The sequence below is a fragment of the Chiloscyllium plagiosum genome, unplaced genomic scaffold (genome assembly GCF_037043375.1).
Source record: "Chiloscyllium plagiosum isolate Xiang-an unplaced genomic scaffold, Cpla_swu_hap1 HiC_scaffold_4, whole genome shotgun sequence".
NCBI classification, from domain to species: domain Eukaryota; kingdom Metazoa; phylum Chordata; class Chondrichthyes; order Orectolobiformes; family Hemiscylliidae; genus Chiloscyllium; species Chiloscyllium plagiosum.
In genome coordinates this window covers 92,753,197-92,825,285 of record NW_028270142.1, presented here as the reverse complement: position 1 = coordinate 92,825,285, position 72,089 = coordinate 92,753,197, and positions in this window count along the sequence as shown.

Here is a 72,089-nt window from a genome sequence, read left to right as displayed (position 1 = left end):
ATCTAACAGTCCAGGCTGGTCATCTGGGAAAACAGATAAAATTCTATTACAGCAGCATTCTATTATTCAAGTCTTAGGACATAGAACATTATAACACAATACATGTGTTATGACACAGGGTAAACACTCCTGTTTAATTTAAAGCAGCAATACAGAAAAGATTTAACCCATGCAGCAATCTGTGAAAATTCGAGAGGCCAAGAACTAATTAAAGTAAAAATTAACAACTTTATTTCTTAAAGTATAACAGATAATAATTAACTAATAACTATTTACAACCCCTTCCTCTAACCTATCTTATACCTTCCCCTCTATAATACTAGTACGATAAAACCCCGATTAAGATTTACAAAACAAAACTTCTTATCTCCAAACCAGGCAGCTTTCAGTTCTCTCTGTATTCCTGTCTTCTTTTCTTCTTGGGGATTCTGCTTCACAGGTTACTGTTCGGTGAAGGTACCTTTAAGAGAGCTATTTTTCAGACAGTCTTTACATGCTAGTAGCTTGGCAGTTCTCCTCCCAACTGTTTAATTTTTCCTGGTCTTATACCTCCAAAGTATCGGATTGTGTCATTGGCTTTTAAGAGTGTCAATATACTAAATTCAAATTTGATTGGAATTTGGCATTTGTTTTGGGGTATATTTAAACTGATTGGCCTAATTCAAATCTGTTTTTGTCTCCAGGCAACTAACCACCGTAGCTTCCCAGTAGCTGGACCACATGTTTACATTGTATCTTATTGAGAACAATTGATGCCGTCACTGCCTAGTTTTTAACTCCCTTAAAGATACAGTATGCCCATATCTTCATAACACAGGCCCTTCGGCTCTCGATGTTGTGCCAACCTGTGGAACCAATCTGAAGCCCACCTATCTGACACTATTCCATTTTCATCCATATGTTTACCCAATGACCATTTAAATCCCCTTAACTTTGGTGAGTCTACTACTGTTGCAGGCAGTATGTTCCACATCCTTACTACTCTCTGAGTAAAGAAACTGCCTCTGCCATCTGTCCTATATCTATCACCCCTCAATTTAAAGCTATGTCCCCTCATGTTAGCCATCACCATCCGAGGAAAAAGGCTCTCACTGTTCACTCTACGTAACCCTCTGATTATCTTATATGTCTCAATTAAGTCACCTCTTTAACAAAACAGCCTCAAGTCCCTCAGCCTTTCCTCATATGAATTTCCCTCCATACCAGGCAACATATTAGTAAATCTCCTCTGAACCCTTTTCAAAGTTTCCACATCCTTCGCGTTGACCAGAACATTACACAATACTTCAAGTGCAGCCTCACCAGACTTTTGTACAGCTGCAGCATGACCTCATGGCTCCAAAACTCAATCTTTCTACCAATAAAAGCTAACACACTGTATGCCTTCTTCACAAACCTATCAACCTGGGTAGAAACCTTCAGGGATCGATGTACCTGGACACCAAGATCCCTCTACTCACCCACAGTACCAAGAATCTTGCCATTAGCCCACTACTCTTTATTCCTGTTATTACTTCCAAAGTGGAGAAAGTGAGGTCTGCAGATGCTGGAGATCAGAGCTGAAAATGTGTTGCTGGAAAAGCGCAGCAGGTCAGGCAGCATCCAGGGAACAGGAGAATCGACGTTTCGGGCATAAGCCCTTCTTCAGGAATGAGGAAAGTTTGTCCAGCAGGCTAAGATAAAAGGTAGGGAGGAGGGACTTAGGGGTGGGGCGTCGGAAATGTGACAGGTGGAAAGAGGTCAAGGTGAGGATGATAGGTCAGACTGGGGTGGGGGCGGAGAGGTCAGGAAGAAGATTGCAGGTTAGGAAGGCGGTGCTGAATTCGATGGATTTGACTGAGACAAGGTGAGGGGAGGGGAAATGAGGAAACTGGTGAAATCCGAGTTCATCCCTTGTGGTTGGAGGGTTCCTAGGCGGAAGATGAGGCGCTCTTCCTCCAACCGTCGTGTTGTTGTTGTCGTCTGGCGATGGAGAAGTCCAAAGACCTGCATATCCTTGGTGGAGTGGGAGGGGGAATTGAAGTGTTGAGCCACAGGATGGTTGGTCCGGGTGTCCCAGAGGTGTTCTCTGAAATGCTCCATGTACAGCACATCATCCGCCGTCATTTCTGCCACCTCCAAACAGACCCCACCACCAAGGATATATTTCCCTCCCCTCCCCTATCAGCATTCCGTAAAGACCACTCCCTCCGTGACTTCCTCGTCAGATCCACACCCCCCACCAACCCAACCTCCACTCCCGGCACCTTCCCCTGCAACCGCAGGAGGTGCAAGACTTGCGCCCACACCTCCCCCCTCATCTCCCTCCAAGGCCCCAAAGGAAACTTCCATATCCGCCACAGATTCACCTGCACCTCCACACACATCGTCTATTGCATCCTCTGCACCCGATGTGGCCTCCTCTATATTGGAGAGACAGTCCGCCTACTTGCGGAGCGTTTCAGAGAACACCTCTGGGACACCCGGACCAACCAACCCAACCACTCTGTGGCTCAATACTTCAACTCCCCCTCCCACTCCACCAAGGATATGCAGGTCTTTGGACTCTTCCATTGCCAGACCACAACAACACGACGGTTGAAGGAAGAGCGCCTCATCTTCCGCCTAGGAACCCTCCAACCACATGGGATGAACTCGGATTTCACCAGTTTCCTCATTTCCCCTCCCCCCACCTTGTCTCAGTCAAATCCATCGAATTCAGCACCGCCTTCCTAACCTGCAATCTTCTTCCTGACCTCTCCGCCCCCACCCCAGTCTGACCTATCATCCTCACCTTGACCTCTTTCCACCTATCACATTTCTGACGCCCCTCCTCCAAGTCCCTCCTCCCTACCTTTTATCTTAGCCTGCTGGACAAACTTTCCTCATTCCTGTAGAAGGGCTTATGCCCGAAACGTCGATTCTCCTGTTCCCTGGATGCTGCCTGACCTGCTGTGCATTTCCAGCAACACATTACTTCCAAAGTGCTCACCTCACACTTTTCTGCATTAAACTCCATTTGCCACCTCTCAGCCCAGTTCTGCAGCTTATCCATATCCCTCTGTAACCAGTAAAGTCCTTCAGCACTATTTACAACTCCACCAATTTTAATGTCATACACAAATTTAGTAACCCCGCCTTCTATATTCTTATCCAGGTCCTTTATAAAAATGACAAATTGCAGTGGCCCCAAAGCAGATCCTTGCAGTACACTACTAGTAACTGAATTCCAGGATGAATATTTGCCATCAACCACCACTCTCTGTCTTCTTTCAATGACCCAATTTCTAATCCAAACCACAATCTCATGCCTCCATATTTAATGCAATAGCCTAGCATGGGAAACCTTACCAAACACCTTATTGAAATCCATATACACCACATCAACTGGTCACCATCTCAAAGAACTCAATAAGATTTGTAAGGCATGACTTACCCTTCACAAAACTGTATTGACTATCCCTAATCAACTTATTCCACTCCAGATGATTATAAATTTTATCTCTTATAACCTTTTCCAACACTTTGCCCACAACCAAAGGAAGGGTCACTGGTCTATAATTACCAGCGTTGTCTCTATTCCCCTTCTTGAACAAGGAGATACCATTTGCTATCCTCCAGTCTTCTGGCACTATTCCTGTAGAAAATGAGACATAAAGATCAAATTCAAAGGCTCTGCAATCTCCTCCCTGGCTTGCCAGAAAATCATACGATAAATCCCATCCGGCCCAGACGACGTATCTATTCTTGCACATCCCAGAATTGCTAACACCTTCTCCTTGTGAACCTTAATCCCGCCTAGTCTAGTAGCCTTTTTCTCAGTATTCTCCTTGGCAACATTGTCTTTTTCCCGTGTAAATACTAATGAAAAATATTAAGTTAATGCTGCCCCTATCTCCTTGGACTCCATGCACAACTTCCCACTGTTATCCTTGATTGCCCTAATCTTTCTCTCGACATTATTTTATTGCTGATATACCTATAGAAAGCCTTAGGGTTTTCCTTGATCCTACCTGCCAACGGGTTCTCATATCCCCTTCTGGATCTTCTTAGCTCGCTCTTAAGGTCTTTCCTGGCTAACATGTAACTCTCAAGTGCCCTAACTGAGGCTTCACATCTTATCCTAACATAAGCCTTCTTCTTCCTCTTGACAAGAGATTCAACTTTTTTAGTAAACCATGGCTCCCTCACTCGACAACTTCCTCCCTGCCTGACAGGTACATACTTAGCAAGGACACGCAATAGTTGTTCCTTGAATAAGGAATCCCATCCCCTACAGGTTCCTTCCCCATCCTATGTATCCTAGGTCTTGACAAATCGCATCAGAATTGCCTTTCCCCCAGCAATGTCTTGCTATATACCTTTTCCTTTCCATCGCTAAAGTGAAAATAACCAAATTGTGGTCACTATCACCAAAGTGCTCCCCCCACTCCAAATCTAACACCTGGACGGGTTCACTACTCAATACCAAATCCAATGTGGCCTCGCCCCCTTGTTGGCTTGTCTACTCTATCAGGAAACCATCCTGCACACCTTGAACAAAATCTGAACCATCTAAACTACCTCTGGTATAGTATTTCCAGTCAATATTTGGAAAGTTAAAGTCAGCCATAACTTATAATAGTATAAAGTATATACTACCCTGTTACTCTCGCTTCTATCCAGAATTATCTTTGCTATCCTTTCCTCTAATCTCTGGAACTATTTGAAGGCGTATAGAAAACACCCAATAAGGTGACCTCTCTTTTTCTGTTTCTAACCTTCTAATTCTTGTGGAATTGAAGCTCAATTAATATGTTTTAATTAGTTCCAGTTATGATGAATGTGTTCTGAAATCCATTTCATTCGTTAATATCCTTCAGACAATCTTTACCTGGCCTGGCCTACGTGTGACTCCAGAATCTGCGAAAGCATAATTGCCCCCTGAAATGGCTGAAATTTCATTTGTAATTAGCGATAGGCAAGAAATACTGACTCTTAAGTGTTACCCATACATTTTTGAAAGAAGTAAAAAACAAACTATAGACATAGAACATCCCCCTGCTGACAAAGCTGTGACTTTTGAAGCTTAGGGAAATATCAGCAATTAATTCAATTGAAACTACTTAAATAAATGAGATGATAATATGTTTATCAATTAAAGCAATCATCAAGTTTCATTTCCAACAATCATTGATAGTTGAAGGTTATTACATTTTTAAAAGAGTGATAGATTTAAGAGCTGAAAAATGTGTTGCTGGAAAAGCGCAGCCGGTCAGGCAGCATCCAAGGAGCAGGAGAACCGACGTTTCAGGCATAAACCTTTCTTCAGGAATCCTGAAGCCCGAAGCTTATGCCCAAAATGCCGATTCTCCTGCTCCCTGACTGCTGCCTGACCTGCTGCGCTTTTCTAGTAACACATTTTTCAGCTCTGATCTCCAGCATCTGCAGTCCTCACTTTCTCCTAATAGATTTAAGAGCACCAGGTCATGACAGTTAAGCAGACCTCATGCACACTTCAAAAGTCAATACCTTTACCATATAACTTCATGATTCCTACATTGTATGTTCAGGTCCTCAACAGGCAGATACAGTCTGTTTGAACTTACGGCTAACTTCAAATGACTATACTGAGATTTGGATACCCCTCCTGTGTGAATTAAGCCCCTTTGACCCGTTACCCAAAAAAATGGGATTTATCAGAAATAGGCTGGAACTTCCGCAACCTGTTCTATTAATCTAGAAATTGAGCTAATGTTCTGGGACCTGAGTTCAAATCCTGTTGCAGCTGATGGTGGAATTTGAATTCAAGGAAAAAATATCTGGAATTAAGAATCTCCTGATGACTATGAATTCTTTGTTGGAAAAACCCATCTCAATGCTAATCTCCTTCAGGGAAAGAAATTTGCCATTCTTACCTAGTTTGGCCTACATGTGACTCCAGACTCACAACAATGAGATTGAATCTTAACTGCTCTCCGAAATGGCCTAGAAAGGTAGTCAGTTGTGTCAATTGCTACAAAGTTTCAACAAGTAAATGAAACTAACAGACCACCTGGACCTAGGCACCAGAAAAGACACTGGCAGAAACAGCCCTAGGAGAAAGTGAGGACTGCAGATGCTGGAGGTCAGAGTCGAGAGTGTGGTGCTAGAAACGCACAACAGGTCAGGTAGCATCCGAGGAGCAGGAGAATCGATTTTTTTGGGCATAAGCCCTTCATCAGGAAACATCGATTCTCCTGCTCCTCAGATGCTGCCTGACCTGCTGTACTTTTCCAGCACCACACTCTCGACTCAGAAACAGCTTTGTCAACACTGCAAAGTTATTCTTCCTAACGTCTGGGAGCCTGTCCCAAAGTTGAGAGAGCTGTCTCACAGACAAGCCAAGCAACAGCCTGACATAGACATATTCATGGAATCATATCGTACAGACAATGTCCCAGACACCACTGCCAACATCCCTGGATATGCCCTGTCCCACCTGGGACCTCAACAATGAAGTGTCGTCACTTCAGGTTCAACACGGGCAAGGAAACCTCCTGCTGGTTACAAAGTGCTGTCCTGCCTTGGCTGAACACTCAGTACTCCTCCATGTTGAACTACACTTGGAGGAAGCACTGAAGGTGGTGAGGGTGTAAAATGCAGTCTGGGTTAGGGTTAGGTCTTTTTGGACTGTCTGGATTGTTGATTTCTGAGGGTATTTTACTGGCTCTCCAAGCTTGGGGGAACCATAATAGATTGATTTGAATCAACCAAATCCTGCCTATAGGTAAATATCCCTGCAGCCATCCCCTGTCAGATCTGTTGCTGAACACATCCCCAGAAGAGCCTGAAAATCAAGCTCATTTCACTCTCCACGGGTGCTGTTGCCATCCCTGCTAACAAGACCATAAGACATAGAAGTAGAAGTAGACTATTCAGTCCATAAGTGGCTGATTTGATATCCTCAACCCCACTTAGCTGCCTTTTCCTCATGACCCTTGATTCCTCTACTGGTTAAAAATCTGTTTCTCAGCCTGGAATATGCTGAATAACCCAACTTCAATGCACCTCTAAGCTAAAGAATTCACACACTGTCTACCCTCTGAGGGAAGAAATTTCTCCTCATCTGTCTTAAATGGATGTCCTCTCATTCTGAAATCATGCCCTCTGGTCCCAGACTCTCCCACAAGGGGAAACAATCTCTTTGCATCCAACTTGTCAATTTGTTCAAGAATCTTGCATTTCCATAAGGTTGCAATCCATTATTCTACCTTTCAATGAGTACAGTCATTTCTACTGTAATGTGTCTTTCGTTAATGCGAATTGGCTGTAATGCGATTGGTGAATTTGGAACGCTGTTTCTAAAATTTAAACTTGCAAAATGTGTGTTGGCTATAACATGATTAGTTCACCAACACTTTATTTGTATTGTGTGACTTTTGTATAGCTCAGGGTCACACAGGAATGCGACTATTGCTTTATAGCTGAAATGACTTTTCAGGCCCAATGTACACAACCTCTCCACATAAGACAGTCCTTCCATGCCTAGAATCAGTCTGGTGAACTTTCCCTAGGTTGGCTTTAATGCTGGTATCTTTCCTTAGCTAAAGAAACCAAAACTTCAACATTTTCCATTTTTAATTCAGATCACCAGCATCTAAAATAGTTTGCATTTGTTCTGATTTACCATATATACTCGAGTAATAGTCAATCTCATGTAAAAGTTGACCCCCTATTTTTGGCCAAATAACCTGGAAGTTTCCATATATCTCATGTAAAGATCAACCCTAGTTCTTCACAGATAACAGAACAATGTTTATGAGTCAATGTGCTGGCCATCACGTCCTGCTCCAGTTTTCCAGTCTGCCAGTTGTTCTGCTCTGCTCCCGGTCTTCCAGTCCGCTGGCTGTTCTAGTCTGCTCCGGGTTTTCAGAATTACCATAATTCACTTTGTTTTCTTTATTCATTGAGAGATCATTTAGGCTTCTGCTAATAATACGGTATGAACTTTGACGGGCATGAATTTCAACCCTTCAAAGCTAGTATCCATGTATTAGTCGACCCTGTAGATTTAACCTTAAAAAGTGGTCAAAATATTTGACTATTACTCAAGAATATATGGTATTTCAAAACGTCTTGTTCTGTGTGCAGAGAAACTGCAAGACCACCTGTTTTACAAATTAAATGATTGCCTGAAATTTGAATGTGTGTGTGACTCTTTTGTACCTCTAGAAAAAAATGCTTTATAACTTTGTCAATTTTCAAGATCACCAGTTTGCCTTGGTTTTAAAAGGTGTCAGGATTACTAATGCAGTGTGGGAACTCTTGGGCAACATTTCAGGTCCTCATATTAATAGCTACCATTTTCTGAAAAAGTGATCTCACTGAACATTACCACAGAGTCAGATCCACAAGAAGATCCTGCATTAGATGTTCAACACTGGTGCTGTGTCCAGAATATCTTTGACATATAAGAATACAGAAGCAATAGGTTGAGATAACTTTTGTGGAACAAATTAGCTTCATTAGTATATATTTACTCAATTAGATTTGTTGAGTAGATCACAAAGGCTTTTGATATATCTGTTGAAATTCCTTAAGCTGTCCCTTGATAAAAAAAATGTTTATATCCCTGTTAAAACGTGTAACATTGCAGTTCCATTTCTTCACATTACTTTGGTAACTGTGTTGGTATTACCTTCTAATCCTTCCAAAATCTTTGGATTTCTGAGCCAATATCACCAGACAAGTGGTCCATGTGATCTCGATCTGAAAAAGGCACCTTGCTTTTCCTTAAGTCATGAAGTCTGATTACATCAATGTCACAAAGCCTGAGTTTGTGAATACTGAAAGCAGCCAGTTCTTGTACAATTTGGGCTCCTCAATGCATCACTGTATTTGCAGCCTAATTAAACAGCTTGTTAACTGCTTGAGAGTGCAAAAATGTCACTGCGCAGGTGGCTGCTAATTGGTTGCTTTTTGTCTTGTGAGATTAGCAAATTCATGAGGCATGAATCTAACTGGAGGAAGTCTAGATACACCCGTCAGTTTAATGAACCTGTGTGACTCACAGACAGAAACAAGTGAACTTTAACATCCATTTCTAAATGAGGCAAAAGGAAATAAAGATTCAGCAATATCTTTTCTACATTGCATGGTCCATATTTCTCCATGGGGATAAGTGGATTCTGTTGTAATATGGTCTAATACAGGTCTTCCATTTCTTCACATATGTTCAGGCAAAATTTCTGTTACTTTTAAACTGTACATGATAGTGAGGCTGTGCTGTACAGATTCCAACCCCTCGCAGAGTACTTGTATAACAATGTACAGAAGCAACCTTATGGAAATACAAGATTCTTGGACAAATTGACAAGTTGGATGCAAAGAGATCGTTTCCCCTTGTGGGAAAGTCTGGGACCAGAAGGCATAATCTCAGAATGAGAGGACATCCATTTAAGACAGATGAGGAGAAATTTCTTCCCTCAGAGGGTAGACAGTGTGTGAATTCTTTAGCTTAGAGGTGCATTGAAGTTGGGTTATTCAGCATATTCCAGGCTGACAAACATTCATTCTGATTCCAGTTTTGCTTGTACTCCTTGATGCCACACTCAATTGAATACAGCTTTGATGTCAAGGGCTGTCACTCTCATCACACTTGAATGTAGGAAGTGAGTAATTAGAACATAGAACATAGAATGTAGAACATTACAGCGCGATATAGGCCCTTCGGCCCCCGATGTTGCGCTGACCTGTGAAACCAATCTGAAGCCCATCTAGCCTACACTATTCCATTCTCATCCACATTGCTATCCAATGACCATTTAAATGCACTTAAAGTTGGTGAGTCTACTACTGCTGCACGCAGACTGTTCCACGCTCATACTACCCTCTGAGTAAAGATACTACCTCTGACATCTGTCCTATGACTATCAGCCCTCAATTTAAAGCTGTGCCCCCTCGCGCTAGTCAAGAAAAAAGGCTCTCACTGTCCACCCTATCTAACCCTCTGATTATCTTATATGTCTCAATTAAGTTGCCTCTCAAACTTCTTCTCTCTAACAAAACAGCCTCAAGTCCCTCAGACTTTCCTCATAAGAACTTCCACCCATACCAGGCAACATCCTAGTAAATCTACTCTGAACCCTTTCCAAAGCTTCGACAATTGGGCGGCATGGTGGCACAGTGGTTAGCACTGCTGCCTCACAGTGCCAGACACCCGGGTTCAATTCCCGCCTCAGGCGACTGACTGTGTGGAGTTTGCACATTCTCCCCGTGTCTGCGTGGGTTTCCTCTGAGTGCTCCGGTTTCCTCCCACAGTCCAAAGATGTGCAGATCAGGTGAATTGGCCATGCTAAATTGCCTGTAGTGTTAGGGTAGGGGTATGGGTGGGTTGCGCTTTGGCGGGTCGGTGTGGACTTGTTGGGCCGAAGGGCCTGTTTCCACACTGTAAGTAATCTATTCTTTCCTATAATGCAGTGACCAGAACTGTATGCAATACTCCAAATATGGCTGCACCAGAGTTTTATACAGCTGCAGCATGATCTCATTGTTCCGAAACTCAATCCCTTTACTGTATGCCTTCTTAATAACCTTATCAATCTGTGTGGCAAGGATCTATGTAGTGGACACCAAGATCCCTCTGCTCATCTATATTACCAAGAATCTTATCATTAGCCCAGTACTCTGGATTCCTGTTACTCCTTCCAAAGTGAATCACCTCACACTTTGCTGCATTAAACTCTATTTGCCACCTCTTAGTCCAGCTCTGCAGCTTATCTATGTCTCTCTGTAACCTACAACATTCTTCGTCACTATCCATAACTCCAACAACCTTAGTGTCTTCTGCAAATTTACTAACTCATCCTTCTATGCCCTCATCCTGGTCATTTATATAAATGACAAACTTCAGTAGACTCAAAACAGATCCTTTTGGCACACCACTAGTAACTGAACTCCAGGATGAATATTTCCCAACAAACAACACCCTCTGTCTTCTTTCAGCTAGCCAATTTCTGATCCAAATCGCTAAATCACCCTCAATCCCATGCCTCCGTATTTTGTGCAATAGCCTAACGTGGGGAACCTTACCAAACACCTTACTGAAATCCATATGCACCACATTAACCACTTTTCCCTCATCCACCCATTTGGTCACCTTCTCACAGAACTCAATAAAGTTTATGCAGCATGATCTACCCTTTATCAATTAGTAATTGATTAGCAATTTCATGGATGGTACGAAAATTTATGTGGTGGTAAATAGTGAGAAAGATAGCACTAGATTACAGGAGGATAGAGATAGTTTGATCAGGAGCTGATCAATGACAAATAGAATTCAATCTGGATAAATGTGAGATGAGACTTGGGTTGGACAAACAAGACATGGGAATACATGATGAAAAGCAGGATCCTGGGAAGCAGCACTGATCAGTGGGGCCTTGGTGTGCATATTCACTGGTCCCTTAAGGTAGCAGGGTGGGTAGACAAAGTGGTTTAAAATGCATATGGGATGCTTGCCTTTATTAGCCAAGGCATAGAATTTAAGAGCAGGGAGGTGATGCTGGAATTGTATAAAAAGTTGACTCAGCTACAAATAGAGTATTGTGTGCTACGCTGGATACTATATTATTGTGATTGCAAGGGAGACAGTGCAGTGGAGATTTACCATGATGTTGCCTGAGCTGGAAAGTTTTACTTATGAGGAGAGATGGGGAAAGTCTGGGATAACAATGAATTGCGGATGCTGAATCAAACAAAATCAGAAATTACTGGAGAATCTCAACAGTCCTGGCAGCATCTGTAGAAGGAAAACAGGTGCCGAATGCCAAGGTCTATGGACAAAAGTTACAAGTGGTCACTGCCAATGGAGTGTGCTCTGAGATATTGGTGGCCGCTGTTGAAGATGGAAGTCCAGAGGAGGAAGAGCCAAGATGGAGTCACTATGCCACAGCTCTGACTTCCATGCTCAGAAGAATTCAATGTGTAATGAAAATCAAGAAATTCACTCTTGCTTAATGTTGAATCAAGGATTAATTAAATCTTTTTGAACCCTATTATACTATGCACTTGAAATAATTTCAAGATATTTTCTGAAAAGTTTGCTTGTGTATTTGAACACTTGTCCAAAAAGAACAGTTTAAATCATTTTTTGTTAAATTTGTTCATAATCTTGAAAACTTCAGATAGCCCCCTAAACCTTGCTCATAATTCACATTCTTGATTCCTGGAACTGAATCATCCTGGTAATTTGCATTTGCATTCTCCCAAGGACAATAAAATTCTGAACAATGATTACTCTATTTCTGCTCAATCATATTGTTCTTTTAGTAAAGAAAACATTGCAAACAAAATATTTATTTTACAATTAGTTTTGTTTGGTTTTGTAAAATAAAATAAACTACTAAACTTCTCTTTCTTAATATTTGCAATCTGAAGTAACAGTTTTATGGCAACATCCTCAATTTCTAATCTTCAATCATTAATCTATATTACCCCAATATGTATATTATCCTAATTCCCATAAGAATGCATTTTATGTAATAGCATATCGTGCAGCAACATTATTGAATAAGAGCACACAATCCATCTGTTATTCATTTTACTAGGTGCATCTTCAATAAGGTTAACAGATTTGTCAAACACAGATTTCCTTTCATTTAATTTATATTGACTCTGCTTAATTATACTCTAAATTTCCTGTTAACATAACTCTAGTAACTGGTTATAACATTTGCAATACTGATGTTAGACTGCCTGGCCCATAGTTGTCCATTTTCTCCCTTACTTCCTTTACAAAATGTGGGGCTGGGTCTTGCAATTTTCGAACCTCTTTGTAGAATCTGATGAATTCTAGGTGGTTAGAACTAATGTGTTCCATAGATCTGTAGTTGCCTCTTTCTAGACCTTAGATGGACATTGTCAGGTCTAGGGAATTTATTACCTCTTTAATGGCAGTCTTCAGCCTCTTCCCCTGTTTCCCTCACCATTCACACCACTCCCTTCATTTCTGCCTGAAAAGAGCAGCATATACTAGATTAGATAAGGAAAACAAAGATAGTTACCAAGGGCTCTAAACACCCGAAGCTCCAAAGGCATATGGAAAGTATATTGGGTCACTTAAAATAAGAAAATGGAAAGGGGTTATGAGAAAATGCTGGCTGTTAAAGTAAGAGAAAATCCAAAGGCATTTTGTAAGTATATTAGAGACAAAAGGAGAACCAGGGATAAAGTGCCTGAGTGACAAACTGTGGATGGAGCCAGAAGAAATAGGTATGGCTTAAATGACAACTTTATATCTATAATCACAATGAGAAGAGCAATATAATGTAGAAATCAGAAGAAGGCTGTGATATACTTGAACAAATTCTAATTGAGAGGGTATAGGTACCAGCAGTTTTAGCAGGCTCAAACTTGGGCAAGTCCACATGCTAGGATGAGGTGTATCTCAGGCTGCTCTGGGAACTGAGGATGGAGATTCCAGGGGATCGGACATTATTTTTCAAATACTCTCCGGACATAGGAGAGTTACCAGGGTTTTGGTAGAAAGCTAATGTGGAACCATTATTAAAGATGGGTTTTGGGATAAAGCAGGGAACTGTAGGCCAGTGAGTCGAACATCACTGGTAGGGAAGAAAATTTTATCACTGAGGGATAAAATTAACCTCCATCTGAAGAGACAAATATTAATCACAGATAGTCTATGTGGCTTTGTCAGAGGAAGATCATGTCGGACGCCTTTGATTGAGCTTTTTGAAGAGGTGATTAGATATGCGGATGAGGATAGTGCAATCTAAATCATCTTCATAAGTCTTTGTTTCCCCACTTTACATCCTCGCTGTAGTCCCATTCATATCAAGTAAACATGCTGATACTGCCTTGTCCCCCATCAAAGCCAGAATACTGCTAATTGTCGATGATCCACCCCACCCTACCCCACATTGCCCCTTTCCTATTAATACTTTCTTCCGTATGTTTGCTATTTTGGGTTGCCCCTTCTCCTTTTTCAATTGTAGTCCCCTCTACATCCTAGCATCTCATCTTCAACCCCCTAAATTAAGTTGCCCAGCTTCCTTCTTGCAAGACCCCGATAAACCACAGTTAACTGGACAGACCCACTCCCCAACCGAGGACTAAACCATGGTGGAGCTTCTTGAGTGATTTAGATGGACAGGCCCAAATGATGAGTGACAAGGCGCCTGACCCTTATTTTGATACCTCGCTGACTGTCTACCTGCAACTCCCCACACTGTTTGTATTGGACCTACAGGTCTGACCATGGCTAACTCCCAGGCTGTTGAGGTACAGACTCCCTGACTAATTCAAAGTCTCACAGTAGTTCTGCCTTGATTTGCCTTTCAGTAAAACAGATTAAATTAGATTAGATTCCCTACAGTGTGGAAACAGGCCCTTCGGCCCAACAAGTCCACACCGACTCTCCGAAGAGTTACCCACCCAGACCCATTTCCCGCTGACGAATGCACCTAACACTATGGGCAATTTAGCATGGCCAATTCACCTGACCTGCACATCTTTGGACTGTGGGAGAAAACCAGAGCACCCGGAGGAAACCCGCGCAGACACAGGGAGAATGTGCAAACTCCACACAGACAGTTGCCCAAGGCCGGAATTGAACCTGAGTCCCTGGTGCTGTGCGGCAGCAGTGCTAACCACTGAGCCACCGTGCCGCCCCTAAAAAGTTGTCTCTTAGGTATCTTTTATATCTTTCCCCTCTCACCCTAAACCTATGCCCTCTAGTTCTGGGCTCCCGACCCCAGGGAAAAGACTTTGTCTATTTATTCTATCCATTTTGTAAACCTCTTATAAAGTCATCCCTCAGCCTCTGCAGAGAAAACAGCCCGAGGCTATTCAGCCTCTTCCTATAGCTCAAATTCTTAATGTCAATGGCCCACATGGGGATCGAACCCACAATCTTGCCATTATTAGCACCACACTCTAACCAACTGAGCTAACCAGCCAGTTACAAAGATTAGATTAGATTAGATTACTTACAGTGTGGAAACAAGCCCTTCAGCCCTAACCATCCCTCCAAAGAGCAACCCACCCAGACCCTTTCTCCTACATTTACCCCTTCACCTAACACTATGGGCAATTTAACACGGCCAATTCACCTAACCTGCACATTTTTTTGGACTTTGGGAGGAAACCCATGCAAACACAGGGAGAATGTGCAAACTCCATACAGACAGCCGCCTGAGGTGGGAATTGAACCTGGGTCTCTGACGCTGTGAGGCAGCAGTGCTAACCACTGTGCCACCGTAAGTAGCTTGCCTTAACCCTTGAACCGATAACAGAGGCTGCCTTCGACTTACTGTGTCAGGACTCTCTAACTGAAGATGTCTCCTTTGACTTCACTGAAGACTATTCCCCTTTGATTTTGAGACATGGCCACTTGCTTGAAGCACCCACAGTGTGTTTTGTGCATACGTAGGTGGCATATGATGATAGTGTAGGTTTGTTGTAGCACAAACTGCACAGGAACATGATGTCTGTTGACAACCATAAAGTGCTTTGTGGCTTTATCTTTGTGCTGAAAGGCAAGGTGTGACAGAAATACTGTGAGACTTTCAGCTTGGGCTGAGGAGGAAATATTCAAGAAGACAAGGCAAGAAAAAGTTGCTATGAGAATCAAATAGGCACAAAGTGAACGAACGTTAAAAGAGCAAGTGAACATATCTGAGATATGGATTAGATCCGAATATGAGTTGGGTGCCTGTTGCTCTATGCAGTGTGTCCTTGTAGCAACATGGCAATTAAAGGTGCCAGTGTGCTCCAAAGTACAATAGGGCAGTACAGTAATGTATTGTAAGTGAATTGCAGATGTACCATGATGATGTAAAGGAGTTGGTATGTGTCAGCTCAAAAATGCATGGATGTGGATTGTATATTGTCGCTGCCCATGGAATATTCCCTGAGATGTTGACACTGGGTGCCCAAGATGGAGACCTGGAAGAGTAAACAGTGAGCTTGAGTCACTAGGTTACAGCTCTGACTTACATATCGGGAATTCTTGACATCTAACTGCTACCCAGCTGGTGGGAGAACGGAAAACTTCCAGTTAATGAGGAGCGATTAGACAATGATGAGGTGCTTAATTGAATGATAACTGATGCAAAATAGGGTTCTCTCTGCACATTGGCAAGAATCATATTTTGACATTCAATACTTGATTGGAAAATGGAACGTTCTGCTCTTGAGGTCAAGAAGGTCCTTGCATGACGTCTCAATTTACCCAACCTTCTCGCCATGACTTAATGTTCCAGGATACAAATGCTACAGGAAGGATAGAAAGGGAGGCAAGAGAGGAGGGGGAGTGGCATTTTTGATAAGGGTTAGCATTACAGCTGTGCTGAGGGAGGACATTCCTGGAAATAAATCCAGGGAAGTTATTTGGGTGGAACTGAGAAATAAGAAAGGGATAATCACCTTATTGAGATTGTATTATAGACCCCCTAATAGTCAGAGGGAAATTGAGAAACAAACTTGCAAGGAGATCTCAGCTATCTGTAAGAATAATAGGGTAGTTATGGTAGGGGATTTTAATTTTCCAAACATCGACTGGGACTGCCATAGTGTTAGTAAATTCCTCTCCATCTAAACGTTTAAGTGCGTACAAGACAATTTTCTGATTCAGTATGTGGATGTACCTACTAGAGAAGGTGCAAAACTTGACCTACTCTTGGGAAATAAGGCAGGGCAGGTGACTGAGGTGTCAGTGGGGGAGCACTTTGGGGCCAACAACCATAATTCTATTCGTTTTGAAATCATGATGGAAAAGGATAGACCAGATCTAGAAGTTGAAGTTCTAAATTGGAGAAAGGCCAATTTTGACGGTATTAGGCAAGAACTTTTGAAAGCTGATTGGAGGCAGATGTTCACAGGTAAAAGGACGGCTGGAAAATGGGAAGTTTTCAGAAATGAGATAACAAGAATCCAGAGAAAGTATATTCCTGTCAGGGTGAAAGGGAAGGCTGGTAGGTATAGGTATTGCTGGATGACGAAAGAAATTGAGGGCTTGATTAAGAAAAAGAAGGAAGCATATGTTAGGTATAGACAGGATAGATCGAGTGAATCCTTAGAAGAGTATAAAGGAAGTAGGAGTACACTTAAGAGGGAAATCAGGAGGGCAAAAAGGAGACATTAGATAGTGTTGGCAAATAGAATTAGGAGAATCCAAAGGGTTTTTACAAATATATTAAGGACAAAAGGGTAACGAGGGAGAGAATAGAGCCCCTCAAAGATCAGCAAGGTGGCCTTTGTGTGGAGCCACTGAAAATGGGGGAGATACTAAATGAATATTTTGCATCAGTGTTTACTGTGGAAAAGGATATGGAAGATATAGACTGTAGGGAAATAGATAGTGATATCTTGCAAAATGTCCAGATTACAGAGTAGGAAGTGCTGGATGTCTTGAAACAGTTAAAGGTGGATAAATCCCCAGGACCTGAACAGGTGTACCCGAGAACTCTGTGGGAAGCTAGAGAAGTGATTGCTGGGCCTCTTGCTGAGATATTTGTATCATCAATAGTCACAGGTGAGGTGCCGGAAGACTGGAGGTTGGCAAACGTGGTGCCACTATTTAAGAAGGGCAGTAAAGACAGTGGTGGGCAAGTTGTTGGAGGGAATCCTGAGGGACAGGATGTACATGTATTTGGAAAGTCAAGGACTGATTAGGGATAGTCAACATGGCTTTGTGCGTGGTAAATGATGTCTCACAAATTTTATTGAGTTTTTTGAAGAAATAACAAAGAAGATTGATGAGGGCAGAGCAGTAGGTGTGATCTATATGGACTTCAGTAAGGCGTTCAACAAGGTTCCCCATGGGAGACTGATTGGCAAGGTTAGATCTCATGGAATAAAGAGAGAAAGTAAGGGCTGCAGATGCTGGAGATCAGAGCTGAAAATGTGTTGCTGGAAAAACGCAGCAGGTCAGGCAGCATCCAAGGAACAGGAGAATTGACATTTCGGGCATAAGCCCTTCTTCAGGATGCTGCCTGACCTGCTGCCTGACCTGCTGCGCTTTTCCAGCAACACATTTTCAGCTCATGGAATAAAGGGAGAACTATCCATTTGGATACAGAACTGGCTCAAAGGTAGAAGACAGAGGGCGGTGGTGGAGGTCTGTGACCAGTGGAGTGCCACAAGGATCAGTGCTGGGTCCTCTACTTTTTGTCATTTACATAAATGATTTGGATGCGAGCATTAGAGGTATTTAGAAAGTTTGCAGATGACACCAAAATTGGAGGTGTCGTGAACAGCAAAGAGGGTTACCTCAGATTACAACAGGATCTGGACCAGATGGGCCAATGGGCTGAGAAGTGGCAGATGGAGTTTAATTCAGATAAACGGAGGTGCTGCATTTTTAGAAAGCAAATCTTAGCAGGACTTAGACACTTAATGGTAAGGTCCTAGGGAGTGTTGCTGAACAAAGAGACCTTGGAGTGCTGGTTCATAGCTCCTTGAAAGTGGAGTTGCAGGTAGATAGGATAGTGAAGAAGGCGTTTGGTATGCTTTCCTTTATTGGTCAGAGTATTGAGTACAAGAGTTGGGAGGTCATGTTGCGGCTGTACAGGACAGTGGTTAGGCCACTGTTGGAATATTGCATGCAATTTTGGTCTCCTTCCTATTGGAAAGATGTTGTGAAACTTGAAAGGGTTCAGAAAAGATTTACAAGAATGTTGCCAGGGTTGGAGGATTTGAGATAGAGGGAGAGGCTGAACAGGCTGGGACTGTTTTCCCTGGAGCGTCGGAGGCTGAGGGGTGACCTTATAGAGATTTACAAAATTATGAGGGGCATGGATAGGATAAATAGATGGGGAGTCCAGAACTCGAGGGCATTGGTTTAGGGTGAGAGGGAAAGATATAAAAGTGACCTAAGGGGCAACCTTTTCACACAGAGGGTGGTACGTGTATGGAATGAGCTGCCAGAGGATGTGGTGGAGGCTGGTGTAATTGCAACATTTAAGAGGCATTTGGATGGGTATATGAATAGGAAGAGTTTGGAGGGATATGGGCTGGGTGCTGGCAGATGGGACTAGATTGGGATATCTGGTTGGCATGGACGGGTTGGACCGAAAGGTCTGTTTCCATGCTGTCCGTCTCTATGACTCTATGACACCCAGAAAAACTCACCTCCCTCATAATCTGTTCAAATATGAGTGACAGAGAACTCCCAAATTCCACGATTAAAAAAAAATTATTCTTTAACTCTAATATTAAACAACTCTAAGTCCCCCTTTCTATTAACTGCTTATTATCTGTGCCTAACTCTATGACAATATACTATTCCAATAAAACACTTATTAAAATTACATCAACGTAATTTCAAAACCAAACAGCGGCTGTTGTCTTCAGTGTCTTTCTTCTTCTAGCTGAAGATCTCCCTGGGTCATTTCCTTTCATTTTCGTGCAAATATGTTTCATATGAAAAGGAGGGTTTCAATGTCTTGGGTCTCTATCTCAATGGCAGTTGCTCTACCTGCTTTTCAAAATGCTTGCCTTTTTCATATCCCCAACATCGGATTGTCTCATTGGTTCAATGTTGGCAAAATGATAAATTTAAACATGATTATGTTTTAATATCCTGGGACATAATTTAAATTGATTGGTTAAATTCAAATTGTTGTCAGAACAGCAACCAACTCAGGCATCTATTTCACAGCCAAATATTACATATTTTCAATTTTCCAGTCCACTCACAGACTGGTCTCCATGCAGAACATCATTTATTCTCTCTTAAAGGTACAGTACATGCTTTCAACTTCTTATAGCAGGCATCTCATTGGTTGCTAACAGTGGGTTAGAGAAATGCTGATTTTTAACTTGGGAATTATTAATTGTATGGCGCACAATGTATTGACAGAGTACCCGTTTTGCATGAACTGATTATGAGACACTCTTTTCTGGTATGATATTCTGATATCTGAAGTAGTCTTGGGAATGATAAATGGAAATCGATGATTTTTTTTAACAGTAAGTGGAAATGAATATTTTTAAGGTATTTATTTATTCTTTATTTTTGACTCTTTAGCTTCTTTAAAGTTTAGGATGCATATCAAAATACTCTAAAGATCCTCATAATTCTAAATATATGGCTTATGCATGGCATTAGTATGGCGTATGTGGCAAACATTTCAAAAGGTTTGACAGCAATGGAGATTTTCTTGAATTTAGGTATCATTGGGATACTAGTTGTGTTTGGTAACATTCAAAAATGACATTGGACTCTTAAAGTGTTGCAATGTGAAGGAACAGGTACGACTCAGGTTTAGAAGAATGAGATTTGATTATTTTGAAACTTTTAAGATCCTGAAGAGCTTGACAGTGCATTTGCAGAGAGAATGTATGAACATGTGGGGGAATCTAGAACTAAGGAGGCACTATTTGAAGGTGAAAGGTGTTCCAATTAAAATAGAGTTGAATTGGAATTGCTTCTCTCAGAAAGTCATTGGTCTTTGTGAATCTGTTCTACAAAGAGCAGTGGGGATTGGGGTGTTGAATATATTCCAGATTGAGTTAGATGGATATTTGTTTGATGAGAGAGTGATCTTTGAGGACAGGATGGAAATTGAAGTTTAATGAAGGCACTATCATACTACCCCTGACCTTTTAAATGGCAGATCAGATTTAATGAGGTAAATTGTCTACGTCTGCTCCCATTTCTATTAGATTTAGGTTCATGAACTACAAATTGTGTTAAGTGACAGAAAGAAGTGGATTGTTCAATTTAGGTAGGAAGTTATAGATGAGTGTTGCCAGCAATGGTACTTGGAAACAATGGGGTGAATGAAAGTCATGTGCTCAGAATGAACAATGGTATGAGGAAGTGGTGAAGGATAAGAAGTGGATTGGTATTGTCATGCAGGTGAAAGCAATAAACCACAAGAAGGGTTGAGTTTGGGTGTGGGATTGGGATGTTATGAATGGAAATGGCAAATAATTTACAGGAATGAGTTCAAGATTGTGGTAAAAGAGAACAGGAAGTAGAAAAGGAACAGTCATGAGAACTTAAATTCCCTCTTGGGGCTGGAGGAAGTGAAGAAGTTTAAAGCACAAGAGAACATGGGAATTCAGAGTCAAAAATGGCAGGAAAGAGATATGAGGGAATAGACATACGTTCCAAGCAGTGACTGCAGAACAGGAGACTGCAAGCTGCAACTGTCCATCTCCTTTAGTTAGGGGTTTCATGTGGTAAATAAGTTGTCTGCAGTTTAAATAAAAATTCCTCCCTGTTGGTGTTAGGAAGGTCTTAATGGAATCCTGCTCCAACGCTTCAAAAGCTTTTTCTTGATTATTCCTCAAAAGTTACATTTGAATTGAGGGGAATAATTTCTCAAATACTCACTATAATTTTGGGTAAGGCCTCTATTGTTTAAACTGAGAATAGTACAAATAGCAAAGTCATGAGAAAATTGTTGTGGTTCTGTTCGCCGAGCTGGGAATTTGTGTTGCAGACGTTTCGAGTTACAAATCTTCTCACAATCATGAGAAAATTGTTTAAGGATTTCTGCTCCGGCACGTTTATGAAGAGCTGGTGGCATAGTGGTAATGTGACTGGAATAGTAATCCAGAACCACAGGCTAATGGTCTTGTGACATTTGTTTGAATCCCACAGTGGCAGATTAATTCAATAAAAATCTGAAATAAAAAGCTAGTCTAATGGTGATAATGTAGCCACTGGCAATTGACATTAAATCACTAATGTCTGGAAGGAAAGAAATCTGCAATTCTTACCTGGTCTGTTCTGTATGTGACTTGAGATACAGTAATGTGTTTGACATTTCTCAGTTCTCTGGACAATTAGGGATAGGCAATAAATGCTTACCAAGCCAGCAAGGCCAATTTCTCATGAATAAATAATAAAAAAGTTTGCAGTTTAGTTCAAGGACATAACATGTGAATAGGTTATATTTTACTTGAGATTAGACAGTTGGTGAGACAAGTCATGATGGTGTGAGTTGGATTAATTCAAGCAGGAGGATGGCCACCTCTGGTGTCTTTGCAGCTTCAGTTTGGTGAGTGGCTGGTAAGAAGAAGCCCATTTTACTTCATTTCAGTAAAATTAGGTGGAAAGATCATCCCATGATTCTTTGATCTTTGAGGTTGGTGATGAAATTGGAATGGCTGAGAAAGACTAGAATCAGAGTCAAAAATGGAAAATTAAACTGGGAGTTTGATCTTATATAAAAAGAACATTTGATAATAAAAGAATAGCAATAAATTATAGACAATAATGCTTGAGTGGACCAAGAAAGAGTAGACCATTGACAAAAGATATCAGAGCGATAAAGAGTTCCAAACAGAATGGATGAAAATATAGCTTTTGGTTTATAAGAGCTTTATCTTCATGTAGAAACTGTGACTAACTGTGAACAAAGGCAACATGCAAGGCAATGTGCACAACGTAGCAATCTTTTCACATTTGAAAACCTTTTTGGTTTAGATTTACTGCTACAATAACTACTACAGATGTTGTAAGTAGAACTTTGAAGTTCGTAAAATTCCTCTAACTGCAGGGGTTGACTTACACTTATGCATTAAAGCAAAATACCAGCATGCTTGTCATTTTAAAATGTCTTCAGCGCTTGACACAGAAAACACATGGCTTAAACTCCCACATCTCTTCACACCTTTGCCAGATGATCTGCTAAATCCCTTGCACCCAGTTAAGGTATCAATAAGTAAAACTTGCATTTGTGGGGTGAAAAATTGGGAGTCGCTATTAATGCAAGCACAGAACATCATGGCTGAAGGAAATAGTGGATTAGTTCCATGCTGAGTATGTGTGAAAACATAAATTCTGGGCCAAAAAAAATGGAGCAGTCTTATAGGTCAAGTCAACTTAAGTACATATTCTGATTTATAGTAACCTAAATTTTAATACTTATCTAGATCCTTTCAGCCCAAATAACCTAAAAGCAAGTCAAATATTCAGCTACATCGAAGAAAATATTTTCTATTAAAAATCAAACTGATGTATATCTGTAATGATATTCTCTGCCAATAAATGTTGACTCATATTCTGGGCCACTAAACCAACTGATTCCCTATTAAATAAAAAAAGTCTGCCCTGTGGCATTTGATGTCTACAATCTAACAGTTTAATTTTGCACAGATGTGGAAGGTAAAATCTACTTTCTAGAATTAGCATAGTGCCATTGCTAACATATAAATCAAATTGATGGAGAATCAATCGTATTTTGTTGCTGTCACTAGAAATAATCACTACATAATGAAATATGGAGACTGATTTTTCTAATCTGCAGTCAAATGCATTGTGAGAATGTACTAATAAAGTTATCATTACAGGGCAGTTAAGGGAATAGGTTATCTCAATATAAGGGTTATAGCTTGTGAAAACTTCCAGAACAGGGGTGTTTAGTTAGAACGCTGCAGATTATTCAAAGTTGAGAAAGTTTAAGCTCTCAGTTATGTGAATATTCAAGGAAAACGGCTTCACATGTTACAGATCAAAAACTGAAATATAGCAAATAAATCAAACTGACAGATTGGACAGGGAAGAACGATTTCTCTGAATTTTGAGTAACTACAAACAGTTGATGTTAGGAAGTAGATGAGACTTTGTTCGCTGTGTGTTTTGAAATCTTTAAACCGTATTATACTTAGGTAGCATGGTTTGGTTTATTTTGTTTTGGTGTATTTTATGTAATAAACTTTTGTTTTATAAAGTCAAATCTGCACCTTTTGTATGTATGTTTCAGCAAAAGACCACTATTTTAAATTAGAAATAAAATTAAATATGATCTGTCAAGTCAAATTTCATTCTGGCAACTAACTTATCCAGGAATAACACCAGCTGGCTTCACAATATTAGACATGTACTTGTCTAAGACATTGGGTTTTGATCTGCCAGGAGTGATGATGGAATATAAAGAAGATAGACACCATTAAGTACGCATCTCCGACATCACTACCCTCTGCCATCCTATTTGGTTCTCTGCAACTTATAATTGACTAATATTGAACGTTCATAGCACCAAGACACGGGACATTCTTCTTCAACTACAGGGCAGAATGAAAAAGATACATGATGAGTGAATAGGTAGGAAAACACCACATCTGTGCACTGAGCAGGGAGTAAGGCTCAAATATTTAGAAACCAGCAATGGAAGCCAACTCAGACAAATGTTTGGAAAAGGAATCTTATCTGAAAAGAATGAGGACAAATGCTATGACATGACACTTGTGTGGTGATGTGGAGTGACAGCGATCAGTAGCAAGGCAACCAAGTTGTCAAACGAATGAATATAAAACCATATATACCTTTCCAAACAGGTATATGATCACCAGATCAAGACAAGTTGACAGACCTCCAAAGTATTACATTGAAGCTTGAAATGTAATCTTGTAAATTCTGTTTGTATTCTTATCAAATTTTCAACACATGCCAATGTATCTGTTTGGGTAAGTTCTCATTTTAGGAAAAAAAAGAGGATGTTGTGGTATCTCTAAAGGTGAGTGTGTCAGTGTACCTTTAGAGATATGCTTATTGCATCATTACTGTATCATAACATGTGACATAATGGCATAAAGAAACATGACTTGCTATTGGAAGCATATTGCTTGGTATAACTTAATAGATTAAAGGGAGCCTGGACACTTAAATGCCTATAATTGTAACATTTGCATTTAATAACAAGATGTAGCAAATGTCAATGAAATTCTTCAGCATGACGATATCTACCCAGTTTCTTATATTATATAGGCATTGTTATATCAGGATAGATGCCCTGTAGGGCCCAATAATCAATGAATAAACTACCAGATGCTCCAAGATAGTATTTTCACTGACTGCCTTCTAAACCCTGAAAATCCACATTGATAGCTTCAATTTTCGAGACTTCAGTCCATATTTAATCACTGAAATGTCATGAATGTTAATGGCATACTCTGAGGAGGAATATGATCCCTACAATACCTTTCTAGCATTTGTAGCTTTTTTTCTCTTCAAAGTAAACTTCCTTGCACTTTATTTGTTGGCAACTTAATTTATTCTGTAGATTTCCACCACAGCTAATTTGAGTGTTTGATGAGAAAGGTGTGCTGTTGTAAACAGTAAATACTGCTGGTAACAAAAACAACATGAAAACCTCCTGAGTGTTTCTCCAGCAGTTTGCCTTTCATTTCAGGTTTCCAGCGGCTAAAGTGTCTGTGCAATTGATGTTAGGGAAGATTGCAAGAGTTTCTTTAGATATATAAAGGGCAAAAGAGGCAAAATTGGACATTGGGCTGCTGGAATATGATGTTGGAGAACTGATAATGGGGAACAAAAAAATGGTTGAGGAACTGAATGAGTATTTTGCATCAGTCTTCACAGTGGAAGACCCAAGTAATATCCCAAATATTTAAGAGAATGGGGGTAGAAATGAGTAAAGGTGGCCATCACCAAGGAGAAGGTTTTAGAAAAACTGAAAGGTCTGAAAATGGACAAATCATCTGGACCAGATGGGCTACATGCCTGAGTTCCAAAGGCAATAGCTGATACTACTTTCAGTAGTGATCTATCAGGCATCATGAAGTTAGGGAGCTTCTCAGAGGACTGCTAATATAACCCCCCTATTTAAGAAAGGAGTAAGGAAAAAGATGGGCAATTATAGGCTGATTAACCTGACCTCAGTCATTGATAAGATCTTGGAGTCCATTGCAAAGGATGAAGTTTCTGAATACTTAAAAGTGTATGGTAAAATAGGGCAAAGTCAGCATGGTTTCATCAAGGGGAGGTCATGCCAGACAAACCTGTTAGAATTCTTTGAGGAGGTAACGAGTAGGTTAAACCAAGGAGAGCCAATAGATTTTATTTACCTGAACTTCCAGAAATCCCTTGATAAGGTGCTGTACTGGAGGTTGTTGAGTAAAGTAAGGGCCCATGATGTTCAAGGAAAGGTACTAGCATGGATAGAAGCTTGCTTGTGTGGCAGAAGGCAGAGAGTGGGGTGGATAGGGTCCTTCTCAGGATGTCAGCCAATGATTAGTGGTGTTCCACAAGGGCCAGTGTTGGGACCACAACATTTCATTTTATACACTAATGATCTGGATGAAGGAATAAAGGCATTCTGGCTAAGTTTGCAGATGTTACAAAGATAGATGGAGGTGCAGGTAGTATTGAGGAGGCAGGGAGGCTGAAGAAAAAATTAGACAGAGTGGACAAAGAGATGGCAGATGGAGTACAATGTGAGAAAGTTTGAGGTCATACACTTTGGTAGGGAGAATAGAGTGCAGAAATCTGGAGTGCAAAGGGACTTGGGGAGTTCTAGTCCAGGATTCTCTTAAGGTAAACTTGCAAGTTGAGTCGGTAGTTAGGAAGGAAAATGCAATATTGTATTTGTCTCGAATATAAAAGCAGGGATGTAATTCTGAGACTTTGTAAGGCTCCGTTCAGACCACATTTAGAGTGTTGTGAGCAATTTTGTGCCCCATACCTCAGGAAGGATGTATTGGCCCTGTAGGGGGTCCACAGCAAGTTCATGAGAATGATCCCATGAATGAAAGGCTTAACATACAGAGTAACAGAGATGTACAGCATGGAAACAGATTCCTCAATCCAACTCATGCATGCCGACCAGATGTCCTAAATTAATCTAGTCCCATTTGCCCACACTTGGCCCATATCCCTCTCAACCCTTCCTATTCATGTACCCATCCAGATGCCTTTTAAATGTTGTAATTTTACCAGTCTCCACAATTTCCTTTGGCAGCCCATTCCATACGTGCATCACCTATTGTGTGAAAAAGTTATCCATTCAGTCCCTTTTACATATTTCCCCTTTTACCCTGAACTGATGCCCACTAGTACTGGACTCACCCACCCCAGGGAAGAGACTGTCTAGTTATCCTATCCATGCTCCTCGTGATTTTATAAACCTCTATAAAGTCACCTCTCAGCCTCTGACGTTACAGGGAAAACAGACCCAGCTATGACGAAAGTTTGAGGAGTATATTCAATGGAGTTTAGAAGGATAACGCAAGAATCTAATTGAAACTTACAGAATATTGAAAGGCCTGGACAGAGTAGATGTTGGGAAGACCTTTCATTTGGCAGGAGAGACGAGGACCCAGGTGCACAGCCTTACAGTAAAGGGAAGATCTGAAGAACAGAGATAAGGAGCAACTTCTTCAGCCAAAGAGAGGTGAATCTGTGGAATTCATTGCCATAGAAGGCTGTGGAGGCCAGGTGATGGAGTATATTTAAAACAGAGATCAATAAGTTTTTGATTGCCATGGGGATCAAAGATTATGGGGAGAAATTGGGAAAATGGGGTTGAAAAACGTATCAGCCCTGATTGAAAGGTGGAGCAGACTCAATGGGCTGAATGGCCTAATTTATGCTCTTTTGGTGTTATGGTCTTATGAATCATTCAATAGGAGATGCAAAAAACATTTTATATTTTGGCTTAGGGCAAAATGTGGAAAGTCTTTTTTTACTGGCCAGGCCATAGGCTTTCTAGTGGACTGCAAAATGAAGGAAAAACTGCAAAGCAGCTCACTTTCGAAAGGAACATATAGGTTTTATATATAAAAGAACACGTGAACTTGGGGTCAGGAGGGGAGAAGGATGTGTGGAGAAAGTTTAGCGATATGGAAAATGCATTAGACTATGGAAGGAACAATAAATATTTACAAAGGATCGATCATGGAAATGAAGATAAGTACAGTCAACAATAGATCAAAGTACCAAAGTGGAGTCATTGGATTTCAATTTGGACGGAAAGAATGCAAAATGTGTTTTGATTGCACTACACCTGACAAAGTCTAGGTTCAGGGGCTATTGTAAATCACACATTAATTGCTGTGAAGCTGTGGAACTAAAGAAATAATTTTGACTGCCCCATGACATACTTTATTCAACGTTTTCTGCTTATCATCCACTATTATACTCAGACAGCGTTTTGAGGCCAAATAGATTGAAAGCCTGGGTTAGTTTTGTCTGCATACTCATGTGCTTCCAATTAAACCTGTTGGACTATAACCTGGTGTTGTGTGATTTTTAACTTTGTACACCCCAGTCCAAGACCGGCATCTCCAAATCTAGATTAGATTAGATTATCTACAGTGTGGAAACAGGCCCTTCGGCCCAACAAGTCCACACCGACCCTCCGAAGAATAACCCACCCAGACCCATTCACCCCTGACTAATGCACCTAACACTATGGGGCCATTTAGCATGACCAATTCACCTAACCTGCACATCTTTGGACTGTGGGAGGAAACCGGAGCACCTGGAGGAAACCCATGCAGACATGGGAAGAATGTACAAATTCCACACAGACTATTGCCCGAGGTGGGAATTGAACCTGGGTCTCTGGCACTGTGAGGTAGCAGTGCTAACCACTGAGCCACAGTGCTGCCAAACGAAAGTGAAAATATTGTCCACCTCCTGCCCCTTCTAATCTTTTGGGTTGATCAATCAACTAAATTATTTTTGAGGTTCCATTTTTTTTGCCCCCTTCTCTGGCGAAATTCTACAATTCAACATTTATAAAAAGTTAGCTGTGGCTCATGATTGAATTTCTGAGAGTAGACTTCTAAGATGGGAGTGCAACACATATGTCCATACAAACTAAAATATTCATCCGATTAACCTTGCTCCCAGTTTACTTTTACTCTCTGTTTAAAATTCAAAGATCTGTAAGTCTCTTCTTTTTTACAGTTAAGTGGTGATTCATTGCTTTCTTATATTACACTCGCTTCTACTAAGCTTATTAGCAAGTCATATATCTTATAATTTAATACATTGATTTTGTTCATCCTCAGGGAAGGTGTTACAACAGCATCTAATATGATTAAAAAGTTACATTTTTCTTATAAACACACTGTTGGCACTTTCAATTGTCATTGTAATCGCATGGGAAAAGTCAAAAAGAATGGGAACAGAAATGCTGCACTTGTCAGGATGGCACGCTCAAAACCAAATTTAATATGCCTCATGTTTGGTACACACAGAGTTAGAAAGGAGATTAGAGTATTTATTTTATTGTGGAAGAAACAATATTGTGTTTCTTTGTTGACTCTACATTGAATGTTCATGATAATGTCCAATGTTAAGTTCACCACTTTGTGGATGTCACTGAATTGTTACATTCAGCTGGCCCTCTTTTCTATACTTTGTAAAGGACATTGCCCAACATGACTCTTTGTGGAACTAATTGAAATGTTGCAGGAGAACTCAATATTCTGCACCCAATGTCCTGAAATGGACCTGTCTGTTGGGATCTTCAACTCCTTATCTTGACTGACTAATCTCACACCTACCCATCGCATCCAGGATGCCAGGATCTTCCCAGTTTACCCCTCCACAATCTATCCTCTGCAAGAACCCTCTTGCACTCCCAGCTCATTCTCTGAATTTTTAAAAAATCTTCAGGTGCTTATCCAATTTCTTTTTGAAAGACATGATTAAAGTTGACCTGAACACCTTCAGACAATGCATTCCAAGTGGCAACTGCTCATTGTATAAAAGCGTTTTCCTCATGTCACCTTCACATTCACTCCGAATCTCGTTCCTCTGGTCTTAACCCTTCAGACAATAGGAACAATTACTTTCCACCTTTCAAATCCTACCTGTCCCCAAAATGTATCATAAACCTCTCAAAGCAGGTTAATGAGAAATTATCTACATAGCAATAGGAGGCCCTGATGGTGCAGTGATAGAGCCCCTGGCCTCTGGGCCAGAAGACCCGAGTTCAAGTCCCACCTACTCAAGAGATGTGGAATAATATCACATTGATTAGAAAAAATATTCATAAAAACAAAATTGGAGGGGTCTTGTGGCACATTGTAGTCAAACAGGAAAAGAAGAGGCCCTTTGGACTGTCAAGTCTATAATAACGTATCGACACTAGTCTCATTTTCCAGCACTTGATCTATAACTTTGAATGTTATGATGAATGAAGTGCTCATCCACATATTTTGTAAAGATTATGAGGTTTCCCACCTCTACTCCCTCCCAGACGATTCATTCCAGATTCCCACTCAAATCCATCTAAATCTCCTTTCCTTCATCTTAAAATATGCTGTTTGTTATTGACTGTTCAACTCACAGGAACAGCTATTTCCTGTCGACCTAGTCCATGCCTCCCATAATACTATACTTCTCAATACCGCCCTGTCAAAGTTCCACTACTTGTTGTGCGGTACTGAAGGTCTTTGACCAGATCAATCAGGGCACAGCATAATTAGAAACCCAATGGCCTGCTCAATGGTTGAAGGGATAGCCTATGGCAGCTGTTGCATCTCTCCTGTACACCTATACATGGATCCTTGTAGATGTAGGAGCAATGAATACAGTGGGTATCCCTTGTAATCCAGTATCCCTGAAAGTTTACAGGAGGCTGGAAAACTATGGTCTCTGGAATTGCTAAAGTACTAAGACACATATCTGCCTCCTCGGACTGAGCAGTCACCTGATGGATGTCTCTGCTGTGGACACAGACCTGGTGAAACTTGAGTGATTGGAAGCCCTTCCTGCTGATGATGTATTCTTGCTGGTCTGCAGAGACCTTGGTGATCCATGCATACTCTCAAGGAGACCTGTAAACTAAAAAAATGCCACAATACACCAAACCCAATGGTCCTCTACAGATGCTGCCAGAGCTGCTGAGCTTTCCAGCTATCTCTGCTTTCCATCTTCTAATTTCACTGTGGGGATCAGTTAATAGTAATTGCATTTGCATGCTCTGCCCTTTACATCTCCACTATTTAGAAAAAAAAACAACAAAAGTAATTGTGAAAGAGTTGACAAATGCAGAACTTCGTTCTTGGAAGATTTCTTGATGGAAAATGTTGTTCGGGGATATTCAGGAGAGATAAGGCTTCGTAAATTAAAGTGACACAGTCAGCAACAATCCAACTCAGCAACATTTCAATTTTCCTGTTAACTAAGTTTCACACATAAATGTCATATAGGAAGATGGTTGCAGTTCTTGGAGATCTGTCATCTCAGCTCCAGGAGCTCCTCACGGTAGTGTCGTAAGCCCAATCATCTTCAGCTACTTCATCAATGACCTTTTCTCCATCATAATGTCAGATATGGGGATGTTCACTGATGATTGCTCAATGCTCAGCACCATTTGCAACTCCTCAGACACTGAAGCAACCCATGTTCAAATGCAACAAGATTTGAACAATATCCAAGTGGCAAGTAACATCTACATCACACAAATGCCAGAAAATGACCTTCTCTGTAAGAAATAATTTAACCACCGCCCCTTGGCATTCAGTATAATTATCATTAATCCCTCACAATCAACATCTGGGGATTACCATTAATCAGGTACTCAGCTAGACTCACCATATCACAAGAGCAGGTCAGAGGATAGGAATACTGCAACAAGTAACTCACTTCCTGACTCCCCAAAGCATGACCACCACGTACAAGTCAGGACTGTGATGGAATACTCCCCACTTGCCCGGATGAGTGTAGCTCTAGGAAGCTTGACACCATCCAAGATAAAGCAGATCAATTGAATGGCACCACATCCACAGAATCCATTCCCTCCACCACCGATGCTCAGTAGCAGCAGTGTGTACTATCTATAGGAAACACTGCAGAAATTCACCAAAGATCCTTCCAAACCCATTACCACCTTCATTGAGAAGGATAATGGCAACGGATTCATGTGAACACCACCACCTGCAAGTTTCCCTTCATTCACCATCCTGACTTGGAAATAAAATGCAGTTCCTTCATTGTCATTGGGTCAAATTCCTGGAACTCCCCCCTAGCAACATTATGAGTCAACCTACAGCACGTGGACTGCAGTGATTCAAAAAGGCAGCTCATCATCATCTTCTCAAGGACAAATAGGGGCAGACAAGAAATGCTGATCAGCCCACAAAGCCCACTTTCCACAAATGAATAAAATAAAAAAGCAGCGTTTATTGCTGTGTTACTCTTGCAGTACTGCCACTATGAATGTATTCTAAACATGCCCCATCTTCCACCCTTTGATTGCAATGCATTCTCTCTATATCCCCTGTAGGTACCAGTGGAATCAGCATCACTTCTGTGGCCAGAAGGTCAGCTCAGCAACTCAACTCCTCTTCAACCTCTGAGGAAAAAGCCACACATCTCTCAAGGGTTGCACCCCCTGACCAGCTCAGATACAGACACTTCGATGAGGTGCTGGTGAGCCCATTATTGCCAAATCTCCACAGCTGATTGAGGAAGAAACATTCCCCAGGATTTTGGCAGAGGACTGCTAGAGACCAGGCAATCTTTCAGTCCTAGAAATGGAGTGACCCCTGGTGTTGATAATTCATAACATCATTGAAATATACAAGCAGATACAGAAGCAGCTGGCAGGTTGTTGGACGCACAAGGCAAGCAGACCCAAAGACTGCAGGACTCCACCAATACTCTGTGCACCATGCTAACAAACTACATTTCTCTAACTTTACTTCTTAATATCCATAGTGTTTTTGTCTTTTGTAGGTTTGTCTGTATATGAGGGGAGAGGGAATTTAAACCAGATTGAAATAGCTCCCTGACTAACTTCTGATGACTCTCTGGACTGCTTACACTGGACCTGCAGGTTTGACCATGGCCCATTGTAGAAGAACAGACTCCCGCAGCTGACTGGCCAAACACAAGCCCCTGAGCTGATATTGTGCATTTATGCCAGGACCCACTATCTGAAGGGTGTCTCCCTTGACTTGACTGAAAACATGTCCCCTGAGATTTTCAGACATAGCTATTTGATTGAAACACATACAATGTTTTTGTCACACCTGCTGAACATGATACAAGCGTAAGATTGATATGACATAGTGGTAAAGGGACTTAACAATGTTTGTGGATGTGATGATACTCACTTGGTTTTGTCATGGACATTTTCAAGCTTCTTGGATGTTATTGGAGCTGCTAAGTAGCTAGAATTCAATCACTGACTTGTACTTTGTACATAGTGGACAGTCTTTAGGAAGTCAGGAACTGAGCTACTTGCTTCAGTGTTTTTGTAGACCTTGTTGTTAATTACTAGTCCAATTCAATTTCTGGTCAATGGTAACTCATAGGATGTTGATAGTGGAGCAGTTGTTAGATTATGTCTTATTGGAGATAGTTATTGCCTGGCATTTAGAGTCATAGAGATGTACAGCATGGAAACAGACCCTTCAGTCCAACCTGTCCATGCCGACAAGATATCCCAACCCAATCTAGTCCCACCTGCCAGCACCCGGCCCCTATCCCTCCAAACCTTTCCTATTCATATACCCATCCAAATGCATCTTAAATGGTACAATTGTACCACCCTCCACCACATCCTCTGGCAGCTCATTCCATACACGTACCACCCCCTGTGTGAAAAAGTTGCCCCTTAGGTCTCTTTTATATCTTTCCCCTCTCACCCTAAACCTATGCCCTCTAGTTCTGGACTCCCCGACCCCAGGGAAAAGACTTTGCCTATTTATCCTATCCATGTCCCTCATAATTTTGTAAATCTCTGTAAGGTCACCCCTCAACCTCCGACGCTCCAGGGAAAACAGCCCCAGCCTTTTCAGCCTCTCCCTAAAGCTCAAATCATCCAACCCTGGCAACATCCTTGTAAATCTTTTCTGAACCCTTTCAAGTTTCACAACATCTTTCCGATAGGAAGGAGACCAGAATTGCTCGCAATATTCCAACAGTGGCCTAACCAATGTCCTGTACAGCCATAACATGACCTCCCAACTCCTATACTCAATACTCTGACCAATAAAGGAAAGCATACCAAACGCCTTTTTCATTATCCTATCTACCTGCGACTCCACTTTCAAGGAGCTATGAACCTGCACTCCAAGGTCTCTTTGTTCAGCAACACTCCCTCGGACCTTACCATTAAGTGTATAAATCCTGCTAAGATTTGCTTTACCAAAATGTAGCACCTCACATTTATCTGAATTAAACTCCATCTGCCACGTCTCAGCCCATTGGCCCATCTGGTCCAGATCCTGTTGTAATCTGAGGTAACCCTCTTCGCTGTCCACTACACCTTCAATTTTAGTGTCATCTGCAAACTTACTAACTGTACCTCTTATGCTCGCATCCAAATCATTTATGTAAATGACAAAAAGTAGAGGACCTTGATCCTTGTGGCACTCCACTGGTCACAGGCTCCAGTCTGAAAAACAACACTCTACCACCACCCTCTGTCTTCTACCTTTGAGCCAGTTCTGTATCCAAATGGCTAGTTCTCCCTGTATTCCATGAGATCTAACCTTGCTAACCAGTCTCCCATGGGGAACTTTGTTGAACGCCTTACTGAAGTCCATATAGATCACATCTACTGCTCTGCCCTCATCAATCTTCTTTGTTATTTCTTCAAAAAGCTCAATTAAGTTTGTGAGACATCATTTCCCACGTACAAAGCCATGTTGACTATCCCTAATCAGTCCTTGTCTTTCTAAATATATGTACATCCTGTCCCTCAAGATTCCCTCCAACAACTTGCCCAGCACTGAGATCAGGCTCACCGGTCTATAGTTCCCTGGCTTGTCTTTACCGCCCTTCTTAAATAGTGGCACCACATTTGCCAACTTTCAGTCTTCCAGGCACCTCACCTGTGACTATCGATGATACAAATATCTCAGCAAGAGGCCCAGCAATCACTTCTCTAACTTCCCACAGAGTTCTTGGGTACACCTGATCAGATCCTGGGGATTTATCCACCTTTAACCGTTTCAAGACATCCAGCACTTCCTACTCTGTAATCTGGACATTTGCAAGATGTCACCATCTATTTCCCTACAGTCTATATCTTCCATATCCTTTTCCACAGTAAGTACTGATGCAAAATATTCATTTAGTATCGCCCCCATTTTCTGTGGCTCCACACAAAGGATAAAAGTTATTTACCACTTATCAGCCCACTGCTTGACATTGTCCAGACTCTACTGCATTTAGATATGGACTGCTTCAATATCTGAGGATGTTTGAGTGATGCTGAACATTGTGCAGTCACCAGTGAACATCCCCACTTCTGACCTTATGAGGGAGGGATGGTTACTGATGAAGCAACTGAAGATGGTTGGGCCTAGGACACTACCCTGAGGAACTCTGCAGAGATGTCCTGGAACTGAGATGACTGACCTCCAACAATCAGGATACTCTTCCTTTGTGCCAGGCATAACTCCAACAAGTGGAGACTTCTCCTGACTTCCAATTACTTTAGATTTCCTTGGCCTCCTTGATGTCACACTCAGTTGAATGCAGCCTTGCTGTCAAGGACTGTCACTCTCATCTTACCTCTGAAATTCAGCTCTTTTATCGACAACCAAAGCTGTAATGATGTCAGGAGTTGAGTGGCCCTGGTTGAACCCAAACTGGGTGTCTGGCATGTGTTAAGGTATGTAACCTATAATCAGGGTGCCACAGGCATGCCCATTGACTGATCATGACACCCATGACTGGCCATGTTTCTTTGTATCTGTGCTAAAAGGCAAGTCAAGAAAGAAATATGGTGAGCACTTCCACCATGGCTGAGGAGAAAACATGCAAAATGGCAAGACAATAATACTGTGAGCTTCCCTGAGATACAGATTGGTCCAATTCACAAGAGAGATGCCTTACCCTGTGTGCTAAGTATTTTAGTGCAGCAGCATTCCTATGAAAGATGGCAGTGTACCCCAAGGTGCAGCATGGATGTGCAGAACCATCTTGCAAGTGGATCAGACAGGCGCCACAATGGTGGTGAAGCTGGATGTGTTTGTTGCCAACGACCATGGATGAGGGATGCACAATGTTGCTGCCAATGCAGTATATCCTAAGATATTGGTGGCTGGCATCCAAGATGGAGTTTTGGAAGATCATGAGTGAACTGGAGTCACCAGGTAAGCACTCTAACTTTGATGTCAGGATTTTTAACATTTAGTTTTGATCCAGTGGTGGGAGAATGGGAATTTGGAAATAAATGAGACACAAGTGACTAACATCAAACTGTTAATACATGCTAATACATGTAAATAGGCCTCTCACTAGCAAGGATTTCAACTCAGCATTTAACATTGTTGGAAAATAGAAACTTGATCAACATCAAGAAGCTCATTACTAATGATCTCATACAATTTTCCCAAATTTCTCACAAATACCTACATTATGAGTCCCTTCAAAAATTCCACCCTACATGCTCTTTTTTACCCATTATAATAATTCATTCTCTACAAACTCTGTGCATATAAGGAGGTATTGTATCTTCTCCATAAAGTTTCTGGTGTTACTGCTGGATTTATTTTCTCTGTGTTACCATCGATTACCGAAACTATTTTTTTCTGCTAATATTTCATTTGGCGTCTAATTAACTTCCTCTGCTCCAGTCTCCCAAGTCCGTGTTTTTCAAGCTTATTTTTATCATATCTTCTCATCTTTGATGTCATCCAAGTTAATCCAACTTAGAACTTATCCAAGCTTCTGTTACCTTCTGTATAATGGAACTGGGTAAAACAAACTATACACAGCACTTCACACTAATATAAGACAAAGAACTGTGGATGCTGGAGGTCTAACACAGAAATTGCTGGAGAAGCTCAGCAGATCTGGCAACAACTGAAAACAGAGTTAATGTTTCGAATCCTGTGACTCTTCTTCAGAACTTCAGCTGTAGCCTGGCCAATATCTTGAAAAGATCCAGCATCAGTTGCTTGCCTGTCTTATTTAAAATTAAGGTCCCATTTGCTCATTTGATTTTTCTAATCAACAGTTCGACTTTTAAAGATCTGCTTATCAGAACCCCTGTTTGCCATCAAGTGATGACCTAACAATGTCCCAGGAGCACACTACTAACTATGTCTTGTCAATCCAGGAAACATCTATTTAGATCTAATGACTGTTTACATCTATTTTTCTATCATATCATTATTTGTATTATTGATTTACCTTGTATTATTATGGACCTTAATTTTTGCAGTAAATCTGACACTTATACCATACACTTTTGAATATTTAAATACTTCACATTCACTGAATCCTGTTTGTCAGTAAGTTTGTCAAATAATTTAATTAACTGAGGTAAGAATGACCTAGCCTTTTCAAATCTATATGAACTGATTCTAATTATCCCATAATTTTCCAGTGCACGTTATCCCCTATTTTAATCTCCAATCATTATCTCATTGCTGCTTATGAGACAATGCTGTAGGCAAGCTGGTTGATGAATTCATCAACAAAATAATGGCGAATAATAAGCTAGAAAAATGTTTATTTTATCTTTTCGTTCAAATCCAAAGGAACTTCAAAAATGCTGAAAGAAATAGTGGCATTATATAAACACAAATCTATTTTCTCTAACAAATGACTATTTTCTCTAACAACTACCTAGTCCATTTCTTTTATAGCAATTGCCACCTTCTGAGGTAATCTGTGTTTCAAATGAGTGTGAAAAATTATGGTTAATACCATGAATTTTCTTTAGTATTTCATTGTATAGACCATCTGGGCCTGTTGACTTATCTTGGCATATTTCCTTATTTTGTGTTTATTTAAAACAATTAACAACTTGACAGATGCACATCGCAGACTGAATCTTACCAGAATTCAGTCAAGTGTCATTATTGGTGAGTTTCATGCAGGCTTTTTCTTTGCGAATCCTAATGAGTTTTCTCAGACTCTCTTCCCAAACTCACATCTTTATTTATGCACCATGATCCATGGCATTCATTGTATTGTCCTACTTGCCACAGGTAGAAAAAAACTGACCACCACCAGCTTTTCCTAGGATTCCTGGCCGCAATGCCATCTTTAAAGCCCAGACATGCATTCAGTTCATAGCTGCCTTGCATGGTTTGGTTTATTTGCTTCAGAAATGTTGAACAGAGAATAATTGGCACCCTGCTTTGCTAACAGGGATCTGGAGGATTGTATTGGATAGGGTGTGCGTGTGGTCATTGTCCATTGAGCATGCCCTGAGATAGAGTCATAGAGATATACAGTACGGAGACAAACCCTTTGATCTAACTCGTCCTTGCTGACTAGATTTCCTAAATTAATTTAGTGCCATTTGCCAGCATTTGGCTCATAGCCCTCTAAACCCTTCCTATTCATGTACCCATCCAGGTACCTTTTAAATGTTGCAATTGTACTATCCTTCACCACCTTCTCTGGCAGCTCATTTCATTCTCACACCACCCTCGGTGAGAAAAAGCTGCCTCTCAAAACCCTTTTAAATCTTTCCCCTCTAACATTAAACCTATGTCCTCTAGTTTTGGATCTTAACAATTCACCCTATCCATGTCCCTCATGATTTTCTATACCTTTATAAGGTAACCCAACAGCCATCAATTTCCAGGGAAAAACAGCCCCAGCCTTTCCCTAAAACTCAAATCCTCCAATTCTTGGTGACTGAGTGAGATTTGGAGGGGCAGGGGTTAAGCTGGAGTCACCAGGTCATTGCTTTGGCTTTGGCTTGCTGTCCAGTTTCTACATGGTGGGTGGAAAATTAGAAGCTCCATATTACTGAGATGCTAACATTTGCAAAAGCACGCAAATAGGCCTCTTGCCACTTATTACTGAGAATCTAGTCTTGCCACTCAAGGTTTAATTAGAAAAGGAGATTTTGTTTCGTTCACATTGTGTGAAAATCCTCCCTGGCAATTTCATGATTACCCCAACTTTCCTGACAATGCCCACTCATTCAATAGTTGGGAAGATTTCCCCACCAGAAATGCAAGGTGAACAGTTGTGGTACATCTAGCAAACAACATACTTTCATTTGGGAAAAAACAAAATAGTATAAGACACTTCACAGGCACACAGTAAGAAATAAATGGATGCCTAATCTAAAATATGTTTCATGTCAGGTTCCAGGCAGTTTATCAATCAAAACATAACACTAGGCTACATTAAAAAAAAAGACTTGGTCAAAGAGGTAGTATTTAAAAAGGTAAAAAGGAAGGAAATGTAATGAGGTTTTAGACAGAAAATTCCAGATCTTGGGCCTTGGTAACTTCATGGTGGAACAATTATAATGGGTGAACCTAAAAGAACCAGAATTGAAGAAGAGCAGATACCTAGGACAGATGCAGGGAAAGATGATTTCATGGAGATAAGGCATAGTGAGGCCAAGGGGAAAATTTGAAAAGGATGACAATTTTAAAACGGAGGCATTGCTTGATTACGAAGTAATGTAGAAGGTGAGCACAAGGGTGGTTGGTGATGAATTGGACTTGGCATGAGTGAGGTTACCAGCAGCAGTAGAGTTTTAGATTGTGTCAAGTTTATGAAGGAAAATGTGTTAAGAGGCCAACCAGAAGTTTACTGCAATCATCAAGACTAGAAGTGACAAAATCTATTGGACTGAAGATTCACTCTGAAACAAAGCTAGAAGTCACTTTCACAACTATGTAAACATTCACAACAGGATTGAATCCATTACTTAGTCTCACAACTCAGCCAGGCATTTATAATAAGATTATCAGATAAACAGAAGCCTGGCCATCTGCCCTTCCTGCTTTGCAGATACAGTTACCATATAGCATCTTGTTATGAATACATTGCTGAGCTTCAATACTTATTAAATTATTTAGGCTTTTAAGGATTGTTTACACAGCTGCAAAGAGGATTTCCTTGTTCATGTTTTGTTCATGTCCTCATACTCCCGTACTGCAGTGAGACCTGGACTGTGTAATAGCAACAGAAAACATCACTAAGAGAAATTCTATCAACAAGATCTCTGCCACATCTTTTGGATAAAATGGGAGAAGCATCAATCAAATGCTACTGTCATTTTTGAAGCCAGCTCCACATGTATTCAGGTAAAATGCCTGCTGTGTCAATTTTGATGAACTGATACTGAGTTTGGGTATCTGAAAGGCATCTCTCCTTGTCAGATATTGTTATTTCAACTTTAATGGCAGTCATCCAGGGATGGACAAAGAAAGTGTTTCAAAGACTCTGAAGCTTTCTTTGATGTGCAGTAGCACTTATATTGTTGCCTTGCGGCCAATTGCTTAGAATAGTGACAACTTGCCCAGCCAATTGCTTCAAATATAGAGTCACAGCATCTTATTGTGATGAAACAGAGCAGCAAGACAGAAGAATAAAGGAAGCAAATCATGCCATCTCAATCCTACTACCCTGTGGTCAAAAGGTCTGTGAATAGACATAGAACGCACTCATCATTCTGAGTAATACATCAATCTCCAATATATTATCAGATGTGTCACCTGTAGATGAGACATCAAACTGAGACCCTATCCCACATAGTCCAATGTCCAGAGAGTCATTGGAGCAATGCAAACTCATGTTTCATGTTGGGACCAGGTGGAATGCCCAAAGCAGAAGACTCCATGGGAATTGTCTGGGAAATTGAACTCTCTGATGGGCAGTTACTCTTCATGTCGAACACTCCAAAACGAAAAAAAACCTTCAAGTTTGGAAACTTTAACTCAATTAAGCTGTTGTCAAGTGATCATGGGCCCAAAATTGGACATTCTAAATTGACCCAAATCTGGAGGGGACAGACAGAAAATTGCCAAAGTAAATTAAACAGAGGCTGACAGCTATCAGCTACAGAGAAGAGTGGAAACCAAGGTCAAAGAGGTCACAGAGGTTCAGTGAAAGCAGTTACAACTAGCTCAAGGGTTGTGTATTGGAGATGTATTGATCAGACTTTCTGGCACCTTGACTTCCAGCCTTTGTCTGAGGACATGCACTTTACACCTCCCTGCCATGGCAACAGTGAAGGGTGTTGGCACAACCTCATTGGATGCTTTGAACTCGGCTCGTGACCCCATTGGTCAATGGTCACAGAACATTCTGGAAGGTCCAGGTTGAGGGGGATTAAACACACACACCTGGAAGCCACTCCTTCAGTAAAGACTCATGGTGGAATCTGCGTAGCAACCCAAGAAAACCCAGAAGAAGATCCGCTCTGACCTGTAAGACCCACCTTCAAGGAAGAGAGCCAGCCCTATGTTGGAGAGGAAGGAGATTCCAGCTCAAGGCCCAACTCAAACATGAGTTTTGTGGGTAATATCCTTTCTCAGATGACAGAGCTAGACAGAGAATAAATATAGTGGGAATTTGGGAAATGCTCTGAAAACTGTAGAGGATTAATCAGAAACAGTTATTAAACTGATTCCCCCGCTCACCACTGAAACTGATTTGACCACCAAAAATCTGACGACTTACAGAGATTGCATAGAACATTTACATTATTCATAGTCAGACATGGAGCATGATCACATAATAACAATCAATCTAATTGTATAAAGCCCTCGTTGCATTCTGTTATGAGAATTGTCTTTGTCCTGCCTATTGGTTAGGGTTAAACCATTACTTCTGCAATTAATTGGATCTACATCAGTCTGCGGTTTCTTGTTTCTGTATGGTTCTGTGCAGATAAACAATGCAGAAGTCATTTTGTGCAGCTCCTTCAGCCATTTTGTCCTACCTCCCAGATGCCCACATCCTCATGACATTCCCAAACCTGACACTGCCTCTCACTGCCCTAATTACAAAGGACAGGACAACCTCACTTACTTGTCACGCATGATACCCCTCACTCATCCCAACAGGACACCAGCCTGACCTGCCATTTCCCCACACCCCCAACCAGACCTGACCACCCTTTTAATATGAAGCAAAACTCCCCTCCCACCACCAGTCATGCCTGAACACTTGACCCTTCCACCGGGTCTCACTTCCCGAATGACACTCTCCCATGTGTCAATCATGACAAAGCCCCTTCTCACACCATTGGATCCAACAATCCCAACTCCTGACACATTCCAAAAACTTTCTCACTTACCTAGCACCCTGGCATCATACCCACCTCACCCGTTTGGTACCTGACCCATCTTTCACTCTCTTAACCTCATCCACCCGGCATAATCCTCACATCAACCTTCTGGAATACTTAGAGACTAATCCTCTTACCGCACTTGCCACTCAAACTACACACTTACCATCCTTCTCCTTTTCAGGAGCTGGCAGAGAGCATTGTGGTACAGCCTAAACAGTTAAATTACACAGCACACGGACTGTTGCATCAAGGGGTATGGTTTCCCAGAGGATTTTCTTGACTGTTAGATTTTATGATTCCTGAGCTGCTTTATAAAGACCTCTATCCAGGAATTACCAATGCAGAAAACATTTAAAGGTAAGTCTTTAATATTTAATCTGATCTGGCTCAGAAATAGGGGGCTGAATCTTACAGAATTTTCTGTTAAGTTTGAGTTCTGTGGAAATTTTTTAGGGCTTCTCACTCTGAGGCCTAGTGCGTTTTCTTGCGCTGAATGATCAAACTCGCCTTGTTAATTGCCAACCACATGTCTATGGAATCTCTAACGTCCAACTTCCACTCCATTTTACCACTTGCCACTCCTGGAGCAACTCACCACTAAGTGATGTCCAGAAAATCTCTGGGAAACTTGTGCCCACGCCATCTTTAAAAAGCTGTTCTGCCCGAAAAGAGCTACCCTGCATATTTCCTGTAATTTGTCCTGGACATGGCTGACTGTGAGAATTTGGCCTGTCCCTTTTTTGCAGGCAGTGTTTTGGAGGTATCGCTGGACAGGGTGGTACTGAGGCAGGACATTCCCCAGGACACAGGGGAGATCATGAGAACTGACCATAAGAGAGTTTGCCATCCAGTCTAAGCTGGCTGGCAATGCAGATCAATATCGTTTTCCATTCCTTTACCTTAAGTGCCACCATCTTCTCTCCAGTACTATATCGGCTCATGTTCTACCATTCTCACTATTTCATACAATATATTTCCTACTTTTTCTCACTCACTTCAACTCCCAGCACCACTAACCCAAGTGCCATCGGCGCTGCCTACATGGGACATCTCTCCAACTGCACCAACAGGAACTATCCCATTCACTTTTATCTCCTGTTTCTCTCAATCACTAGGGCAGAAAATAGTCTAAGAATTGGTGTTCTGCCCATTATTTTGCTCCCCACACGTTTTGAGCCGAGGATTCTGACTCTAACCATCCTGACAGCGCCTGGACTGGTATTGGAGCCTGCCCTTGACAAATTCTGATGGGAACCACAGAGTAGAGGCCTGCTGTCAACCATTCTGCTTTAGTAGGCTGAAGGAAACAAGACAAGAAAGCAGCAATGTGAGCACGGTATCACTGACTGAGGGGACATACCATAAAAAGGTAAGACAGGCATACTGTGAGCATCTAGGTCGGGCCTAAATGAGTGAGCATGATGACAGAGTAGAGAGTTCTGGGATGCAGGCTGGACCAGGCCTTGAGCTGGGTCCATGAGTACAAGGCATCCTTTTTTGCAGCATTGCAATGATTGTTTCTGGTGTAGCTGAGCTGTGGCATTGAAGTGCAGATACAGGTGTAGTGAAATGAAGATGTACCATGAGTGTTCTTAGAGGCTGACACATATCAGATGCCAATATCCGTAAACATGGGGAACATGTGGCTGCTGTTCATGAATGTGCCCAGTGATGTCGGTACCTGGTTTCTAAAACTGAGGTGGCTCAAAGCAGGCAGTGAGTGAAGTCTGCCAGCTGCTTGCTCTGGTTTTCTTGTTGGGCTTTCCGGACATCTATTTTGCCTGCTGAGTTTAGTAATATGGGAGTTTAAGCATTAACAAGGTTTTTAACAATCAACAATAACCATCAATTATTATCTCAATGCTGCCTAGTGACAATCTTGCCATGTCACTTGTGAAAAAGCATAACAAATGGAATGAGATGATATTGAAATGAAGTTGGACCTTCCCACATATCTCACCATAGGCCATGTGCTTCTGTCTTTTCTCAGATTCTGACCAGAACCTCTAGGGCCCAGTGCTGGATATTGAGTTGGGGGGGGGGGGGGGGTGGCATTGCTTGCGGAAGGGGTGTTGAGGATTCTCAGGGATATTCTAAGAAAAGCAAAACAAGTATCTTGCCAATATTCTGAAACATTTTAACTAGGAGTACCAGAAGAAATGTATGAGCTGTTCCTGTTTTTGTAATTTTGCTGCCTGCAAGATAGCTGCAATATGATGTCATAGAAGCAAATAATTTCTTTTTTTGTCTCTCTGTTGCTCTTGAGGGCATAGAAAAAAAACAGCTGATGGGCTAGTGCAAAGTTGATGACCATCCCTTCATCAGAACAGATAGGTTCAAGATAGACGTGGGACCTGGATCTCATTTATATATGGTCGACAACTTAGAAATACCTGCTGGATAATAGCAGACAGCTTGACAGTGAAGGGGATTTTAATTCTGGGCTGCTGCAATATCAATAACACTATTCACCTAGATTCTGGGAGAAGTAGTTAGTGGTTTGTTTGGTCTTCATAACAAGAGGATTTGAATCAGGAGCAGGGAGGTCTTGCTTTAATTATACATGGCTTTGGTGAGACTATATTTGGAATATTGTGTTCAGTTCTGGTCTCCTTGTCTGAGGAAGGATGATCTTGCTACAGAGAGAGAGCAGCGAAGGTTTACCAGACTGATTCCTGGGTTGGCAGGACTGATGTTTGAAAACAGGCTCAATCAGTTAGGCTTATATTCACCGGGGTTCAGAATAATGAGAGGGATTCTCAAATAAGTCTTTACAATTCTAACAGGACTAGACAGGATACATGCAGGAAAAATGTTCCCAATGACAGGAGTCTCAGTCTAAGGACTTGCAATAAACCACTTGAGACTGACTTGAGAAATTCTTTCATTCAGAGAGTGGTGAGCTGGTGAAATTTGTTACCACAGAAAGCAGTCAAGCCTAAAACATTGCTTGGATTTGAACTTAGATGCAGCATTTGGGCTGAGAGGCATCAAAGGCCATTTGGGAAGAACATGAACAGCTATTAAGTTGGATGATCAGCCATTATCGTAATGAATGATGGAACAGACTCAAAAGGATCAAAAAGCCTGTTCCAGCTCTCATTTTCAATGTTGCTATTGTCAGGAGGGAGCTATAGTAAATAAGGAGTTTGGGTGCTCATTGGGAGAGTGAGTGAAGAGTGGAAGGTTATCAAGTGAAATCCAACAATGGATTTTAGCACTGTAGTGAAGTCAGGATCACTCCTGCATTTCCCAGCTCCCTGAACATGTTAAGTTTACGTTTCTAGTGATTTTGGGGACTTCTAGTTAGTTTGTATAGATCAGTTTTTTCTAAACACAGCTGGTTAACTATGTTCAGACAAAAACATTTTTGTAAAAAGATTCTTCAACCAGGCAAGAGGCACATCCGCAGGATTTTTGTAGTATAGTAAGTTGTGTATTTCATGTGCCTTGACTGCTATAATGGATGCTTGGGTTCTTTTTTTTTTGCCTTAAAGCTGATGCAGTGCTATTGAATTTCTAGACAAATATCTCTAATTACACAGTTACAGCATTATCTGGTTACCTGCTCAAAAATGGCTTATCTGGTATTGTGCCTCTGACTAGGCAGAACTTATGTCACGGACAATGACACTCAAACTCTTAAACTATTATATAACCATCTCCTTTACTGATTTAAACTGAATTATCGCATGCAATATCAAGACTCCAGTACAGAAGTATCATGACTCACAGCTTGGAGTTAGATATTACCCATTCCGATGTATGAATCTCAGACTCAGCATTCCTTCATAACTGTTGCTCCTGCAGATTATCACTGTCAATCTCAAGACTATTCTGCTTTTATCCAAGTTATGCTGTTGCCAGGTCATGATACATATGGCCCAATTCTATTGTCTCATTGAGATTTAATCTCGACATCTGCTTGACCAAGTCTTAGTTAATCATGATTCTTTTCTCCATCCCTGATTACTCACAGTATTTCTGCTTCACCAGTTATTTGCTAGCTATGGAATCTGATGGTACTCCCTCAAATTTATTCCTGATTCCTGATGAAGGGCTTTTGCCCGAAACGTCGATTTTACTGCTCCTCGGATGCTGCCTGAACTGCTGTGCTCTTCCAGCACCACTAATCCAGAATCTGGTTTCCAGCATCTGCAGTCATTGTTTTTACCTCCCTCAAATTTGTCTATTCTTCCATTTTCTCTTTGCAGCTCTTATAACCTCAGCAGCTCTTATACTTGTGTAAGTTTGGCTTCTGTTCCCATCATGCTCTGCAGACATTTCACTGTTAGCCCATAGGTCCATAGTGTGAATCTACACTGGGGTAAAATTAAACATTGGCAGAGATAAATTGCAATTTGTGGTGAATTCACCACTCCAACTTTCCTTCCATTGTTGGTCTGTACATTGACCAGCTGGTTTGCTAACACCCATTTTATTCCCCTGCCAATCTTGAATTTCACCACCCAGTTTTTTTTTAACCTCAATACAGACGTGTGTTAATTGTTCACTTTTCTGGTTCCACTGTTTCATGTTGTGTTCTTCAGTTATCTTTTCTTCCAGGCCTGTTGCAGCACTACTTATCTCAAATTGCAAGACCATGGAAGATGTGCCTAAACAACCCACAATAAATTTGAGATTTTTATTTTATATTAGTTACACTGAGGTATTATTTTAAGACAATTAATTGCTTAATAAAAAAGCAATTCAGTGAAATTAAGGTGCAACGGGGGATAATGAATAGCTGCCTCTCAAAGCAGCTATTTAGCAAAATGAGAAAACTCACTGTATGTGCACTTACTTTAGTTTATATATAGTCAATGAAGTCCAACTCTGCTTTCTCTCCACAGATTCTTCCAGTCCTGCTGAGTTTCTCAAACAACTTCTGTTTTTATTCCAGAGGTACAAGGTATTAATTTCACTTCCTATCTCCTATAGCCCAATGAGACTGAAATATGATCAATACCCCACGTGAAGATATTTCAGCTTCTCTGGTAGCCACCTAAAAGAAGCATTAGATCTTTTCATATAAAGGGCCTAGTGGCTGCTTCAGGATTGATGTTGGTGATTGGTTCTGAGTGCAACAGTGACAAAATGCTCTAATTAACTTTATCAACAGCTTAACCAGCAGTCTTAAAAGGGACCATTGGAGGCTGCCGACATAAGATTCTTAAAAACTAATGAGGGGTTCAGTCAGGAGGAGCATGATTGCACCTCCCAGCTTGACAGCACAATTGTGGGCTGGTAATGGCCCAAACTAGCCACATTCTCCTACTCTCATCAAGTACTGTCCACTGAGTTACTGCAACAAAACAGCTAGCTAATGGAGGGAGACAAACCAACAAGCTGAATCTGGAGGGGAAAACAAACAGACAGTCACCAGCAAATGACTGGAATTATTAAGATGCGGCCTGATAGGTTGTCACACATCGGGATCATGCTGAGCATTTTGTAACCAAAAATGAGCAACAATTTCTAAGCGATTACTTCTTAAATTAAGCCTGGAATGCTAATGTGGGAATCTATTGCACACTTACCTGATATTATTTCCTGGATTAGTTTAGTAAAGGCATTATGAGTAGAGCTAGAAATTCAAGGAACAAGTTAAGCCTTAATACACTAGTATTCCAGAAAAGAATTTAATGGAAATATTCCTCCTATCTACTCTGGCTTCTTGTCAATTTCAAAGGAACTAAGAGATCAGTTTTGCAGCTTCCAAAAATATGTTTTTTTTTGACTACCATGAGGATTTTGTCATGAAACAATAAGTTTTGATGATTGCAACAATGAAAGGCCTAAAGGTACATGTTTCTGGTATGTGTTCACATAAACTGAATCCCTGGCAAGAAAATGGTGCATATTATTTGACTGGGATATGTTCTGATCAGCCCAATTTTCTTATATTTGCTATGACCTGGCAAGCAGCCAGGTGAATATTTCTTAGCTTCCATTGTCATGAACATGACAGAAATAAAAGTTTTGCTTTTAATAATGCATCACTCTGGAAGTTCAGCACAGTCACTTCAATATCACAGCAACCGAAGAAATTATAGCATGCGTGCTTGCATTTTGTAAAAGACAGCGTGAAAACCATTCATATTTTATCACCTGTAAAGCAAATGAAGTGATGGTGTAATCTCATTAATTGTGCAAGTTGCATTTTCACATTTAGTTAAGAGCACCTGAAGCTATATATGCAATGAGATTCCAGGATTGCAAAAACCAGAGGGAATGTGAGGAATACTGTCCGTTCAAATTATTTTGGTAATTTGAAACACTTTCGCTTGAGAGTTGTTGCAGGTAGATATATTGAAATTTCAAAGCTAAGATTATTGAGAAAGGATCTTAAAATTTACAGAAAAATAATAGTAGGTGCCATAATCTCGAGGATGATGAATCAAGCTTGTGAGGCTGCTCTTGCTCATATGTTATAATTCTTACTTAAATTCACCAACTACATATTTGTAGTGTAAAGGCAATAAAATTCCTGGAGAGTACCTTGTAGTGATGGTATGGAGCTACACAACAGTTAAAACAGACCCCAGAGATCACTCAGGGAGACACTTTACAATGAGACTTTCTGAAAGAAAAAGAGCATGTGGACTTGATCTCATGAAGACATTCGTCATTACTTAATGTAAGTAAAAGTCAGAGACTAGTATATCCATAATAACTATGTATCAGTGTTTAGTATTAATGCATAATAAATAGTGTTACTTTGAACTTAAAGCCTAAAGACAGACTTTGCCTTTGCCTTTTTCTTTAAAAAACCTACATTCAGTGAGGCAGCAGCACACATGGTAAATATATTTAATATCTAACCCAGGACCAAAATTACAGACGAGAAGTAAAAATAGTTGAGGGGAAGTCTATCTATATACTTAATGTTTGAAGATTTTGTCAAAGTAAAAAGGGAAAAAAGTTCTTTCTAGATTTGGTAGAATCAGAATCAACCAGAGTCCTTGTTGATGACTCATTAACGAGAAGGCATAACTTAAAGACTATCATAATAATTAAGGGGGTGGTTAGATGATTTTTATATGCAGATCAGTGTTGAAACATAGAATTATCTGACAAGAACAATGGTGGATGTAATGAAACACTTCAGAAAGAAAACTGGTGAAACTATGGGGAATGGAAATAAGTGGTTGGCTCTTTTCAGGAGCTAAACAGATATAATAAACAAGTTGCCTCCGTCAATGCAATGAAATTCTACATCCCTTTAAAGAATAATGTGGTATCTCAGATTTTAGATTAGGGTTAAGAAAGCTGAGAAAACCAAAATCATTTATTTGCAATGAAGCAATTTACTTTCTGTATTAAAGAGAAGGTAAGATTTGTACATTTTTCCATCTGTTATCTATCACTCAGTTTGCAGTGGGATGAGCGGGAAATTAATGTTATTCTGTTTCATTTCAATCACTGCTTAAAGATTACTTTAAAATATTATGGCTGATGTTTTGCTTCAAATTGTGCTTCTCAAAGTAAACATAGATTTTGCTTGATGTAATAGAAGAATTTAAAAGCTACCATGCTAATTATCAGGATACATCATCGGAGTTCTGAGGATATCAGAAGATATGTAGAGAGAATAGTTCTGACAAAGTTCCAATGAAGTAACCTTAAAAATATTGTTCGTAGTTATCCAGTTATTTTCAATCAAAAACACCAAGATCCCAGTCTTGATGATAATACATTCTAAGTTCCCTTATATTGGTTTTTAATGTTTTGATTTCTTACATAGTGAGGTCCTGATTTCAGACATCTCAGTGAGATATCGCCAGCAGAAAGCAGATAGCTCCTCACTGACAGAAGAGTAAAAACACACAGGCAAGAGACTGCAAGTCAATTGTTTACAAGTTATCAGCTGATAATTGCTGTGTGGTATCACCAAGAAATCACAACTAACTCGCTTCCTTTTCCTCTTTCAGCCATGATAGTATTATGAAAAAGCAAAGGAGAGTTTCTCATTTGAATTTTCTTAGGTGTCAAGGAACAAGGTGGGAGGCAATGGAGCTGTAAATGGTATGGGGAAGTCAAAGGCTGGAGTACCTGGCATTTTCCTTCGGCCTTGCTATTCTATCAGCTTCAGTGATGGTGGAGAAAGGCTCACCTATCCAGACAGATGGTTCGTTTGTCAGCTCACTACAAGGCAACATAACAGATAAACAACATTTCCTGTAGGCTCAAAGGGGCATTATTGAGTGGAGTACTGATGTACATGTACACTGAAATGTTGGGTGTATTGACTGGTCCTTCAGGCAGCCTTCTGTCTCTGGCCTGGTTCCAACTTAGCAGGGGGCATAGTGAAAAGTTTTATCCCTCAAAGCCTCTGCTCCACCTCCTTGTAGTGTTACAGATTCTGAAGCACAGTCACTGTTTCCCTATACCTATTGCAGCCTTGTGTCCATCAGATAATCTGTTCTCCTGCTATCACTGATGCTCCACATCAGTGTACTTGTAAGTAATGACACTGCAAATTCCCTTCCAAGGCACTCACTGTCCTGACTTGAAAATATGTTCCTCTGGCTTCAGTGTTGCTGGGGCAAAATACTCAAACACCCTTTATAAATGCTTTGGGGCTGTATCTGCACCAAATGATCTGAAAGGGTTCAACCAGGCAACTCACCTTCTCAAGGACATCTATGGAATGGCAATAAATGCTGGCCCAGCCATCAATGCCCACAACCTTAAAAATTCAGGAAAATAGAATCACTGGCAAATGGATCAAACAGCTCAACAAAACACTCAGCACTTTCGGACATCTGCTAATTTAAACAAAAAATTACTTCCTTGCAATCAGAGTAGCTGGCTCTTTAAATGCTACAAAATTAAATTTTCTATCCAGTTTGTCAGGGAGAACAATGGGTCAAATATTAGTATTTTAAAATTAATGATGGGCAAGTAACCAGTAACCCTTCTTAGCAGCTGAGCTAACTAAAAACGAACTGGGATACTGGTCTAGGAGATTAAAAAATAGAGAAGCAGTGGCAGACTTAAGAGAATCTGTCAGAATATTCAGAATAAGTACCTTATTTACAATAAGAAAAAATGTGAGGGGTGGACCCACCATGCATTGTTAACTATAGACTTTTAAGGAAAGCAAACTTAAGGAAAGCAAAACTGAAGGAAAAAAAAACAACATATAATTGTACAAAGAAGACAGGTTGGAAAGAATTTCAGAAAATGACTAAAAGAGTAACCAGGAGAAAGAAGTTTGAGTATGGGGAAGCTAGCTAAAATGCAGATGGAAAACGATTTGAGAGGTATTTAACTCGGAAAAAAGTAATATGAATGCTGTTCCTCTAGAGGACGAGAATGGAACTAGTTGTACATAAGGAAATGACAGAAGAAATGGATAAATATTTTGCTCTGTTTTCACTATAGTCAATATGAGAAGTATTCCAGTAATAGTTCTAATTCAGGAGATCGAAGGAAGAAAATAAATTTGGTGTAATTATAAAATTACCAGGGAAGTGGTTCTGAGCAAAATCGAGGAGCTATAGGCTGACAGATCCCAGGTTCTGATGGACTTCATTGTAAACTCTTAAAAGATGCGGATAATGAGATAGTAGATGTGTTGTTGCTAATTTTCCAATGTTCTCTTGATTCTGAACAAGTATCATCAAATAAGTAAGTCGCACAAACAACCCCTCTACTCATGAAAATGGTGAACCATAGAATCCCAATAGTATAGAAACAGGCCATTTGGTCCAAACCAACCCTCCGAACAGTAAACCAAACAGACCCATTTCCCTACCCTACATTTACCCATGACTATTGCAGCTAACGTACACAACCCTGCACGCTATGGACAATTTAGCATGGCTAATTCACCAAACCTGCACATCTTTGGACTGTGGGAGGAAACTGGAGAACCTGAAGGAAACACTCAGACACGGGGAGAATGTGCAAACTCCACACAGATAGTTGCCAGAGGTTGGAATCGAACCCAATCCTTGGTGCTGTGAGGCAGCAGAGCTAACCACTGAGCCACCAGAGCCGGAAGATAGAGTTGTCCATCCATGTGCCAGGCTGTTCCCATAATCCCATACTCCCAGCCCGCTGGAGGGTGAAGCAGAATAAGGTAGAAAACAGGAAATATTTTTGTCTGTTTGTGGGAAAGGTATTAGAACTGACCATGAAGAAGCACATAGCTGGACAATGAGAAAAAATGTCTTTGGGAAGTGTTAGCATGATGTGGAAGACAAATCATGTTTAGCCAGTTCTATGGAGCTTTTGAAAGAGCAATGGGCTATGGATAAAGGGAATCCCTTGGAGGGCTGCACTTAGATTTCCAGGAGGTAAGGTGCCATATAAAAGGTAGTTGTATAAAGTAAGAACTCGTATAATGAGGGTAACACACTAGCATGCGGGAAGTGGAGGAGATGTGCTGGAGATCCTCACTTCCCACACCTCTGACCTTGAACCCCATTCTTCCCAACGCAGCAAGGATAGAATTCCCCCTGGTCCTCACTTTCCACACCACCAACTTCCATATGCATCGCATCACGCTCCGTCACTTCCACCACCTACAAACTGACCACACCACCAGGATATATTCCCCATCCTACCCCTATCAGCGTTCCAGAGAGACCATTCCCTCTGCGACTCTCTCATCAGGTCACGCCCTTCACCAACCCACCTTCCCTTTAGGCACCTTCCCCCGCCACCATAGGAAGTGCAAAACCTGCGGTCACACCTCCCCTCCTCACCTCCTCCAAGGCCCAAAAGGGTCCTTCCACATCCAACAGAAGTTTACCTGTACCTCCACCAATGTTATCTACTGCATCTGTTGCACCTGCTGTGGTGTCCTCTATATCTGGGAGACAGGACGCCAATTGCGGATCGTTTCAGAGAACATCCCTGGGACACCTGCACCAACCAACCCCACCACTCCATGGCTGAACACTTCAACTCCTCCTCCCACTCTGCCAAGGACATGCAGGTCCTGGGCATCCTCCACCGCCAAACCCTTACTACCTGACGCCTGGAGAAAGAACGCCTCATCTTCTGCCTTGGGACCGTCCAACCACACGGGATCAATGTGGACCAACAGTTTCCTCATTTTCCCTCTGCTTATATTATCCTAGTTAGAAGCCTCCAACTTGGCACCCAACCTGTCCATTGCCTTTTCCATCTATCTGCTCCACCTTCCTCTCTGACCTACCACCTTCTTCCCCACCTCCATTTATCTATCGCATTCTCAGCTACTTTACCCCCAGCCCCACCCCTCTCCCATTTATCGCTCAGCTCCCACTCACAAGCCTCCCTCCTGATGAAGGGCTTATGCCTGAAATGTCAATTCTCCTGCTCCTCGGATGCTGCCTGACCTCCTGTGCTTTTCCAGCTCTTGACTCTGATTTCCAGCATCTACAGCAAAGATGATTTCTCTTGCATTTGTTTGTATTGAAGATTGGTTGGCAGAAACCAGTATCATAAAAGGGCTCAGCAGACTATCAATGGGAAATTGTGAAGATTATTACTTCAATGGAGAATGAATGCAGAATTCTAAGGTGCAGAGAGATCTAGATATAATGCAAGTATACAAGTTAGGAGCAGAAGTAGATAAGTTGGCCCTGTAAATCTGTGCTCCCATTCAATAAATTAATGGCTGATCTGTTTGAGTTCCAAATACTGCATTGCCATGGACTCCTGGTAACCTTTGATCCCTTGCCTTACAAGAATCTATCCATCTCTGCCTTAAGAATACTTAATAGTCCTGTCACCATCACCATAAGGAAGAGACAGTTCCAAAGTCACACAACCCACTGAGAGAAAAAGATTTCCTTCATCCATCCTGAAAGGAAGACACTAAACTTTAAAACACTTCCCCATAGTTTTGAGCACACCTTCCTTTCAATATCCACCTTGTCAAGACTATTTTGGATCCTATAAACTTCAATCAAATCAAACATAAATGGAATGATGTTCTGCTTCAGTTAAACAGGATATTGATGAGACCAAGAGTGAAATTGTACGTGGGCTTGAACAATAGAAATATGGCAGAATCACACAAAAATTCCAACAAGGTCTATCGTGATATCATGAACAATTCACTGCATCATTTGACCAAGTGCCAGTTATCGAGCTAAGTGTTCTGCTAGGCAGAGGTAAGTTGTCTATTAAAGGAGGATTACTGCTGATGAACAATTTTATTAATTAATTACGTAAGTTAGCTCACTGAGAAACCTTCCAGCTCAGAGAGCAAACTTACCTATTTATTAATTAATTCTGAGCAAGGGTCACTGGACTCAAATGCTGCAAGACTTAGAGTCATAGTCATTGAGATGTACAGCATGGAAACAGACCCTTCCATCCAACCTGTCCATGCAGACCAGACGTCCCAACACAATCCAGTCCCACTTGCCAGTACCTGGCCCATATCCATCCAAGCCCCTCCTATTCATGTACCCATCCAAATGCCTCTTAAATGTTGCAATTGTACCAGCCTCCACCACTTCCTCTGGCAGCTCATCCCATACATGTACTCTGTGTGAAAAAGTTGCCTCTTAGATTTCTTTTATATCTTTCCCCTCTCACCCTAAACCTCTGCCTTCTCATTCTGGACTCCCAGACCCCAGGGAAAATACATTGCTTATTTACCCTATCCACATCCCTCATAAATTTGTAAACCTCTGTAAGGTCACCCCTCAGCCTCCAGTGCTCCAGGGAAAACAGCCCCAGCCTGATCAGCATCTCCTTGTAGCTCAAATCCTCCAACCCTGGCAACATCCTTGTAAATCCTTTCTGAACCCTTTCAAGTTTCACAACACCTTTCCAATTGGAAGGAGACCAGAATTGCACACAATATTCCAACAGTGGCCTAACCAATGTCCTGTACAGCCGCAATATGACCTCCCAACTCCTGTACTCAATACTCTGACCAATAAACAAAAGCATACCAAACACCTTCTTCACTATTGCTGAGCTATTCCGGCAATTTTGTTTTAAACAAATACCTGGAAGAGGGAGCTCGGGGAGTTTGATGGTGGACCGTGAGGTGGCTGGTTGCAGTTGGCAGCATTGCGGCTTCACCAGTGTTCCGAATGGTACCACAGCAGTACTCTGTGGTGAGGGGGCTAACGCAATAACAGAGTGTGGCAGCAAATGGGGCCCAGCGTGAGCCTGGATAGCAGCAGCGACAGTCAGTAGATAAAGATGGTGGTTGGGGGCCAAAGCCTTGTGAGTAGCAGCAAGATGGAGGTCCGTGGCGAAGGTGGCTGGCAAGCACAGGTAGGTCTTGGCCCAACACCGGCAAGAGTGACCCCCTTGGACAAAGCCCGGTTTGAAGTGTCTGCAGGCCCACAGCTTCAGAAAGAAGTGTAATTTTTGATTTTTAAACTTGACTTTAATTTCCTGCATTTATACTAAGAACACTGTAGTGCTTGTAGATTGTAGACCACATTGTACACTTCTCACAGCGACTTTCTCTTTTACCCCGTACTTCAGCACATGTGATAATAAAACTTAAATCTAAATCTAATTGCACGTCCTATCAGAATAATATGCAGCTTTTTATCCTACCACCCATCACGAGCGAACTGGCGCTGAGAATTCACAATGCGGAAGTCAGAGTGGGTACCTGGTGACTTCAGCTCACCGCTGGCTGTGAAGAGTCCCCATGTTCTACTCCACCCAACAAAGCCTGAGGGCACAATCCATGGGCATCAGCCACTTGTAGTCTTCATCCACAGTCATTAGCATCCAATCATCACCACTCAGGATCCTCATGGCATATTTCCAATCCACTTGCATGAAACTGAGGAAGTACAGAAAAGCAGTGCAGGGTGCACTAGCAATTAGAATGGAGAGACTGCTGGAAGGAAACTGTGAGCAGAGGCAAGCACCCAGTTCATGGACCAGGCCGTAGCTCAAGGCTGCTCACTTACTCTGTTAACACTCATACGCTTAATATCAAATAAATCCTGGCAGTATCCTTGCCTTGCCATGAAATGACTGCACATATGCTGGTATTTCAGCCTAAAGGCTATCAGCACTACCGCATTAACACAGTTTGCACACAGTCCAGGATATGTGTCAGCTCTGGCTGGGAATTGCCAGGAGGCATGTCTGAATTTTTATTCTCTGGGATGTGGGCATTGCTGGCTAGTCAGCATTTGCCTGTCCCTAGTTGAGCTTAAGCAGGTGGTGAGCTGCCTTCTTGAATTGCCGCAGTCCACCTGCTATGGGTTGACCCATAATGCCATTCGAGAGGGAGTTCCAGGATTTTGACCCAACCACAATAAAGGAATGGGGATATATTTCCAAGTCAGGTAGTGCGTAGCTTGGAAGGGAACTTGAAGGTAGTGGTGTTCCTATGTATCTGCTGCCATTGCCCTTCCAGATGAAAGTGTTCATGGGTTTGGAAGGTGCTGTCTGAGGATCTTTTGTGAGTTTCTGCAGTGCATCTTGATGATAGTATACAGTGCTGCTACTGAGCATCGGTGGTAGAGGGCACAATCTGTAACCTCATGGTCTGGCATATCCCATACTCAACTGTTACTGTCAAGTCAAGGGAGCAACCCTAGTTCAATGGAAAGTGCAGGAGGACAGACTAGGAGCAGCAACAGGCATACCAGAGGTGAGGTGTCAACCTGGTGAAGCCACCAAATAAGACTGCTTGACTGCCAAACAGCATAAGCAGTAAGGTGCAGAGCTAAGCGATCTTACAAACAATGGGTCAGATCTAAACTCTGCAGTCCTGCCACATCCAGTTGTGAATGGTGGTGAATGATTAAATAACTCACTGGAAGAGGAGGCTCCACAAATGTTCCCATCCTTGATGATGGAAAAGCCCAGCACATCAATGCAAAAGACAAGGCTGATGTTTTCACAGCAATCTTCAATCAGAAATGCAGAGTGGATGATCCCTCTTGGTCTCTTTCACTGGTCCCTAGATTTATACATACCAGTCTTCGGCTAATTTGATTAATTCCACGTGATGTCAAGAAGTGGTACTACAAAGGCTACGGGCCCTGACAACATTCAGACAATAGCACTGAGACTTGTGCTGCAGAACTTGCTGCTCTCCGAGCCAAGCTGTTCCAGTACAGTTACAACACTGGCATCTACCTGACAATGGGGGAAATTGCCCAAGTATGACCTGTACCTAAAAAGCAGGACAAATCTAACCTAACCAATAATTGCCCCAGCAGTCTATCCTCGATTATCAGTCAAGTGATTGGAAGGTGTCACCAAGTGCCATCAAGCAGCACCTGCTCAGTGGCATCCAGTTTGGATTCCGTCAGGACCACTCAGCTCCTGACCTCATTACAGCTTTAGTTCAAACATGGACAAAAGAGCTGAATTCTAGAGGTGAGGAGAGAGTGAAAGCCCTTGATATAAAGGCTGCGTTTGACTGAATGTGGCATCAAGAAGACCAAGCAAAACTGGAATCAATGGGTATTAGGGAACAAACTCTCTGCTGGCCAATACCTAACACATAGGAAGATGGCAGTGGTTGTTGGAGGCCAGTCAGCTTAGCTCCAACACATCTCTGCAGGAGTTCCTCAGGGTAATGTCCTCCGCCCAACTATCTTCAGCTGCTTCAATGATCTTCCCTCCATCATAAGGTCAGAAGTGGGGATGTTAGCTGATGACTGCACAATGTTCAGCATCATTCACAACACCTCAGACATTGAAGCAGTCTGTATCCAACTGCAACACGATCTGGGCAATATCCAGGCTTGGACTGAAAGTGACAAGTAACATTCGCATCACAACTGTGACTATCACCAAAAAGAGACAATTTAACCCACCGCTCCTTGACTTTCAATGGTGCTACCATCACTGAATCCCCTACTATCAATAGCCTGGGAGTTATCATTGATTAGGAACGCAATTGGTTGCATAAACCCAGTGGCTACAAGAGCAGGTCAGAGGCCAGGAGTATAAGCCAAGGAATGGGAAATGGTCAAGCGTGAAGGGCCAGCTAAAACAAACAGTCAGGGCGATCATGTATTGTCAGTTGGGGAGCTGCAATGACAGTAATCAGAGGTCTTGTCTGTCATGTCTTAGGCAGTTTGTTGAACTGTCAGAAGTCCTGGATGACCACATTCCCAAGGGTATGGGCTGAGTGAGGGATGTGCTGCAAGGGTAAAGGGGACTAATTGCCCAAGGAGCTGGGGCAGTCGAAACTGGTGGTGGAGTAAACCAGATGCATGAGGGAGATATGCAGTACTGCATCAGAGGGCATGGTAGGCTCTTGGGTGGGGGAGGCGGTTTTATTGGCAGTGATCACCACTGCTAACACTCTACAGGACCATGATGGACATTGATAAAGTGCAATGTCAGGAGTCACAGAGCAATTCATTCATTGAATTTCATTTACAATTAAATTAATTTCATTTACAATTATTTCATCATCCATTTGCAATGCATACAGAGTGAGTGAACATTTTTAACTTCAAATATTGATCAAAGATGATTTGCAACATGACATTGATCCTTGCAAACTAAACATTTGCTCCACAACAATGCAGATGTTAGCAGCAATGACTTAAAAAGAAGCAAGTGCTGATCAAAAGAGAACTACAACTCATGACATCTGCCAGGGTGTTGTGGATGGTAGAGATGACTGCTTCACCATCTGTCATCTATGTATGACAATAGACTCTACTGAATGCAATGAGAAGTTTCATGGTTGATCTAGGTCTGAGATAAGAAGGGATTGGAGCACAGTAGGCAATCCCTTTTTGATGTGATGTATTGATCACTCAGTTCTTGGAGCACCTTCATCAAGTTGCTGCATATGATGAAGGGGGAGATATGGCTCTTGGGGTGTTGCACTCTACGTGTATGGAGAAGTATGTGCAACCCCCATCTGCAGGGTAAACCACTTCCTAACTCTGAGAGCAAAGATATCATTTGCTCCTTATGTTTCCAACATAAGTCATTGCCAGCAAGAGTAATACAGCTAACCATGCATGGGACTTTGGTAATTGCCTATCTCAGAAAAGGTCGAAAGTAGATGCAGGAGAGCCAGGGCTAGGAGCAGCCACAGAGACTGAGGAGCACCCAGCCTAGGCAGAGGTGTGTGTGTGATACAAAAGGCCTGGAGTTTTTTTGACATTGACTCAATTTTCTTGGGATCTTTGAGACACAATTTTCAAGCAAGCTGTGAAAACTCAGGACACTGCAGCACAACTATGCTGGCTGCTTGAGGAGGACCTCAGGGCTGCCAAAGTAGGAAGTCATCCTCTGCTGGTGGTTGTGGCGGGGACCAGCCACTATGTACTTCTATATGTGACTGGCTCCTTCCAGAGTGCAACTCATCCACAAATGCATCAGGACAGTGACAGATGCCACCTGCGCAAGGTCACAGTGACTGATTTTAATCCCTCATGGCATGGTGAGTGCTGAAGCCTGGACAGTAAGATTCAGAAACATAGCTGGCACTCCACCACCGCTTCTCCATGACATCATCCGTATCAATCATCTATTTTCAGCCAATTCAATTCATTCCAGGTAATATCAAGAAATAGCTGAAGGTGCTGAGTGCTGTAGGCCCTACCAACATTTCTGCAGTAGTATTGAAGACGTGTGCTCCAGAAATAACCTAGTCAAGTTGTTCCAGTGCAGCTACAATACTGATATCTTCCTGGCGATGTGAAAAATTAACTATTTATGTCCTTAAACAAAAAGCAGGACAAATCCAACCTAACTAATCAGTCTATTCATTTCTGATAGGACTAATCAGACTCTGATCTCATTACCACCTTGTCCAAACCTGGACAAAAGAACTCACCTCAAGGGAGGAGGTGAGAATGAGTTTCCTTGACATCAAGGTCACGTTGGACAGGGTGGCATCAAAGAGGTCAGGCAAAACTGGAGTCACTGTAAAATCATGGGGAGACTTCTCCATTGGCTGGTGTCATACTCAGCTTAAAGGAATATAGCTGGGCTGTTGGAAGCCATTCATCTCGATTTCAGAACATCTCTGCAGGAGTTTTTCAGGGTAATGACCGACGGCCAACCATGTTCAGCTGCTTTACCAATGATCATCTCTCCATCAAAAAGGTCAAAATTGTCCATATGCAGCAAAACCTGGACAGGTTCCTGACTTAAGCTGATAAATGGAAAGTAACGTTTCATGCCACACAAGTGTCAGGCAATGACCATTTCCAACAAGTATATCTAATTCTTGACACTCACTGCTATAATAGTCCCCCACAATGAACACATTGGGAATTACCACTGAAAAGAAATTAAACCAGATGAGATACATTTAGACTGCAGCTACAAGAATTGGTCAAGGATTAGAAATTCTGCAGAAAGTAACTCCTCTGTGTCCCCACTGTTGGTTGATCATCCACAAGGTAAAGTCAGGAGTCTGATGGAAAGAACAAAAAGAAGAACAAAGAAAATTTACAGCCCAGGAACAGGCCCTTCAGCCCTCCAAGCCTGAGCCGATCCAAATGTACTATCTAAACCTGTCGGTCAATTCCTAAGCATCTGTATCCCTCTGCTCCCCACCTACTCATGCATTTGTCCAGACGCATCTTAAATGAATCTGCCGTGCCTGCCTCTGCCACTTCTGCTGGCAACGCAGTCCAAATGCCCAACACCCTCTGTGTGAAGTACTTACCGCGTGTATCCCCCTTAAACTTTCCACCTCTCACCTTGAAAGTGTGACGTCTCGTTATTGAATCCTTCAACTTGGGAAAAAGCTTGTCTCTATCCACCCTGTCTATACCCTTCATGATTTTGTAAACCTTAATCAGGTCCCCCCTCAATCTCCTTGTTTCTAATGAAAATAAACCTAACCTACTCAACCTTTCTTCATAGCTAGCACCTTCCATACCAGGCAACATTCTCGTAAACCTTCTCTGCCCACTCTCTAAAGTGTCCACATTCTTTTGGTAATGTGGCCACCAGAACTGTACACGGTATTCTAAGTGCGGCCGAACCAATGTCTTGTACAATTTTAACATGACATGCCAGCTCCTACACTCAATACCCCGTCCAATGAAGGCAAGCATACCATATGCCTTCTTGACCACTCTATCCACCTGTGCAGCAACCTTCAGGGTACAATGGACCTGCACTCCCAGATCTCTCTGCCTATCAACTTTTCCCAAGGCTCTTCCGTTCAATGTATAATTCCCTCGAGAATTAGTCTTGTCTAAATGCATCACCTCACATTTTTCTGGATTGAAAACCACCTGCCACTTTTCTGCCCAACTCTCCAGTCTATCTATATCCTCCTGTATTCTCTGACAGTCCCTTACCCTTTCTGCTACTCCACCAATCTTCGCGTCATGGAATATTCATATGTTTGAAAAGCTGCAGTTCTAACATTTAAAACACATCACCATCTTCAAAATATAAGTCACATATGGAGTCAAATACTTTTCATTTGCCTGGATAAGTACAGCTGCAAAAACATTCAAGCAGCTTGATACCACCCAAGTAAAGCAGCCTACACATTTGCCAACTTATCAACCATCAACAGTACCAGCAATTCCATCTATCATATTCATCACTGTAATTCACCAAGGCTCCTTCCATTGTGTCTTCCAAACCCAGGAACTCTACTAGGAGGACAAAGGTGGCAGATTCATAGGAACACCATTACTTGCAGTTGCCCTTCAAGCTACACACCTTCCTGACTTTGAGACATATCACTGTTTTTCATTGTCAGTGCATCAAAATCGTGGGACTTCCTTCCTAACAGTATGGTGTGTTCCTACACTACTATCTCAAGATTAATTAGCCATGAGAAATAAATATTACCCTAAACAGTAAAGCTGTTATGCCAAAGAATAAAATTAACCAGTTTAGATATATTTTAAAGGACCTTAATATACTGTATTTGAGGAACATTGTATGAATGATTTGTGTTGGGCAATATTGGTCTAACTTTGTACTCTTAGTCAAATATAGAAAATTACTTAAATGTTTCCTTCTGGCTCATATGCTCTATGGTTATTATCACCTTGCTGCCTATGAATGTATGTGATGAATGCAGACCTCATGCTTTGAAGCTCTGCAGTCTCCAGATTGTTTATATCTGAATTTTATAACAAATTGATTCAAAGTGAAACCATGACACAACTCATGTGTGAAATGTAACATGTCCTTTCTGGCTCACTACCAAAATCATAAACCATTTTTTTCAAACTGTGCAGTGTACTGTACCTATTAAAACAATAAATAATATTTTGCAAATCACCTTTTATTTGGCTGCTACCATTACCAAGGTGAAATGATTACATCTTAGAACACTTGCATCACTTCCAGTGCTTAGCAAAGGTTGGTGTCCTTCAGTTTGAATCTTCCAGACTTATCAAACAATCTCTATTGAAAGTTTATATGGCTTTGTATCCCTACTTTTCCTTGGACTCAGAACGTTTATTATATTTTTCTCCAATACTTTTTTTCAGAACTTCCTTTTGTGAACAGGCTTTCTATGAATTAGAATCTCCTAAATGTAATGGTAACTATCTTCAAACATTTTCTTTATTCCAGAACTAGCTCCTTCACTGTTTTGAAGAAGTATCACTGGACCTAAATAATTAATTCTGCTTTTTCCTCTACAGACTTTCCAAAACCTGCTGTTATTTTGTTCCCCAGCAATTTCTGTTGTTGTTTCAGTTTTCCAGCATCCACAGTTCTTTGACATTTTTTCCCTTCACTCTGTCTTCAACTATTAGCACAGCCACATCAACTTTCCCTCTCATGCCATCAGTTAAAATCATACAATTTGGTGTCAATAACATCATCACAATCCAAAACTAAAATGTAAAAAAGTGTCCCACCTCTTAAATCTTTGTTACCTGTTCTATACACCAGGTTCAAATTTGTAATGGTGGGTAAGATTAAAATTATCACACTATATTCATTGTCAGTCGTTAAATTATATAATATAATGACATTAAGAACATAAGAACCTGACAAAATCGCAGCTAATTGGTCCCTTGAGCTTGTTCCAAAATTCGATAAGATCACAGTTGATTGGATTTTGACTTTAACTCCACTTTTCTGTCTATTCCTTAACCTTTAGTTTCCTTGCAGATTTAGATATATCTAACTCAACCTTAAATAGATTCAATGTTACAATACTGGCAAACCATTGGGAAATAATTAGAATGCTTAGTCATCTATCAAGCATTTGTTGCACGGGCCATGAGAAATCAAACGTGGTCAATTTTGTTTTTGATGCACTTCTTAAATCATTGGATGCAAATTGTCTCAATTATTCTCTTCTGTCACATTGAATTGCTGATCACAATTGGATGGAGTATACCATGCCTCGATAACAAGTTCCTGCGTTTAGCTAAAAGCTTATTGCAATAAAGGGTGCTGTGATAGGCTTCCATCCTGTTTATTTTCAGTGTGGCCTTGTTAATCAGAAACACCTGAAAAATTGGACACCAGGGTTTTGATCGAAAGCAGTTCGATGACCCTGCATGAGTCATCTTCCACTCGCATATATATAGATAAGACAGCTGCCATTAATAACAATTTGGCCCCAGTTTGAGAATCAGCAAGAGACCTGGGTATAAAAAGAGAGTCCAAATCCTTCATATTGCAAGAAAATCTATCAGTAATCTCAAGGTTTCAAAGCCTGGGCAGTGATGCTTTCACCATTGTAATTTCATTTCATTTTATCTCATAACTGCTGTTCCTTAAACTAAATTTTTGTACTGACAGTACACATCGTTTTTCATTCTTCATACGCCGATACTAGCTTGAAGTTTAAAGCAGTGAGGTAATTGGGAAACTTTAGTTGGTTAACAATAGGTAACTCTAAATTTTCTCAAGATGTGATATAAATTAGTCATAATTTGACATTCAAGATAACTAGACGATGTGCAAGGAGTGTTTATTTGAAGTAAATGTCTTTATTCCAACTACCTGAACATGATCAACAACAAAAGATTGTATCGATTCTCAATGGCAGTAACAGTGAACAGCTCCTCAAAGCTATAAAATACTCATTAGATTTACAAGCCTGTTGCCTTGGTAATAAAACCAGTACTAAAAGACACATGGTATGTGAACCAGCTGAGCTTTACATTCAATACACTACACATTAAACTCATAATCATTAACTTTCTCCATAAATTAATAAAAGTTCTGCATAAAAATCAGTTAATTAGTTCAAAATTGCAACCACAATAATAAAATTCAACAGTTATATCAGGCTGCAAGTTACTCAAATTTATGTAAATGCTTGCAGAGTGTCTTCAATGTGCAACATTGGTAAGTAATGGTTTGTGTAGAGAAATAAGATCTCTATCGTCGACACTAATTTTGGTGTGTTTGCATTTAATATAGTCATCAATTTCTGGGCATTCTTCTTTTAAGGAAGCTAACCGTTGAACCAAATATTCACCATAAATACAGCATGAATATTACGATGTAGCCCTGCTGAAACATACTTCTCTTTGATTATATTACTGTGGCCCGCGGTCGTGCCTTCAGAGCACATTAACTGTGTCATTCTTCAATCCATTGTGTGAGACACAATATTCTAAAAACTTCACCAAATGCCAAGCAGTACACAAGTAGTATTCCTCTATGTTACAGTGCTTCTTTTGATTGTTCAAAAGCTGATGGAATAGTCAGAGGAAAATGGAAATGTGGCACGGATTGGAATCAAATTTGACACAATATAAATTGTATCTGATTTCTTGGCAGCTTGGATGATATTTTTAGACATCACTAATTTGAAGTGTGCTCAGCTAACCATATTTTGGCTTTGAACAAGACAAAGTAATAATATGATGCATTTCTGGAAGCTGAGGGACAGGTAGGAATATGAGATTCGTGTCACAATAATATCATGGCCCTTCAGTTTTATCACAATTCAGTATTTTTGATTGATTGTCTGAAGTATCAATCATTAACTTCATGGACTTAAAGAAAAATGTATCAAATAATAATTATTATGGCACGTACTAACAAAATATCTAGCAAAATGCTGTTTTCAGAGTTTAACTGACGTATTCAAGAATTATCAGATAATTCAGGACAATTTAAGTGCAACTGAAGGGCTTGAACATCTCTTGTTTCTTTTTAAAAAATGCAGCAAGGTGACATTTATTTTTTGTATAAGCCACTTCTAAAAAACATCATGAAGAATAAACTTGAGTTAAATGTACGAGTTAGGTTTCTGTGTGGCATAGCTGCAGGTTACTTGTCAGATTAAGACATTTTCTAGTTTGAGAAATCATGCCAATTTTGAACATCTTAAAATCACTTTTCCATATGGATGTGAAGAATAAAATATCAAAGGTAGAGCAATGAAAAAAAACATGTGCAGAATGAGATTTATTTCTTTGTACATGTGTCACCAGGTTTTGAAGGTACCAAACCAAAGCTCACCACAATTTTGAATCCATATTGATCTTCCCTCAGTTAACGCAATGCATTATATATCATCTTCCACTCTCACTGTAATTCACATTATGCAGGACTAAAAGGGGTTGGTTACAAATAAAAAAAATCAGATTACTTTGAATAATAGACTGCTGTACCTGTCATCATTTTATATTTCGCACATGAATTGTGCCACTGTATCATTTCTAATCAATAATATAATGTTTGCAGGACATATAACACAAAGAACTATGGATGCTGAAAATCTGAAATAAAAACAGGTCTAGCAGCATCTGCGAAGAGAGAAACAGAGTTAATCTTTTGTGTCCAAGATATGAAACATTAGCTTTGCTCTCTTTCCGCAGATGCTGCCAGACCTACTGAGTTTCTCCAGTAATTTCTATTTTTATTCTGATACAGCCTGCTTTATTGGCCTTAAATTCATATTCATTCCCTTCAGCACTGTTGTTCAGCAGAAGTCTGCAGCCAACTACAAAATGTAATGCAGAAATTCACTAAGGCTCCTTAAAACACACCTTCTAAAATAACAATCAATACCCTCTGGAAAGACAGGACAGCAGATACATGGGAGCATCATCACCTGCACATTTCCCTCCAAATCACTCACCATTCTGACTTGAAGATATAGTTTTCTCACTATTTCTGGGTGAAAACCATGGAATTCTCTCCTTAAACAGCATTGTGGATCTACCAACATGAAATGGACCACTGTGGTTCAACAGGCAGCTCACTGTCACCTTGTTAAGGGCAGCTAGGAATGGGCATTCAATGTTTTCATATTTCTTATTTCTGATCACTAAAGCTAGTCTTGACTTCTCTTCTTTAATATTTTCTACGGGTTTTTTTTTGATACAGCATGACATGAACTCGGTTTTATGAGTATTCAAACTACTGGTCAAAACAATCATCTTCCTAAACAAGGGTCTTCCCTAACCAATACTAAGAATAAACAACAAAACAGATTGGTATAAGTTAGATTTCTTTGGAAGTAAAAGAAAAACATTTGTGGGAGTGAAAATTTGAAATTTTTCTGGTCTCATCCCAGTCAGATTTAGGTCAGGTGACAGAAAGAAAAGATCTCTGGGGATGCAAAGATCATCTGTTCTTTGACTATTATGGTGCGGAGAGGATGCCACCAGGGCTAAGAAGTTACTCTGCTCAGAGTTCAGTGGAAATCAGTTTATGATAAGTAGAAGAATGTCTGGTATCGTGTACAGCTTTTGAATGCTTCCTTCCTGCAAAATGTTCTGAATTTGAAACTTGGTTTCCCCAAAGAAGAATATTTTTCAGAGTGCATAGTTTTAACTTCAACTCTAGCTAAAGGCCATTGGTGTTAACAAAAAAAAACAATCTGCTTAGAAGTGGTCATTATTGAGGCCTTCACTGAAGATAGATTACCTCACTCTTTCCAAATGTTGTTCCTATGTCACCCAACCCTAATGTGTTGCTAGTAACATAGATTCTTGTGAATGGTAAGGGAAGGAAGAGTTTGCCTTAACTTTCGTATTATGGAGGATCTCAGCACTTAGACGAATATGTTATTCTCATTTATTTTTGAGCCAACTTCGCAGAAAATCTTAAGATACATTACTGTAGGGTTTCCACCAATCATGGACCATGAATCCCAATGGGAAGTAAGTGTGATATGCAGGGAAACAGTACAGAAGTATTGATTCTGAAACCATGCTGTTTGGGTGATTTCATCTATAGTTTACTAAGGAGCAGATGATGGGGAAAGCCTCTGTCCACCCCTTACAGGAAAGGGTAGAGCTGGAGAGAATTGTGGCCAATGGCATTTTATTGCTCATGTTCAAATGCCACAAACAAATGTTATCTATATTTGTGATTTACATCCCATTTGGAATTAGATATAATACACCAGCATTTTCTGGAATAGCAAAACTAGCCATTATTTTAACAGTATTTTGCCTCAGTCCTTTAGTGGTGAATTTAGTCATTGGATACTGGTGATCCATTCGTATAAAAATATTTTTGGTACACTGAAGATTGTAGGGCCATATTTGTTTGTTTTTGCTTGCCACCTCCCAATTAAAGATTTTCTCAGGTGGCAGTTCAGTTGCTCAGTGAGCTACTGAACTAGTGGAGGCTAGTGCAAAGGCTTCTGGATGGGTGTATGAATAGGAAGAGTTTAAATGGATGTGGGCCAAATGCTAGCAAATGAATTTAGATTAATTTAGGATATCTGGTAAGCATGGACAAGTTGGACTGAAGGGTCTGTTTCCATGCTGTACAGTTCTATGACTCTATGACTATGATAGTCACATGGGTTTGAAAAACAGCGCAGTGCCTAAGTTGATATTCCTGGCCTAATGATTTCTGAAAATAGGTAGAGCATTCCTAAGTGTTATAAGGTGGAAGCTTTGTTGTGTTCAGGCACTGTAAGTTACTGCTTTTCAGAAATATCAAGAGAAGATCAGCAGAAGAAATAATTTATTGCTCGTATCAACACTATCTTTGTAACAGTTTCCACTTGCCAATACTGAGCATCCTATAGTGTTTAAGTACTTGCCAAATTTCCTATTAACAGTATGCCTGAATAGATGACAAATTCAGAGGAAAGGAGAAAAAGCACCTGGTAAAGCCTGGTAGCAGCTAAATGAAACAAAAACTGAAATTGCTGGTGAAACTCAGCATGTCTAGCAACACCTACGGGAAGAAAGCAGAGTTAACATTTCAAGTCTGCTGACTCATCAGAACTGTTAACAGTTTGGTAAAAACTAATATTTATGGTTAAGATGATATTGGGGAGGTGGAGGGAGGGGGAGGGGAGGTGGAGGAAGGGACCTATGAAGTAGGTAGATCCATGAGGGGATGATGGATGCAGGCTATGACAGAAGAGGAGCTGAATAAGTGAAAGTGAGAGCTGAGGATATCAGATAATGGGTAGGCTATGCTGAAAGCAACCCATGTAATATGGCAATAGGCTTAAGAATGGGTGAAAATGGCTGACTGCTAAAAGCAACCCATGTCATAATGGGACCAGGTATGGGAGTGGGTAAAAAAACATGGAAGGAAGGAATCAAGCTCAAAAACTATTGAATTCAACATTGAGTCCTAGACACTGGAGGATTTCCAAAACAGAAAACGAGACGCTGTTCTTTGAGTTTGTGCTAAGTCTTGCTGGAACATTGCACCAGGCCTGAGAGAGAGATATTGGTGTGGGAACAGCAGTGTGTTGAAGTGGCAGACAACTGAAGGCTTGGGCTCTTTTTTATGGACAGAACATAGGCGTTCTGCAAATCAGTCGCCCAATCTGTGTTTTGTCTCCCCATTGTAGAGGACATCACTTTTTGAGTACTGAATGTAGATTAGATTGAATGAAGTACAGGTAAATGGCTGTTTCACCTCTCAGGTGTTTGGGGGGTGGTGGGGGGTGAGGGTGGTGGTGCGGGGGGGGGGGTGGGAATATGGGGAAGTATAGGGAGTGGTGGAGGAATGGACCAGAGTGTCCCAGAGGGAAATCATCCATGTGGAAGGCTGAGAAGGGATGGAAGGGGAATGTGTTTGGTGATGAAAGATAGCTTCCAATGCATTGGATGGGATTGCTAGTGGGGTGGTAAGTGAGCAGCAGGGGGTCCCTATCACTGTTGTGGGAAGGGTGAGGGCAGATGGGTCAGACAGCTAAGGGCCCTGTCAGCCACAACAGCAGAGAATTCTTGGTTGAGGAAAATGGTGGATATTTTTGATGCCCCTCCTCTAGAAGGTGGCATTGTCATAACAGATGTAACAGAGTTGGAGAGAAACTGGGAGAACAGAATGGAGTCCTTACAGGATGTGGAGCTTGAGGGTGGATAGTCAGGGTAACTGTAGAAGTTGTTGGGTTTGTAAAAGACATTGGTGGCTAGCCTATCCCCAGAAATGGAAACAGAGATGTTAAGAAAGAGAAGGAAGAACTTAGAGATGGACCAGTGAAGGAGAGCGCGGGTGAAAGTTGGAAGCGAAATTTATGACCTTAAATAAGCTGTATGCAGGTTCAGTTCACAATCTCTGAAATTATATGCTCAAAGTGCCACCACCCAGTTGCTAGTATTCACCTTTGGTTACATTATCCTTTTTCTGCAATTATACAAGATTGTTATGATGCTAACAGTTTCACCAAGATAGTTTCAAATAGTTTCGAAAGTTCACTAATGATGCAAATGGGTCCTATGTGAAGTAAAGTTGGTTGAGTTAAAAGTAAATGCTGTTGCCATGCAACAGAGCCTCAACAGATAGAAATAAATTCAAATAGAGACCATTCCTTTGAACTTCATTACATTTTCGTGTGCCCTAACCATTTAAATTTTTCTAACACCGTGTGCTGCTTCTCCTACACACTTACATTGGAACCTTTCTTTGAAAGCAGCTATCAAAGGTAACAACCATGCTTTACCTCGATAAAAACAATCCCAAGGCTTTGTTTAAAAAAGTGGACTCCTCTTTCATCTTTGCTTCTGTGCAGTCTTTTCTACTATTTGCAAAATTTTACCCAAAGCCAATTTAAGAATTTTTTTATTTCAGCAATAGCAAATTGCAATGATACAGCTGCTGAACTAGTATTCTGGCCTCACACCAAACCTCTGAACTCTCAATATCTCAACCAAAAAATAAAACAGAAACATTTTAGAATGTTGGTTGTATGGATGGGTGAGTAGAAAGTGATAAAGTAATTACAAGGGCAGAGTGCAACTAACAGTTAACTTTGAAACATCTATCATTTCTCATTCCCAGAGTCTTACGATATCCAAAGTCTTCTCCAAGGAACTTATTCCTTGGTAATTCAGTTTGGTTTAGGTTTCAATTTTGAAATACCATTTTGACCTGCAAGCAGAGAAGTGGGCTTGTAACATTGGAGGTTTAAACAGTACATAAAATATCCAAACTGAATTAGCTCTGCCTATGTAGCACCACCTGACCATACATTAGAGCTGTTAATTGCTCAGAAGTATGCAGAGATGACACACCGGATTCAGGAGCTTTATTTTCAATGTCTTAAAATATGAGCTTCCAAGTTACAACAACCAGCCTCAGTTCAGTCTCTCTTCAAATGATAACACCTAACTTTCAATAACTACACAGTGAGTAGTCAACAGATACACATAGTCCAACGCTGGATAATTTAATAATTTAACAGGGCAATCTGAAGTAATTTTTGGAAAGACTTGCTTTTTTAAAGATACTTGTGTGCAAAAGGATTAATTTGTAATTACAATCTATTCATAGAGAATGGGAATGCACAGTAAATAATGAAGAACTGTAAAGTTATATGGGGATTTTCTTAATGTTTACTTTCTTCTTCCACAATGCTTGCTAGTTCTGCCAGTAAGTGAACTGGGGACTGATGATCACTGCCATCTGTATTGTTCTGAGAAAATCCCTGGTTTCTAAAGCTAACAGCAATCCTCTTCGCTTTTTGGGATGAATGTAATTCTAAACAGATTGAAGAAACTCAACACCAGCCAGGACCGGGTTTCTTGAATGTCACTGTCTCCACCTTAACATTCATTCCATTTACCATTGGTGCATCATGGTTTCGGTATGTACCATCTATGAGATATGCTACAAAAACTCACTAAAATGTCCTTCAGCAGTACCTTACAAACCCACAGCTTCTACCATTGAGGGAACACGCCTTCCAGTGCTCACAGTGCGATGTCCTCTATATTGGCAACACCAGGCTGAGTACTTTGCAGAACCAGTCTGCTCTGCCCATAAAAATGATACTGACTTTCCAGTTAGGAGAAAGTGAGGACTGCAGATGCTGGAGATCAGAGCTGAAAAATGTGTTGCTGGAAAAGCGCAGCAGGTCAGGCAGCATCAAAGGAGAAGGAGAATCGACGTTTTGGGCATAAGCCCTTCTTCAGGAATGAGGAGGGTGTGCCAAGCAGGCTAAGATAAAAGGTAGGGAGGAGGGACTTGGGGGAGGGGTGTTGGGAATGCGATAGGTGGAAGGAGGTTAAGGTGAGGGTGATAGGCCGGAGAGGGGGTGGCGGCGGAGAGGTCGGGAAGAAGATTGCGAGTCAAGAAGGCGGTGCTGAGTCTGAGGGCTGGGACTGAGAAAAGGTGGCGGGAGGGGAAATGAGGAAGCTGGAGAAATCCGCATTCATCCCCTGTGGTTGGAGGGTTCCTAGGCAGAAGATGAGTCGCTCTTCCTCCAGGCGTCGTGTTGCCATGGTCTGGCGATGGAGGAGGCCAAGGACCTGCATGTACTTGGCGGAGTGGGAGGGGGAGTTAAAGTAGGACACCCGCACCAACCAACCCAACCGCCCCGCCTTCTTGACCTGCAATCTTCTTCCTGACCCCTCCGCCCCCACCCCCTCTCCGGCCTATCACCCTCACCTTAACCTCCTTCCACCTATCGCATTCCCAACGCCCCTCCCCCAAGTCCCTCCTCCCTACCTTTTATCTTAGCCTGCTTGGCACACCCTCCTCATTCCTGAAGAAGGGCTTATGCCCGAAACGTCGATTCTCCTTCTCCTTTGATGCTGCCTGACCTGCTGCGCTTTTCCAGCAACACATTTTTTAGCTCTGACTTTCCAGTTGCAGACCATTTCAGTATCCAATCTTGCTGTCATGATAACCAGGGCAGATACAGTGCACTGAAGCATTCTTTCCATGCTGAACAGATTAGGACTGTCTATGACTCCATGATTCACGCCAACTTTTCTGTTGCCATGCTCCAACAAGATTCAATATGAACAGAATGAACAGCAACTCATTTTTCATACAGGCACTTTCCAGCCTTCAGGACTTATCATCAAGTTCAGCAATCTCAGAATTCAATCTATCTCAATTCTACTACTTTCCCGAAGTGTTTTGTTCTCATGAGTTTGTTCTCCACAGTCAAGATTAGAGTGGAAAAGCACAGCAGGTCAGGCAGCATCCGAGGAGCAGGAAAATCTGTTTCGGGCAAAAGCCCTGCATCAGGAAAGGACCTGCTGTGCTTTAATCTTGACTCTAATCTTGACTCTAATCACCAGCATCTGCAGTCCTCACTTTTGTCTTTGTTTTCTACATGCCTAACCTTTTTTTTTTCTACTAATGACA